The 72,089-nt window shown below is 32.7% G+C and overlaps 6 protein-coding genes across 8 annotated transcripts in view; 3 read left to right on the top strand and 3 right to left on the bottom strand.

Moving 5' to 3' along the window:
* LOC107481037 (NADH dehydrogenase [ubiquinone] iron-sulfur protein 1, mitochondrial) overlaps positions 1–2,490 on the top strand; it is a 4,948-nt gene extending 2,458 nt beyond the window's left edge. The window contains 3 exon segments of the mRNA XM_016101242.3: positions 1–150; positions 660–1,034; positions 1,377–2,490. The exon segment at positions 1–150 is cut by the window's left edge and continues 145 nt beyond it. Of these exon segments, the coding sequence (XP_015956728.1) occupies positions 1–150; positions 660–1,034; positions 1,377–2,273 (1,422 nt within the window). The 3' untranslated portion in view covers positions 2,274–2,490.
* A 254-nt stretch (positions 2,491–2,744) lies between these two features.
* LOC107481038 (uncharacterized) lies at positions 2,745–4,241 on the bottom strand. 2 transcript variants are annotated; one of them, XM_016101244.3, is made up of 2 exons: positions 4,108–4,229; positions 2,745–3,425 (listed from the first exon to the last, which is right to left on the bottom strand). In XM_016101244.3, the coding sequence occupies exon 2, from the start codon at positions 3,421–3,423 to the stop codon at positions 3,010–3,012; it is 414 nt and encodes a 137-aa protein (XP_015956730.1). In that variant the 5' UTR covers positions 3,424–3,425; positions 4,108–4,229; the 3' UTR covers positions 2,745–3,009. The 2 variants fall into 2 exon arrangements, with proteins under 2 accessions (XP_015956730.1, XP_015956729.1); XM_016101243.3 differs by having other exon boundaries at positions 2,754–3,432; positions 4,108–4,241.
* A 15,381-nt stretch (positions 4,242–19,622) lies between these two features.
* Positions 19,623–21,392, top strand: LOC107481040 (aspartic proteinase PCS1). The gene has a single exon (XM_016101247.3). It carries the CDS (start codon positions 19,729–19,731, stop codon positions 21,085–21,087), a length of 1,359 nt encoding a protein of 452 aa, XP_015956733.1. The 5' UTR covers positions 19,623–19,728; the 3' UTR covers positions 21,088–21,392.
* A 5,231-nt stretch (positions 21,393–26,623) lies between these two features.
* LOC107481039 (uncharacterized) lies at positions 26,624–35,434 on the bottom strand. The gene is made up of 18 exons (XM_052259661.1): positions 35,227–35,434; positions 34,605–34,703; positions 34,118–34,293; positions 33,917–34,021; positions 33,248–33,348; positions 32,590–32,668; positions 32,331–32,342; positions 32,081–32,146; positions 31,092–31,160; positions 30,942–30,998; positions 30,149–30,226; positions 29,464–29,561; positions 29,336–29,381; positions 29,017–29,144; positions 28,672–28,780; positions 28,528–28,590; positions 28,380–28,442; positions 26,624–28,284 (listed from the first exon to the last, which is right to left on the bottom strand). Exons 1-18 carry the CDS (start codon positions 35,336–35,338, stop codon positions 28,159–28,161), a joined length of 1,587 nt encoding a protein of 528 aa, XP_052115621.1. The 5' UTR covers positions 35,339–35,434; the 3' UTR covers positions 26,624–28,158.
* A 9,294-nt stretch (positions 35,435–44,728) lies between these two features.
* LOC107481042 (glutamine synthetase nodule isozyme) lies at positions 44,729–48,983 on the bottom strand. The gene is made up of 10 exons (XM_016101251.3): positions 48,851–48,983; positions 46,831–46,870; positions 46,630–46,733; positions 46,346–46,394; positions 46,133–46,239; positions 45,972–46,059; positions 45,669–45,872; positions 45,490–45,581; positions 45,247–45,406; positions 44,729–45,070 (listed from the first exon to the last, which is right to left on the bottom strand). Exons 1-10 carry the CDS (start codon positions 48,922–48,924, stop codon positions 44,918–44,920), a joined length of 1,071 nt encoding a protein of 356 aa, XP_015956737.1. The 5' UTR covers positions 48,925–48,983; the 3' UTR covers positions 44,729–44,917.
* An 896-nt stretch (positions 48,984–49,879) lies between these two features.
* On the top strand, positions 49,880–57,096 carry LOC107481041 (uncharacterized). Of its 2 annotated transcripts, XM_016101249.3 has the most exons (13): positions 49,880–50,295; positions 50,591–50,794; positions 51,571–51,716; positions 52,288–52,553; positions 52,977–53,074; positions 53,228–53,375; positions 53,451–53,890; positions 54,404–54,918; positions 55,013–55,073; positions 55,189–55,467; positions 56,023–56,284; positions 56,477–56,793; positions 56,898–57,096. In XM_016101249.3, the coding sequence occupies exons 1-12, from the start codon at positions 49,942–49,944 to the stop codon at positions 56,788–56,790; spliced, it is 3,087 nt and encodes a 1,028-aa protein (XP_015956735.1). In that variant the 5' UTR covers positions 49,880–49,941; the 3' UTR covers positions 56,791–56,793; positions 56,898–57,096. The 2 variants fall into 2 exon arrangements, with proteins under 2 accessions (XP_015956735.1, XP_015956734.1); XM_016101248.3 differs by having other exon boundaries at positions 56,477–57,096.
* Positions 57,097–72,089: the final 14,993 nt, after the last annotated feature.

Below are 72,089 nucleotides of genomic sequence, written 5' to 3'. Positions count from 1 at the left end.
GCACTCACGTCAAAACCTTTTGCTTTTAAAGCCCGAAATTGGGAATTGAAGGGAACAGAAAGCATTGATGTTACTGATGCCGTTGGATCCAATATTCGAATTGACAGCAGAGGACCTGAAGTCATGCGTATTCTCCCTCGTCTAAATGAGGTTTGATCTGATGAAAATATTTTACTTAACTATTTGTGGTTCTTTCTTGTGGTTGCTAAGGCTCCAATTATTTTTGTGGCACTTAAATTTATTTGTTTCTGTAAACAAAAATCATCATCTTGTTGTACACTAAGCTGTTGTTAGTCCGCAGATGTTTAAGGAGCACTTGATCCTCTTGTGGGTGAGATATTGGAGGGACAGTAAGGTTTTAACATGTTAATGTATTTTTGGTGGGGTTGCATTCCCTCATTAGTTTTTCACTCAACAGGATCCTGTGGGGGGAGGAAGGGGAGGGGATGGGAGAATAAGGTGCTTTACCTAGACTCCCTGCATGCCTTATATTGGACCCCACAAAATTTGGCCTGCAAAATTTTTGTTGTTCAACATATTTTTTCATAGTTCCATGCTTCTTTGTCATTGTTACTGTAGCACCTTTTTTCTTCTGTCTAGAAGGTTCATTTTTATATTTATAGTTTGCCGATATAGTCTATTCTGCATTCCCTTTGCAGGACATAAATGAAGAATGGATTTCAGACAAGACCCGCTTTTGTTATGATGGTTTGAAGAGGCAGAGGTTAAATGACCCTATGATTCGTGGTCCTGATGGACGTTTTAAGTCTGTCAGCTGGCGCGATGCCCTTGCGGTGGTAGCTGAGGTTGCGCACAAAGTTAAACCAGAAGAAATTGTTGGAATAGCTGGCAAACTTTCCGATGCTGAGTCCATGATTGCACTAAAAGATTTTGTAAATAAGATGGGATCAAATAATGTGTGGTGTGAAGGCATTGGCGAAAATACTAGTGCAGATTTGAGATCGGGATATATTATGAATACTAGCATTGCTGGCCTTGAGAATGCAGATGTCTTTCTGTTGGTTGGTACCCAGGTATATCACTAGTCTCTGATTTTAGTGAGTCATTTCTAAATATTCCTTATATACGTCTTTCTAACTTTGCTGATGATCAAATGGTTCTTGTTTTATTCGAATTCCATTTCTTTTTAGTAGTTACCGTGTCCATGGACTTGATTCTATAACTGTTATTTTGGAGTTTATAGGCATGGGTAGGTTTAGAGAATACAAGACTATCAACAACAAAGAATTTTTGTGAAGTATTCTATATTTTTGCTGAGTTCATCTACTATTTACACATTGTGCTTTCTTGGGTGCATTATTTTTTTGTATTTGGTTATCTAATACTATCTTGTGTGTTTAATATCAAATTTGCAGCCAAGGGTGGAAGCTGCTATGGTTAATGCCAGAATACGCAAGACTGTCAGAGCAACTCAAGCCAAGGTTGGGTACATCGGTCCTGCTACTGATTTCAACTATGACCACCAACATCTTGGTACTGGCCCCCAAACACTACTTGAAATTGCTGAGGGCCACCACCCATTCTCCAAGACTATATCAAATGCCAAAAACCCTGTTATCATTGTCGGTGCTGGAATATTTGAGAGAAAGGACCAGGATGCAATTTTTGCAGCTATTGAAACCATTGCAAAACAAGGTAAGGTTGTCAGACCTGATTGGAACGGCCTTAATGTATTACTTCTTCATGCTGCCCAGGCTGCTGCACTTGACCTTGGACTTGTGCCTCAATCTGAAAAAAGTCTCGAGTCTGCAAAATTTGTATATTTGATGGGTGCCGATGATATAAACTTGGACAAGATCCCAGCTGATTCTTTTGTTGTTTATCAAGGTCACCATGGTGACAAGAGTGTTTATCGTGCCAACATCATTTTGCCAGCTGCAGCATTCAGTGAGAAGGAAGGAACCTATGAAAATACTGAAGGATGCACTCAACAAACTCTGCCTGCAGTTCCAACAGTTGGTGACTCCAGGGATGACTGGAAGATAATTCGGGCTCTGTCTGAGGTGGCTGGAATCGATTTGCCCTATGATTCAGTTGGTGCTGTTCGTGCTCGAATCAAGATTGTAGCCCCAAACCTAGTGCGCCAAGATGAGAGAGAACCAGCTACATTGCCATCTTCTCTAAGGCCAACCTTCAATACTAAGATAGATACCACTGCATTCGGGACTGCCGTAGAGAATTTCTATATGACCGATGCGATTACCAGGGCTTCCAAGATAATGGCACAGTGCAGTGCACTGTTGAAGAAATGAAGCATGGATTTTAATTTTTTGGTTTAAATAAAAAACAGATTCATGTTTTTTGTTTTCCTTGACAATGCAAGAACTTGCACCCACAAAGTTTCTCGGTTAAGAGTACCTAATAAAATTAAACTAGGCTTTATCTATTCCATTGTAATATGCAGTGTAAAAGAACCATTTTGTAGAATTGTTGCCATGTACAATTTCGGGTTACCCGATTGATTGTGAAGTTCCCTCTTACCATGAAATTTTTCCATGCGAGAAAACCAAATGGTCAAATTCGTATGGCTAACTGTCGGCTCTTGCTATTGTATATAATTAAGTGTTTATGCTATGCGGAGCACTGGCCAACATACCATAACAGTCATTAAAACAAATATGAAAACCCGTCTCTCTTCCCATCTCATATAAAGGAAGCATAAACATTCTAAAGCAAGTATATCGGTCAAAGAGACGTAACTTGTTCGCGACTCTTTCTTTTTCTTGTTTTTAGGTCAATTGTGAGCATGTTGGTTTGGGATGCCAAATCCACACCCAGATATTCATAATGTTCAAGTATCTGCGGGCACTTACATACAGTAATGCAAAAGCATAAAAGAAGTGGAAGGAAAAATATCTTCCAGTTTTTTTAACACTTGACAGAATCCAGTGTGATTAGATTAAACATTGCATACCATTTAATATTTTTTTCACTGGAGAGGATCCACTCCCCTATTGATCTCATCTATGTCCCAGTTCTTGTAGGGAGTTACTTCTGAACCTTTGAAAATGAAGAGATGTCTGACTGATTAAACCAGCTCTCCCAGTTCTTGCCATCAGCCTTCCTTATTTCAATGTGTGTCAATGTTCCAGGGTCCACACACCTGAAAGTAACCGCAACACCATCCGGGTTCGACCGCGGATGATAGAACGAGCTTATACCGCAGATCTTGCAGAATGTGTGCTTTGCAGTGTGAGTGCCGAAGGTATAAGTTGTAATAAACTTGGAAGATTCCCCTAAAAGCTGAAAATTGACAGCAGGCACAACAAAATGAGTATTGCCTCTCATGGAGCAGTCAGAGCAGTTGCAGTCCAATGCAACAACACTTGAAGGAGCAACCACTTTCCACCTCACACTCTTGCAATGGCAACCTCCAGTATGCACCACTGTCTCAGCATCCATTTCTAGTATCTAGAAAGAAAGAATGAATGAATGAAAACAAATGGTTCACAATGAAACATTGTTATTAATTCCTCTCCAAAGTTCACAGAGACAAATACACAAACATCTTATGAGCAAGTAGATTATCACAATTAATACGCACAGATATGGGATTGTTGACCTCGAAGAAAGTAGAAAACTTTGTAGAAATGCATGATGACAAATAAGCAGCAAAATTTAGAATGTTATTGCTCAAGAAAACGAAAGCAGGAGTGTTATTTTTTCCCTAAAATTTGTTAAAATTTTTAAAATTATCCCTACATTTTATCTTGTTTTAGTTTTGTCATAGAAGTTTTTAATTTGCAATCAAATTTACCCTAATGACTACTTTTTCAAAAAATTTATGACGAATTCAACAAAATTTTATAAGAATAACATTCAACACAAACAAATTATAATTATCATGGATTGGTCCTAAACGAGTTGTGAGAATATATTGATACAAATAAAATAAAACTTAAGAATATTTTTAAAATTTTTAACAAAATTCAAATGTAAAAAAATATATTACCCAGTAAAAATACAACAGTTTTCATGAATGAAACAGAACTACCAAGCACAGCAGAAACTCAGAATCTATGCATGAAAATGATCAAATATTCTTAAGAATAAAGAGTAGGTATCAGCATATAAATGAATTTTGACCTGAGGGGAAGATAGTTATTTGGGACTCAGCCTATTTCACTTGAAAACAGGAAAACTTCTCCCAACTTTGCTTCCGCTGATCTGATCTTTCATAACTTATATTTTTATATATATAACCTGTGACTGACTTTTGTTTAAGAAACATTTAAAATACAAATAATATACAGAAAGCATGCTAGTACTTAGTTGTGTCATTTTTCGTTTAAATTTAACCATAAAAAAAAGGAGCCTAAGCAACTATTATACAATAAACGATCAAATTCACTATTAAATTCGCTTCCTAAAATATCACTCCATTTTTAAATTAGTCTAAAAAAATTTTTTAATCAAATTCGTCATTCAAATTTTGTTAATGTATGCCTTAAGTGACACTACAATACACTTCTAAAAATTTTAATTGATTATAAAATTAGATCAAATCAAAATCTAATTGAAAAAAAATTTTGAGGCATTAGAATTTTTCAATTAAAAATTTATCTGATTTAATTTAACAAACTTATCATATTAGTCGCCAATTAAGATTAATAGATATGTGTTGTGATGTCACTTAACGTATCATATCAACAAATTCTGACATCATTGACAATGAAAGTGACGGAAGAAGTAACATGACAACTTAAAATCTTTGAAGAAAAAATTTAATTAAAAAGACTTTTAGAAACCACTTTAAAAAATCAGTCACTTTTTGAAACTAATTCGATCATTTACTAGTACTTTTTTTTGGACACGTTTCTCCCTTGTCTTGTATATAAATTTTGGGTGGATGTCTTATCTGCTTCTATTTGTGTTTTTGGTCATGGTCTTATCTGCTTCTGACGTAGCCCAAAAAGTAGAGGCTTTGCTTGGTTGAATGGGCAGCCCAAATTATGGGAAAGGCTGTCCTATATGGGCTAAACTTTCATAATAGTGGCCATGACTTTTTCTTAGGCCACAAGCAAGTATTGGCAGGGTTTGAGAAGTTATCAAATACCGAAAAAATAGTGTGTTATGTGTATACTGTATGAGAAGTGAATGCAATTTTTTTTTATCATTGCTAATTTTCCCTTTCCTTACATGTAATCTTTATATGTGACACAAATTTTCAAGTTAACCTTAACAACCTTAGTTTACTTGATTCGTAGGAAGTTTGTTCTCTTTTTATTGGTCTAGTATTTAGCTTCTTTCAAACAATATGTAAAAAAAAATAGCAAAAGTTAGAAGTCCTGGGTGGGAACCAAGTCCATACTCCATACCCTTTTGCAATGGCGGTTTTTCTTTTTGAGAAGGTTATGTAACAAAGCACATGGAAGCCCTAAGAAGTAACATAAGAAGTTGTGTTGTGTGTGCCCCTCCTGAGGACCACATAGTGATGAGTGATGACTTAGGGTCCTTTAGCTTCCTAATTGTGGGCAGTGGGCACCCATTACCTGAAAGATATTTATGGTACAATCTTCCCATTATTATTGAGCTGGATTCACATGCCCAACTTTGTACTACTCCACCACTTTCCTTTTCAATAACTACACCTCTTAACCTGTGTAGACACTAATTTACATCATATGTGCATTGCACTTAGCAAAGGTAAAGTATAAGTCATAACCAAAAACAAAATCATTATTATGGAGCTTAGGATAAGGAACATAGAAAACTGCTGACCTTGTCCACAATTACATTGATTGATATTCTTCTTCTTTTTTTCATCCATCCATCCATGTCTCTCTTTCTCAGAAATCGAGTACTTAGCCCCACCTTACCTAAGCTGCGACTTATGTACGTCACAACTCACAAGGTTTCATTGCCCTTGGGACCTATAAGCATCACTAGCATACAATAGTGGTTATTTTTGTAATGCAGATATTATATTAATAATACTTTGTTATATTTTTATTTCTTCCAAGCATTATGCCCCATGAGATATAACAAATTTTTTTCTAAATCTTTTTTTACCCCAAACATATGTTACTTTTATATATTTCAAAAGAAAGTAAGGTCATTATAATAAAAAAAATTGGAATTTTTCAAAAACATCGTCTAAGAAAATTACAATAATATTTAATCTAGAAATAGTGTAGAAATTAAATAAAGAAAGACGAAGAAAAGAAAAAACATATGAATCATACTATATTGTACACAAATAATAGAGATTTTTTCTTAGATAAAAAAATGTATAAGTTATTTGCATGATTCCAGATGACATTCTAGGTCGCTTCTATAGTGGGGACTACGTGGATGTCTCTTGAAAGTGATGCAATGATGTTATGTAAGAAGAACCTTTCTCTGATTTAGGATTAAGATCATTGATACAAAAAATCCAACTCAATAAGTGGATGGATCGGATTTCATGCATGGAGGTACATATGTGATTAAAATATCATCTGGTTGCTCCTGTTCCTTGTAAATGTTCATCGCATATAGACGACTCGACTGACTTACAAAGAACATTATTAAATCAAATATAAAAAGTATTTTAATTTTAATTATGGGTACCTTGGAACATGACTTTTAAATTAAAGTATTTTGGAGTTATTCTTATGAATTAAACTTTATATATATTCAGGAATAGGATGAGTAGAAAAGAGTATATTGAGAGTATAAAATAGAGTCTAATTCTATATATAATAATATATTATTAAAATAATAAAAAATAGAAAGAATGAATGTAAAACGTAAAACTAAAAAAATGGATTGATTTCGCCTTCTATTTCCGCAAGAAACATAGATATGATAATACACTTTTAAATTTTTTTTATTTGGAAAGTATAGCAATTATATTTATATAAAAAATTAATTGATATTTTTTATTCAATCTTATAAAATTTGAAAAATTATCATTTTTTTGTTTTACCGAAACAAGGAACCTTAAAGAAAAAGATGGCAAAATCCTCTGATATTATTTGAGAATACAAATTCTTGTTAGACCCCAAAATTGATTTTTACTTGAATCGTTATCAAAAAGAATCAAATGATTCTGTTGATATATTCGAGTAATTAACCGTTTTACAATTAGTAAGCTAGATTTCTTATCATAATCCACATTTTCCGACAAAATATATCGACAAAAGCGAGAAAAATTCCATCCCTCTCTTTCTTTTTTTTTTCACCCCCGTATGGCGACATGGGGCAAAAAAAAAGAAAGAGGTCGCATTCTTCTACCCTTTACCGGTAGTCGATGACTATTCATAGCTATTACCTTGACACCAAAGAAGAGTTCGACCCAATGCTTTATTTCTGTCCTAGTTGATCCCGATTCGACATTAGAAGTATATTGATTTACCGAACTGAGCTAAGAGCGCTTATTATTTATTTTTTTTAATAACATAATAATATTATATTATTAAAATATTATTAAATTTTAAGTGACCCCAATAAAAAAGATAGTTGTTGATACTGGACGACGAAATGGGTTTTGAAATTTATTAACATTCTCTAAAAAGGGTACTGTTAATAATCTCGCGGGTACCGAAACCATTAAAAGAACGCCCAATAAAAAGAAAGAAAAAAAAGATGAAAAAAACCTAATGGATTTTCAATTTATGCAAAAGCCTCTATAGTAGTTCGTCTTGGACCAGATCTAAAACTACTCTCAACGGTTTGTGTAGCCATAAATCCTATTTTTTATTCATTGAGATCTGTTGACTTTGTATACCATTTCACTGTAAATATAGAATTTTATCCTATAGATTCATTTGGCATTCCGGAAAAACAAATCTTGATCGAATCCATATTTGTCCAATGGATACAATCTGCGCATGGTAAAATTTCATACGGCTTCGATGTACTGTTATCTTCAACGAATAGTCCGGCGTTCAATGCGGAGCGAAGCATATGGTTGCCCGGTTGATTAAATGCTATAAATGAGAGTAGTAGTAAAGCTTATGCCTGCATTGAATTACATATAAATCAAACTTTTGAATTTACTTAAATTAATACTTATTGGGATCTCATCCCTATAAATTATCACCCAATTGATGAGGTTTAGAAACCCTATATCCTATTGGTTATTAGTATTTACTTTCGGAGTTAAAACTGAAAAGCTAGGGATAACCTAAACACTATGGTAGTGATTATTTTGAAATATTAACACAAAGACAGGAGATAGAGAGATTAAAATTCAGTATTATGTTTATTGGTCTAAAAATTAATATTAAAATTTTAGTTTTTATTTTTAAAATTTCAGTATTTTAGTACATATAAAAAGTTATAAAAAGTAGAAACACATAAAACTTAAATTTTTTAGGACGGAAACTGAAATTTTAATAATATTTTATATCTAAAATACTCTTATTTAAATTAATTAATCTTAATTTTATTCTTTATATAAATTAAATTAAAATTTCATTCTTATTTTAATATTTGTCTCTCATTTTATACCAAACATAATACTAAAATTTATTTTAATTTTAATTTTTTTTTTATTTTTAGTCTTTCAATGTCTGTCTTTTTTTTAAATACTATCTATAAATCCTAAGCTGTCTATAATACAAAAGCACTTGCCAAATTACGTTTTGTTTAGAAACTGATTCTAAGGATTCATTATGCACTCATTTCAAGGTAAAACAAAACTGTTTTAATTTATAATCTAATAATATAAACATGCACATCATAGTTTGTCTTTAGCATCATCATCGAATTCACTTTTTTATTTCGTCCCTAAGTGCCGCGCATCGTCGTTTATTGCCTTGTTCAAACTGTTGTTCACTTGCAGCCGAGATTTGGGTTAGATGACAATTTTATTTGTTTTTTATAGAGCTGCACCGAATTCGAATTCTTATGGAGGAGGAATATAGAACCATGTACCTCATGTAATATCTATTGAAAATTGTGTAAGTGTATAATACATGGATGTAATGTTTAAAATTGAGGACTGTCTAATTTATTTAACCAAAAAAAACTGTTGTTCACTTTTATTTTTATTTTATCAATTTCTTTTATTTTAGAGGAGTTTAATCCAACTCTAATAATCGAACTTAAAATATGAGGTTTAAACAACTAATTGGGTTAGACCTTATATAGTATAACAGAAATGTTTGATAACAAAAAAATATAAACAAAAAACAGTCAAACTTTACCTTATTTAATATTTATTATATATTATAATAATTAATAAATATTAAATAAAATAAATTCTAGCCGTTTTTTTCGCTAATATTACCGATAACATAATCATAGTTACATTGTCCCATCTATTTTTCATAAAATGTTTGAAATATTATGGACAAATGAGATTTACATATAAATAATCTTTGTAGATATATTACATGATAGAGTCTAATAATGTCATTAGACTATCCCACCTAGTAGGACAAGTCTTTGTTGTTGTTGTTGTTTGAAATATTATGGACATGATAACGTGATCAATTCTAACTCCGATGCTTAGTTTATATATTGTAACCAACTAATTTTGGTTTGGTCGAGCGGTCAGCTCACTCGTTCCTTTAAATCAGTGTCAAAAATTTAAATTATGTCTTGTGCATGTAATAACTCATTGGCCAGCGTAACAAAATTTTTAAATGGAGCTAAAATTTACACAAATTAATTTTTAGTATGTCAAATTAAAAAATATTATAAAAAATATAATTTATATATTGTAACCCATGATGACGATGTTGATAGTATAAATTACAAGTATCTATAATTCTACTGAACCTAATTAATTAACCAATCTCTAATGATTTTCTTTTCTTCTTTTGGGTACTAATTGTTGGAACTCAGGGAGTTGTGACTCGAAACTGGAAAAAAAAAGAGTGAAAGATAGATAGAGAGAACAGGGAGATTAGAACTATGTTAATGTTGTAAATATGAGAAGTATATAAAATTAGTCTCACATTAAAAAAAATTGTTACCTAGATTATTTTTTTTATTTGTATTTTTTTATATAGTAGGAGTACATAAGGAGTACATAGTATATAAGGGGTTATAACTCAAATATTTTTTAAGGGATTTTTCATTCTTTTCAAAATGAGAACAACTTATTCTTTTCCCTCTCTTAGTCCCTTCTGGCCATCAACATCACAGCTTGAATAGTTTAGGGCATGAAATTTTCTTCATGGTGCGGTGAGCGTGGAAAGCAATCAAGCTGTGAATCTAGTTGCCAATTTTGCCATTTTCTTTCTTTTCCTAATTTTTCTTTCGAGATTTTCTTTTCCCTTTTCTTACCTCTTCCTTTAGACTCACCCAATAGAGTTTGATGAGAGGCTATTTCACAAGATTCTTTCTTGTTTGAACATAGCTGTTCCGATCAACGAGTTAGAAGGAAGAAGATCTGGATCCCCATTATTCTGTGATTCATTGATTTCTCAACAATGGCTGACAATCAGAGCAACGCAGTACAGATGGATGTAAACGCACTAGCCAATCTCCTCCATCAACTCACTACTCTTCAGTCTCAGATTTCGAAGAACAACACAAGTCCAATTCAAGATCAATCAAGCCCTTATTTTATCCATCCGGGAGAAAATCCAGGTACACCGATTATTTCAATCGTGTTAACACCTAACAATTATGGTAGTTGGAGTCATGCTATGATTAGAGCACTGAGTTCGAAGAACAAATTGAAATTTATTGATGGTACCATAAGAAAACCTGAGAATAATAATGTTGAATCTGAGGCATGGGAAAGATGCAACAATTTGATTGTTTCTTGGATCAATCTTTCATTAAGTCCTGGAATTCGTGATAGTGTTATGTGGAACAATGTTGCTGTTGATTTGTGGGAGGAACTTAAGCACAGGTACTACCAAGGGGACAGGTTCAGAATTGCAGACAGGAGGAACTTTTTGTCATCAAGCAAGGTGATCTGACCATCACTGATTATTACACAAGGCTCAAACAGATCTGGGAGGAGTTCAACAATTTCAGATCCATTCCAAACTGTGTCGGATGTGCAGAGTCATGCTCTTGCGGACTATCAAAAATAAGAGAATACAGAGATGAAGATCAAGTAGTCAGACTTTTGAGAGGATTGAACGAACAATACTCTACCGTCAGATCACAAATCATGCTCATGTCACCCCTACCAGACCTAAACACAGTATTTTCTATGCTAACACAGCAAGAGAGACAGTTGACCAACATGGACAACAATAAAATTTTGTTCAATTCCACTCAAAATACAACTACATCACAAGTGCTCAATTCCTCATCTAATAGAGGCAGAGGAAGAGGGCGAGGGAGATCAAGTCAAGGTGGTAGAGGGCGTGGAGCTAAGATAGTATGCTCTTATTGCAACAAACTTGGCCACACAGAAGCTGTGTGCTATAAGAAACATGGGTACCCCTCCCATTTCCAGCAGCGGCAGCAACATCCCACCCCAATTGCTAATGTACTCAATGATAAACACCCCCAGCTCAATTGCCTCCAAGAGAACATTGGAATGTCAAGCTCTGAATTCACTCCAGAACAAAAATTTGCCTTGTTGGAGCTGATCAAAGGTAAAAGTGTGCAGCAACAACCTCATAATGCAAATCAGGTTAATTCTATTCAGACCTCCACTCCAGGTAAAATCATTGTATTACAATTTAATACAAGAATTATGAGTATTATAACTCCAAAATCTGCACTATGGGTCATTGACTCTGGTGCGACAGATCATGTGACTTTTGACTTAAAAGATTTTGCAAGTTTTCAAAATATTGCTCCAATAAATGTGATATTGCCAAATGGAACCAAAACTGTGAGCACCATTGTTGGCACAATCATATTTTCTAAAAATTTTTTTCTCAAAAATGTTTTGTTCATTCCCTCCTTTGATTTCAAATTGATTTCTGTGTCAAAATTAACCTCAAATTTACGTTGTCAAATGTTAATCAATGATAAGTGTTGTGAGATACAGGATCAATCCACATCGAAGATGATTGGCATTGCTAAGTGCGGAGATGGGCTATATACAATGAGTAGAGAAATAGAATGATTTCACCTTCAATCCCCTTCAATAAAGTAAGCTTCATTGGCAGCAGCTTCTACCACTACTCATAACATAGCATCTTCACAAACTGAGCATAACAAGATTTGGCATCTTAGATTAGGACATATACCTATGCATAGACTAATTTTAATGAAAAAAGATTATCCTTTTATAGATTGCACTGCTTTAACATTTCCTTGTGACTCATGTCATTTTGCAAAACAAAAGAAGCTATCTTTTGATCTTAGCACAACTGAAATAAAGAATTGTTTTGATTTAGTTCATATGGATATCTGGGGTCCCATTTCTGTCCCTTCCAATGAAGGACATAGATATTTTTTGACTGTGGTGGATGGCAAGAGTAGATTTACTTGGACTTTTTTTATGAAAACAAAATCTGAGGCATCACAATTGGTTATTAACTTTGTAAATTTTGTCAAAGTACAATTTGAAAAACAAGTTAAGTGTATAAGAACTGACAATGGACCAGAATTCACTCTAAAGTCCTATTTTGCATCAACTGGCATTCTACACCAAACTTCTTGTGTAGAAACACCAGAGCAAAATGGAATTGTAGAGAAAAAACACCAGCACATTTTAGGTGTTGCTCGAGCACTGTTATTTCAATCAGGAATTCCACTTTGTTTTTGGCAATACGCAGTTGCTCACGCTATTCACCTAATTAATAGGCTGCCCAGTATTAAATTGGATAATGTCAGTCCTTATAAGGTTTTGTATGGTACATTACCCAATCTTTCAGATTTAAGAGTATTTGGTTCTCTTGCATATGCCTCCACGTTAACAAATTCAAGAACAAAATTGGACCCAAGAGCTAGAAAAGCAGCATTTCTCGGTTTCAAATTTGGAACAAAGGGTTTTCGACTTATTGATTTGAAGTCAAAAGAAATTTTCATATCTAGAAATGTAACTTTCTATGAAACTCATTTTCCATTTTCACATTCCACAAGCACTGAAACTATGACACCCACTCTTCTTCCACAATGCATTGACATTTTTCAATATGATACACCATCCACACATCATTTGCCATCACCTACACATACCACACTCACAGATTCAACTGTAGATCTCTCAAGCTCAATGCATTCACCTATTTCCTCACATACCATTGCACCCACTAGCACCCCACACACCAACACTGCACCTGCATCACAAAACTACATCATCCCGCATGACTGCATCACTAGAAAATCTGAAAGGGTCAAGAGATCGCCTGCTTATTTGAAGGACTACCATTGTATGATAACCCACACAACGCATCCTAGCAACTTTGCCAACTCTAACACTTTATATCCTATCTCACAATATTTATCATATGATAAACTAAACCCAGAATATAAGTCTCTTTCTCTAGCTATCACCTCAAATTCAGAACCTAGCACCTATGAGGAAGCGGCTGCACATGAATGCTGGAGAAAGGCAATACAAGCTGAATTAGCAGCTCTGGATCAGAATAGAACTTGGTGTCTCACTGAACTCCCAAAAGGCAAGAAGGCTGTGGGTTGCAAATGGATTTTTCGGGTAAAATTCAATCCCGATGGCACCATAGAAAGGCACAAAGCCAGGCTAGTTGCAAAAGGATTCACTCAAGTGCAAGGAGTGGATTATGGTGATACATTTAGTCCAGTTGTCAAAATGACTACTCTACGAGTAATATTGGCATTTGAAACAGCTGGACGTCAACACTGCCTTCCTTCATGGAGATTTGGACAAGGAAGTTTACATGCGGATACCACCCGGTTTGGATGTGTCACAACCAGGTTTGGTCTGCAAATTACAAAAGTCTCTATATGGACGTAAGCAAGCTAGCAGGCAATGGAATATTAAGCTCACTCAGACTCTTGTTGATGCTGGTTATAAGCAGTTTTTTGATGATCATTCTCTCTTCATCAAGAAATCTTCTGAAGGCTTCACTGCCATCCTAGTATATGTGGATGATTTGGTTTTAACCGGTGATAACATTGGTGAAATCAATTCCATCAAGCAGATTTTAGATGACAAGTTTAAAATAAAAGACCTTGGTGATCTCAAGTACTTCTTGGGAATGGAAGTCGCACGCTCCAACTCGGGAATTCACATTTATCAACGGAAGTATGCCATGGACCTTCTCAAGGATTTTGGTTATCTAGATTGCAAGCCTCTCTCCACTCCATTTGATTATAGTCAGAAACTCTCAAAGGAGTCGGGTACCATTTTACCAGACAACACTACTTACAGACAACTCATTGGCCGACTCCTTTACCTCACAAACACTAGACCTGATATCTCCTATGCTGTGGGGCGTTTGAGTCAGTTTTTGGACTGTGCAACCACCTCTCACCTGCAGGCTGCTTTCCGTGTGCTCCGATACTTAAAAGGTAGACCTGCAACTGGTTTATTCTTCTCCTCTACTTCTGATATGCATCTCACCGGATTTGCCGATGCTGACTGGGCTACCTGTGCCGATACTCGTCGCTCTGTTTCTGGTTATTGCTTCATGCTTGGAAGCTCTCTTGTCAGTTGGAAGAGTAAGAAACAAACCACTGTTGCCAAGTCCTCTGCAGAAGCTGAATATAGATCTCTTGCAGCTGCCACTTGTGAAGCTAGCTGGTTGTCTTTCTTAATGGATTTTCTTGGTTTGCCGCTTCAAAAATCTATCACCCTATTCTGTGACAACCAGTCAGCTATTCATATTGCCAACAATCCCATCTTCCATGAAAGAACCAAACACATTGAAGTAGACTGCCACATTGTTCGTGAAAAACATCTGTTCTGTGACCAACTTGCTGATTTTCTTACCAAAGCTCTACCACCGGGTTCCTTCTCTACTAATGTTTCCAAGCTAGGATTGTTAGATTTATACAATTCTAGCTTGCGGGAGGGTGTTACCTAGATTATTTTTTTTATTTGTATTTTTTTATATAGTAGAAGTACATAAGGAGTACATAGTATATAAGGGGTTATAACTCAAATATTTTTTAAGGGATTTTTCATTCTTTTCAAAATAAGAACAACTTATTCTTTTTCCTCTCTCAGTCCCTTCTGGCCATCAATTTTCCCTCTCTTAGTCCCTTCTGGCCATCAACATCACAGCTTGAATAGTTTAGGGCATGAAATTTTCTTCAAAAATAAAGAAAGAATGAGAAATTTATAAAATAAGAGACTCGTTAATTCACATTATTCAAAAATATTGTTGGTTACCTATATTTTTCCTTTTAAATTAGATGTGATATCTTCTCATTTTATATTTTTTCATTTAGATTTTTTTTAAAGTCTCTTGCTAATCAAAGAGAAGTGTATGTGATTGTACATTTAGTGTTAGATTAGTGAACTTCAAGTTATAAAGGAGGAAAATGTTGCTTAATTACAAAGCACCTTCACCTAACTACACTCACAATCTATCTTCCTTCAACTAACTCAGGGTTAACTGTCTTAACTGATTTTGCTAATACTAATTTACTTGTACAGCAAGATAAGTCTACCTACAGTAATAATCTAATTTAAACTCAATACGTTATTGTACAAATAAAGTTCTGTTAGTATTAACTTTTTTAATTATATAATTTATTTAAGAAATGATTTAAAACTAATATGTGTTAAATTAAAATGCATGCAATCATGTAACAGTAGCCTGTGAATTATTTTCTCTATGTTTGGATCTGACCTGTTGAGAAATTGATATCCAGTAACGTCACATTACTAGTTTGATTTTCTATTATTTATTCTTTTCTTAATCAGCATCCATGCTCAAACAAGTTTATTCACTAATAAAGCTAACAACAGAAAAAAAGACAAGGAATGCGAATATATAATGGACGATGAATTAGCGATGAGAAATCGGCACTAAAGTAAATTAATAGTAATGACTCTAAATCTTATTCTTAAATGAGGCGACAAATATTCCCCTTAAATACGGCCAACCATATTGTGTTTATTCGGTGGTGCGTTTCATAAGACTGAATAAACAAACTTTTCTATAGTATATTGTTTTTATTCATTAAAAAGTTAGATAATGTTCTGTTTCTATGTCTACATGCATTGCTCTTATAATTATCCCAATGCATATTAAGATATATAGCGCCAAAAATTATAGCGGTGGCAGATGGAATATATCATATATGGATTATAGTCCAAAAATTTCACCACCTCATATCGTGCATTCGTGCTACTCATTTTGATCATAATATCCATTTAGGTAAATTTAGCTATTACTGCTTCAATCGTAACTAGCAGGTCTTTTCCTTCTTAAATAATGCTCTAATCCTAGTTTATGAAGTACGGATACTTCGTTGAGTTATTATATTTACATGTTGGATATATTTTAAATACGATACTCATTAACATTCGTCTGACACATGTATCTGTCATGTTCAACCGTGTCTTAATAAAAAATTAAAAAAAAATTTTAAACATCTTATTCTTAACATGTATTATTGAAATAAATTTAAAAATAATATATATTATTATTTATTAAAACAAAAAATATTTTAAATATTTTTATATAATTAAAAGAAGACATTAAAAACAGTTAAAAATTTATTTTATATTTTAATAATAATAAAATATCAAAATCTCATTATAATTTATCTAACAAACACTTATATTCTATATATATCACGTGCCCCATGTCTTATACAATTTTAAAATTCGTGTGTCTGCGTGTCTCATATCATGTTATGTCCATTGTCTGTGTCAGTGTCTCTGCATCATAAATCCTAGCATAAGAGACCAATAATACTGTTTATTTTTAAGTTTATTAAAGGGGAAAAGAAATTTTAGTTATTCTGCAAGTATTATTAAGGAATTCAAAATCAAAATTTACTTTCATAAATATTTAATAAAACGTCATTTTCATATTAATTTATTATTCTAGTGTCTTATTTGTTGTCCTATTATATAAATAATATAATTGAAATTTTCTTGATATATTTTCATAACTATATGCATAAAATTTAAGTGATATACTACATATTGGTATATGCTTATATATATATATATATATATATATAATAATAATAAGTTAATAACTGGATAGATCTACCCAAAGTTCAATGCATGTGAGCACTACTACAAAGTATGTTAAAGCAACAAAATGGAATTTGCTTTTTTTTTAAATCACATTCTCTGAAACCAAATTATTGAATCATATGTCATTTTTGTTATCAAAAGTGCTGTGTTTTACATACCCGTGATCCGTTTTATCGATCTTTTCTTTTCCTCAATCCTCATTATGATCATAATCCGTGAACCACCACTCCATACAATGTTTATCTTCCTTTTTTTTTTCAGTAATTTTTGTTTAATAATACCACTTCATTCCAGTCCATTTAATTCCAGTTCCATATATATAATTTACCACAAAACATATGATATGATATGCCTAAAGGAACTAATAAATATGGTAACGGAAAATAAAAAGGCCCTAGTCTCAATATATACAAGTGTACACATCCGATATACTACACGATATACATGCATATATGGTGAGCTAATGAGTAATAACTAGCTCTATTATATGTACAAGAATCTAATCGATTGTCTTCTTACGATGAGGTGCCATGCATTCATGTATAACATGTCGAAATAATATATATAAGAGAGTATTAATAGTGACAAAATATTAGATATAACTTTGCTATCTGTGTGAGAAGTCTTCAAACGCATACATTGGTGTGTGTTAGGAGTATCATCTATGTATGAGATAGCAGCGTAAAATACAAGTAAACATTGCACACAAGTGTCCAATTATACATGTAAACCTACTAATTATATCCACTACACTGAGAAAAAGATTTAAAAATAAAGTTTCTCTCTAAGATATATATAAGTTTTCTCTGAACTGGTTTTGGTCTTCTAAAATTTACTTGGATTGAATTGCAGTTTGTCACTAGTGTTAAAACCTAATTAAATTCAATATCAGCCGAATTATAATATCATGAAATGTAATTTATTTTACTTTTGCGTAAAATATTTTTAATTTAATAGTTTTTTAAGATAATTACTTGCATGAAAATATTTTTTTATAAGATAATAGTTAATAATAATTAAATTATTTGACATAATACGTATCTAATTTTAATAATAACTATTATTTTTATGTGAATAACTATTTGTTTAATTAGTGGATTTTTTACTTAGAAAAGATAAATCCCTGTACATTTATTTGTAGAGCAATGTTAGGAGCCAGTAATTTTTGTGATTGTTAGCTATCAACTAGCCATCAATAATGATTTGATGGTGTGAGATTGGTGTGAGATTTCATCCAATGACTCACCTTTCTCTGCTGGTTACATGCTAGCCAAAATTCAACAAAACTGCTCGTCTCCTAGACTTTTCCTTATTTGTATTAAGAAGGAAATAAAAAAGATATATTGCGGTATAGTGTTTAGTAGGTGATATTTGGAGAATGTGGGAGAAAGTGCATAGAAATATAAACTAAAAATATGTGTAGCAGCAATAGTGCGGTGGGGTTAAGAGTCTTAATGTTAATGGCGCTATTATTTCCTTTTCACCTTGTGTTGACCACCTAATGTCCTAAACCCTACATATGGTAATAATGGGTGGGTGGCGCCTTCTTCTTCCCCTTCTTCTAACTTCCCAGCTGGGTACCACTACCAGCTGTAGTTAGTTGACTAATCAACATACATATAACGTTACTTCTCCAATCTCCAATGCATAATGCCCCATATCATATGCCATTCTTTTTTTATTAACAAAATCTTACATATGGACCAATTCAGTACTACATATAACATTGTATCATGATTTATGATACAAAATTAGTATATTTACAAAAGAAATTGGTGATGTACCGCTCTTGAACACATTCGAATTAATCAATTGCATGTGAGAATGGGAAGGGTGGGGTTGGTGAAAGTGTTAACCCCTTTTTCAATTCGGAAATTTACATTTTAATAAAGAACCTCGGGTCTTAGCTAGGCACCAGTTCAATAAAGAGTAATGGCACATACCTTACTTTCTGAACTACAATAAATAGTACTAAAATCGTTCTCAATGACTCCATGTATTACTGGTGAAGGGAAGGGTGACCAATTACATTATGGTTAATTGTAAAAAGTAAACCCGCTTTTTGAACTTGATAATCATCATCAAGTAATGCTGTCATCTTTTTGAATTCTTAATTAAGAAAATAAAAAGAATATGAATATATGATCACCACCGATTGGTGGATGTCACAACTGACACGTATAAAAGATTATGTTTTACGCATGTACATATGTCCACATCTAATCCAATTTGAGAAATATAAAAGCCTAATAAATGGAATAACACAGAGTCAGAGACAGAGGTGGGATCATAGGACAAATGCACATTCACATAAATGAGAGAGGGAAAATCATTAACTAACACACACCTTCCAGATTTAAATGAGATGGTTCCACAGTAGGAAAATATCTCAGGGACAAAAAATTCACTTATTTGTTTGTGAAAAAATAACACATTAGAGATTGTTTTTATCAGTTCTTAATGTTTCAACTGTATTTTTGGTAATTTAAAGACAACATATATATATTTAACAGTGATCCTTTCGACACATGGACATGGCTTTTGCAAAGACAGGACAGGATCCATTTCACCCACCCAAAACTCAACCGAAGAAAACGCGTCTTCTTCTTTTCTTTCTTTCTTTCTTCATTATTCCAACTGTTTAATGCTACTTTTTCTCCCTATATAACCACATCACTACTCACACCTCACTTTGCTACTCTCTCACTCCAATGCCTATGGCCATGCCTCTGTTACCACTCTTCAACATGCTTCTCTTCTTCCACTTCTTCATCACCATCATATCTGCTGCAAAACTCACCACCACAAACTCATCCTTCTCAATGTCATTCCCACTAACCACACATTCTCTCTCCACAAACGCAACCGCAAAGATGCTATCTTCCTCTCTCATGTTCTCATCGAGGAACACCAAGGCTCCTCCTTCTTCTTCTTCCTATAACTTGAGGTCCACATTCAAATACTCCATGGTACTCATAGTGACTCTACCCATTGGTACACCCCCACAGGCACAACAAATGATTCTCGACACTGGAAGCCAACTCTCTTGGATTCAGTGTCACAATAAGAAAGCCGTTAAGCCACCACCGCCTCCTCCAACCCCCTCCTTTGACCCTTCTCTCTCTTCAACCTTCTCCGTACTACCCTGCACCCACCCTCTCTGCAAGCCTCAAATTCCCGATTTTACCCTCCCAACCTCCTGCGACCAGAACCGCCTCTGCCACTATTCTTATTTCTACGCCGATGGAAGCTATGCCGAGGGCAATCTCGTCCGCGAGAAACTAACCTTTGCGCCTACCCATTCTACCCCTCCCCTCATCCTTGGCTGCGCAACTTACTCTAGCGACGCCAGGGGCATTTTAGGAATTAATCGCGGAAGATTGTCCTTCTCATCCCAGGCCAAAATAAACAAATTCTCTTATTGCGTTCCGCCAAGGCAGGATCAACCCGGACCCGCTCCAACCGGGTCTTTCTACCTTGGTAACAACCCGCACTCCACCGGGTTCAAGTATATCCCTATGTTGACTTTTTCACAGAGTCAACGCATGCCGAATCTTGACCCCTTGGCCTACACTGTCGCCATGAACGGTATTCGGATAGGCGGGAAAAGACTGAACATTTCGCCGGCAGTTTTCCGACCCGACGCTGGAGGGTCCGGTCAGACTATGGTGGACTCTGGATCCGAGTTCACGTACCTGGTTAGTGAAGCCTATGACAAGGTACGGAAGGAAGTGGTTAGAATCGTGGGGCCCAGAATGAAGAAGGAGTACGTGTACGGTGGAGTGGCCGACATGTGTTTTGACGGTCGAGATGCTGGAGTTGAGATCGGACGGCTGATAGGGGAGATGGTTTTTGAATTTGAGAAGGGTGTGGAGATTGTAGTTCCGAAAGAGAGGGTGCTTGCTGACGTGGGCGGTGGGGTCCACTGCATAGGGATTGGGAGTTCCGATAAATTGGGTGCGGCAAGTAACATAATAGGGAACTTCCATCAACAGAATCTGTGGGTGGAGTTTGATCTCACCAATCGCAGAGTGGGCTTCGGTGGTGCTGATTGTAACAGATTGGGTTAAGTAGCAGTAAGTGTGTGCGTGTTCGTGTGTCTGACCGTTGATCATCAGAGCGATGATGATGATGAATCGGACGGCGGAGGAGTGAAGTTGAAAAGGAGATATGTTGTGTTCCAGCATGACGTGACAAGGTCAATTTGATTTGGGACCACGCGCTCTTGCATGGACCTTGCATGCGTCAAAAGCCATAACTAAATTAGTAGTAATCACGTACACTATAATATCAAGTTATCAACGAGAGATGTAAATATGAGGATTAGGTTTATGTAGATTATTACTGTTATATATTATTTATTATTATTAATATATGACCCGATGCCTTTGTTTATTTGAAAAAACAAAAAATATTTAGTGTTTACGAATGTCATCCTTAGCTTTACCTTTTATATGTATACTTTATGCAAATATTATGTATTAATTATTAGTGTTTATTAATTACTACATATGTGTGAGGGATTATTAATATAGCCGTTTTTCTTTTGAATCCCATTGGCACTAATTAATAATTAATTAATTCAAACTGATTAAATAATAAACTCACTCCTTCATTTAAGTAAATATCGAAAATTTAAATTCAATTTTATATATGCATTAATTTATTGGCCAACAATAAATATTTAATTAAAACTTTAATTCGCAAATTAGTTTTCAAGGATATTTTAAAAATGGGAAAGTATAGGGAGTCAATAGAGTATTTGTACAATGTATACAATAAAAGTTTAAAGATATTTGATTCAATAGGACATCAGATGTTTATTATTTCTGATACCCATATAGTTATTCTGGATAGTATTGGTGTATTGTGTTTGAGAAATTAATAATATTTTATTATTTTCATTTTTTAACTCATATTGAACCAAATAAATAGTCCATTACATATTGTATAAATATTCTATTGGCTTCCTAATATAGGATTCTTTAAAAAATAAAAAAATAATTTTCCTAATTAAAGACCATAAATCTGCTTTAAATATTGTGTATAACCTTTTTCTTCATACAGCCTATGAGCCTACAGCATTGTTGGACTATTCTTAATTCTTAAATGAGCCGTATCTCATTCCGCTATCAAGTATCAACCCCACCATGCATCCATGGCTGGTCATCAGTCATAAGCAATTCTAGAAGGTACATTATTATTGTTATAGGAGTTTAAATCTTAAATAAGAAAAATACTAGCTACTAAACATATATTGTTCATTTTATGAAAATATACAATTAACCATAAAGATGTTATAATCGAACACACAACAAAAGAACAAAAATGAACAGTTGTCAACAGCCTTAAGCGCCTGGACTATGAAGTATTAGTGTGTAGTCCAATGTAGCCTTCAAGAACAGTAGGATATTATTTGAAATTCATTGCATTTTTATGACTTTATAGCCAACCTGGCACTATAAATTTTGGGAGCAAGAAACAGTGCACACGCACTGGAACATTGAAGTGCAATCTTTATCAAGACAGCTACAACAACTATATATACAAACCAAAGTTGTAGAGAATCGGAGGAGGATAATTGAATAGGACTTGTGCGTCTTAGTTATACTCTAGATGTAATGAGAAGGATGATATTTTTGTTAACTTGTTAACTTTGACAGGAGAAGATGCTCTTAATTAAAGAGTCTCCCCACAAATTAAACACTACCAAAGCTAGCGCTCGCTCATCATGCGTGACAAGACACGGATACAATGCTTAATTCGTGTCTTTTAAAGTTGGATCACTCACTTTATTTCATTTATATGATTAGGGGGACAGAACGAACTATTAGAATATAAATATATAAACAAGTAAGATAAGTTTCACTCTATTTTTCATGTGTTCAGCAAATACTCCAAGTTTATCTAACTCATAAAAATATATAATTCATAACCTCAATACTCTCTCAGACAGTGGCGGAACTTGAAACAAATTTTTTGGGGTCAGATAGAGGATAATTGTCAAAATACTTTTGATATAAACATATTTAAAATAAGTTTGTCTAACCTCATCTCTCTAGTTTGGGTGATATTGCCAAATATAAAGCCGTTTTCCAGGATCTCTAGAAGCTTGGGTCAACAATCTTGACAAAGTTAGCAATTCCACTATAATAAAAATAGCCGTAAACCCACATTAGTTGGCTAAGCCAAGAATGCACTTCTTACTCTCAAAGAGCCTAGAGAAAAATAAGCGCACATCTTATTTCATATTCAAATCAACTTCAATTCTATTTCATAAATAAAAGATACATTGAGTTATTTATACTAGTGGAAGAAGGAAAAAGCCTTCATAACTTGGATAATGTGAGACTAATACATAATATAAAGTTCACTATCCTAAACAATATGAGACTTGTATTCCCTTATTATAATTAACTAATATAATTAACCTACTAACACTATTTGCTCCCATGTCAGTCTCGTTACAAAGAATTAAAGTCAAACTCATCAGATGTAATTCTTTGAACTTTTGAAGGTTGTATCTCACTTTTTTCGTCATTAAAGTAGAAGAACTATCTATAGGTATTGATATTGTAAAAGTTATTTGTTCTCCTTCTTGAATATTAGCCTTTCTCTTAAAAAAAACATTAACTCTTTGATTTTTCATGATTATTTTATATAAAAAATTTGAATATATATCCTCTAAAATATGTAAAAAAGAAGTTAGAAGGACAAATATTAAAATTTATAATATTTATTAAATTTTTTATCAACTTATACAAATACAATAATATCAATACTTATTGAATATTTTAATATTTTTTATCATATAAAAAATTAAATTAAATAAACAGTAAAATATAAAATAATATTAAATCACAAATAAATAAAAAACCTAATTTTTTATATTTGAACTCAAAGATAGAGGGAGTGTTACTTATTGAATAGAGAGAAAAATGTAATACAATTAATTCAGTCCAAATCCAACATATTTTAAATATTTTAAATTAAAAACTATTGTATAATAAAAGTGAGAGATGAAAATTAAACTTAAATACTTTAAACCATAATAAATATTTGAACTAACTTAACTATTTTTTGTTTTTTAAAAAAAAAAACTACTAATTTTTTTATAAAAAATCCCCACCTTATCTCAACTAAACAACTCCGCCCCTGCTCTCTGATTTAAAATTTTGGTTATAAATGTCATATGATGAACTCCATGCGAGAACTACCGGAAAATGTGCGCTAAGAATTTATCCCACGAGACAAAGAGAGTGGTTTTTATCTTTTTTTATTTTTTTCCGACAAATTTTTAGAGGGGCAATATTTTTTATTTTTCCATAAAAACTTTTTCAAGGAGCGAAAAACATGTTTGCTCATTTCAGGTAGATTAGATCTCTCTATTCCCAATCCCCATAAACATAAAATAATTCACGGATTGCCTTTCATTCTAAAATAAAAATCTCTAAAAAATTGTTCAAAAAATAGTGTTAAAAAAATCAATTATAAAAACAGTTTAGTTATTATGTACACGTATTAAAATTATTATTGATAGAAATTTTTTAATTTTATATCTTAATAAATATAAAAAATCATTAAAACTAAATTTTGCATTATTTTTTAACTAATAATTTTAATTTATATTTTTAAGAGACATGTTAACTTTTTGATTGAATACGATATATTTTTTTAAAAAGTTGAATAAGATATATATTAACTAAATATTTATAAAAATATATATTATTTTTATATTTTAAAGATATATTTTATATCTTATCGTACTATTTTAGTGATTTATTTTTATTGCTGAATAAAAAATCTAAAATGTTTTACCACGTGTGGACATGAAACAACTCGAATCCCATAACCAAAAGGGAAAGGCTTGTTCCAAGGAAGAAAGGATAAAAAGGATGTTAAATTAACGTCACAATCACAAATTCATAATTAAGTGTAATTAAGTGGAGTACTATATTAACAGGATCCAGCTGGCCACAAAAGCGTGGAGCAGCACTTCTTTTTCTGGTTAAAAGTTAAAACTAAAATTGCAAACCCAATGTTATTTAGGCTACCCTCGGGATATGGAGAAATTGAAACTAAAATATAGAAATTAAATTAAATTTTATATTGTGTTTAGGGTAAAATATATATATAATTAAACTATATTTGAGTATATTTTAGTTTATAATAGAGATTGAAAAACTGATTTAAAATTTTATTTTTTATCTCTACAAATTTTAAATTTTTTATGTTTTTATTTTTTAAAAGTACTAAATATAATAAAATTTTATGTCTCAAAACTAAAATTTTATTTTTTATCACTGATTATCAATATAATACTCAATTATAATTTTTCAGTTTCAAAAAACAAATACGACCTTAAAGTTTGAAATGCTTATATGCACGAGGGATTTAATTTTACAGCTATACATCAGTTGTAAATGGCCATATACACCTCTTTCGAATCTCATTTTCACTTTAAATTAAAAAATGAAAAAGAAAAAGAAACCAACAAGATAAAATTTAAAAAAAAGAAAAGGAAAAGATTACCAAAGAAATCATAACTCATATCAAATCATATAATACTACAAAATACAAGTAGATACAAAAACAAGGTTGCCGTCTTCCTTGAAAATTGAAAAGGAAGGGGGCGGTTGATCTTGAATTCAAACTTCAAATGGTAATAAGATAATTAAAAAGTCATATTCAATCCTATTATTTATTTATTTATTTAAAAAAATCAAGCATTTCATGATTTTATTACTTTTTTATGGTTGAAAAAATGTTAACTAAGTTTTAATGTTTGTACTTTGTAGTGGCATAATCGTTTGTTTATTGAGTTTAATTAGTGCAATGACTATGTAAAACTCAACCAATTTAGATTAAGATTTAAGATTTTGTGTAACTGTAAAAATAGTGAATGAGGGACATAGTGATACGTGTAGTGACACTAAGGTATAACTTAATGTATTTAGGTTCGAATTATTTAATATTTATCACTTCAATTTTCCGAATTATTGTAGATTCTATCTTTAACATTTTTTTTTTATCTCTTATAAAGTTCTAATGTGATTATGAAGAATGTAATGGGACATGGGAGCAGTTGGGGTTAATAGACTTAAGAGAATGGTCCCCAATCTACGATTTGTCCTCCCTGATATGGTTACTTACTACTTGTGGCAGTTTATGCATTAGCATTACTGCAAGCCAGCTTTGCTTACAGATTTTTCCTATTCTTTCACATCATTTCATGCTCCTTACGTTTTGTTTTGTTTTGTATGATGCATTCCTCCATTGCTTTTTCCCTTTAGTTTTTACTTGGTTTCTTCATAGCAAGACAAGTGAAAAAGATAGCAAACAAAAAGCCTTGGCTTTACTTAGTAACACTACAACTACAAGCCATGGGTTACACCAACATCCATAGTAATTTATGTTCTCTTTGTTACAATAATTTTTATTTATATGAAATAAATCATGTTTTGTTTTTTGGTTTTTAGTCATCCCATAAAGTAAATGTGTTGCCTGAATGCAGCCAAAAACATTGTACTATACTTTTTAAATTGCACCAGTGATTTATTTCCTTTTCTGTCAGTTTTGTACCACAATTGCACCAACTACAAGCCATCAAGATTCCAGAAACACCATACATAGTAGGCCTGAGGGTGAAAACAACACGCCACAGAGAAGCATTTTCATGAGAGCAAGTGTGTGGTAGTGAGTAAAATGAGGTGCTGCTAAAAATTGATCACGCAATGAATTGATTTTATTTGTCATATGTGGCAGAGAACTAGAGAAGTACGGAATAATTTTAAATCTCAATTGACAAGGGGATGCCACTTACTTATTTGACTCTCCGATTACCAGCATACTTCGACATATCTATATTATTAATTAATTAATAATTATTTCAAATTTTGAAATTTTAAAAAATAAGGATTTCAATTAAATCCAGCCGGTGCTTCACTTTCCCCCTCTCCGGTCAGACGCCGCCGCCTAGCCCTCAACCGATGCCGCCCAGCCTCTCCGCAAACATCCGATCGCGCCGCACAATACCCAGACAGCCTCCTTCGCGCTGCCCCACTGCCACCGGCCGTGCAGCCTCCTCCGCAGCCCACTGCCGCCCAGACCCCAGCCAAACAAGCACATGATCACCAACTCAACTGAAACGATCATTAAATTATTGAATGCAAAACAACCATCCGTATACGTGGTAAAATAATCTTCCGTCTTATAAGAAGTGAAAATCGAACATCTAAAGTCATTAGGTAAAATAATCATCCGTCTGAAGTGAAAATCAAACATCCAAAGCCAGTGGAACATCTGTGACGACTAACGTAATGCCTGGACAGACCAAACCAAATTAAAAAAATATATAATCCAACATGGTAACAAAATAATAAATCAACAACAAACAGGGATTCTTATCTTCCACAGCAGTCCAAGAAATCAAACCTGAAGCTTGCTGAAGATTGGAGGCGCGTCAACAGAGACCGGGAGCTCCTCCGCGACGGCCGGCGCCCAATGGTGGCAAGTGAGGGACGCGGGGTGAGGGCAGCAGCGCACGAGCACTATGAGCGAGCGAACCTGAAGCTTGCAGGCTGTTCAGCGTTGCTGTTGGTGCATTCAACTGCGACGCCGCGTGCGGAAATTTGCTGGCGCAGCGACGAGCGAGAGCCCTACCGCTCAACTGTGACGCCGCGTGCGAAAATTTGCTGGCGCAGCGACAGCGAGCAAGAGCCCTTCCGCGACGAGCGGTGTTCGACGGTGGCATTAGGGAGGGATGCAGAATGAGGGCAGCAACGCGCAAGCTTCGATAGGGGACTCGTGAAGCCTGTGGTTGGAGCGTGTGGGTAGTGCCGGATGTTCAGCTTGCAGCGAACTTGCCGGAGGTTGAGTTGCAACGCCGACGGTATGATTCCTGGAGTGTGGCTGCGTCTCAGGGGTCAAAAGGGGTAGGAATAGGATGGTTAAAATTAGGATTGTAAAAATTAAGGTTTAGGGAATAATTTAGGGTGGACTGTGTTCTATTTTATTGGTCCAATTTTGGAATCCATTGTTCACATTGTTCACAAAAGTTATTGTCTACCTAGCAAAAAAATTGCAGCTTATAAAGTTATGGACCAACTTTGTTTCTCACACCAAAATCTAAACTGAGCTCTTCAAGATTCTATCAATTCAGCCTCTGGTAGTCCTTTATTACCGAGCAAGTTTTGAGCAACCTTCAAACACGAAAGGTATTCCTTCTTTATCTCAGCGTTCTCAGGGATCGACTTATCGGCTACAAACTGCAAAAACAAGTTTTGAGTTGGTGATAAATATTCAAAATCCTTGCTTTGCAAGAGACGTGTATGTCCATTGAAGAATAGATAGTTAATTTTACCTCCCTGTAAGCATGAATGCATTGAAGAAGTGGCTCCTTAGCCTTGAGGTTACTTTTTCCTTCCTGCTTTGCAAAATAACACCAGAAATTATTAATGTGCCTCATAAAAGTTAAATCCTTGCTTATGTACTAACGCTTAGAATCTGACCTGAATTTCCAGCAGTTCTTGCTTTGCTACCTCCACCGACGATAAAGTACTGAATGATTGCAGCTGTGAAAAATCACAATTCTATTTTAATAGACATGCATAAGAGAAGAGGAATAGTGGATGCACAACCAATAAAATACAGACCAATATGAGCAGCGCTGCTTGGGCTTCCTTTCTGGAATCTCCCGGTGCACTGTGTTTCTTCAACCTGTCTTTTTGTTTCGATACTCTATCTAAATATTGACGTGCAATCCTGAGACGGAACAAGGAATCGGAGAGAATATAAAGGAACAGCCACTAAGTTCCTCAAAGCATGAACATAAATTAATGTCACGGGGATTATCGTTAAGGGCATTATCATTAAAACCGCATAGTAACAAAGAAAGGATAATTGGAATTAGAAAAAGAAACAAGCCTAAGATAATTTGATTTAGTTTTGATATTCAAAAGTAAATACTACAGGTTTAGGTGTGACAAACTGATAGAAACCTTATTGAATTATGTACATGATCCTTTGCGATATCAAGCTCAGCTTTAGCTCTCTTGACATCAAATTTTTTATGTTGGCTGCTATCAAGCATAGCAACCTGTGCTAGACGAAGTAGGTTTGCACCAATCTGAAAATGAGTACACAAAAAATCATGGTATTATTTTTACTCTTAGCCAGCATATTCATTGCAAGCATAGATGCAATAAAACAGTATCTTTGTGTATGCATCAGTTTATTGCCAGAAAATTTGGAGGAATTTGAAAGTTAAATAGAATGGAAAGTGGAAGCTACTAAAATACTTGTCAAGGAACAACAAACCTGAATATGGTCATCAGGAAGCAAGACTTTCCGCGCATTGAGACATCTGCAGGTTGAAATATAACAGGATTCCAGATATAGCGAAAGTTAAATCCAAGGATATAACAAATTGATAATATTGGAATAACCTTTCAAGAAGTTCTTTTGAATCTTTTAAATTGCAAGACGCTTGCAGGGTCAGAGCTAAAGATTCAGCTGCAACAACTGTGTCCAACGAATTCCAACCCTGTATACACAATTTATATTATGTTTCTGGCAGGGACCATCATACTTTTTTCAAATATAAAATTTTATTATAACATTGAGCAAGAGAACCAAAACTAGTTCTAAATGACAAAATAGAAAGCAAATAGGGATTAAAAATTGCCAGCCAAGGGACAACATATAGTATCCATCTACTTGGCCAGTATTAATATCTAGTGTAAAGTAATCTACAACATTTCTATGAAAAAACCCAACATTGGTGGTTCTTCAGCACAAAAATAGAAATACCATATAATAAACTTGAGATGAGGAAATAATCCTGTTCAACCACCATATCTACTACAGTCGTACCCACTATAACATTGCATAGATGATAAGAAAACGTGATAGAAAATTCAGGCTTGCATAGGTTGTTTCTACTGGAAGTCACAAATAAGATGCAGGTATTAATTTGCCTGAATTCAACAAGAAAGGAATTACAACAGCTCAAGTTTAATTGCATAGGTTGTTCCTTTACAGAAATTTTAATCACCATTAGTCCATTACAGAAAAAGGCAATTAGAAAGGGAATAATACAATGAGAAAGAATTTCAAAAATAAATAAATAACCTTCGACAATTCCAAAATATGCAGGATCTTCCTCTGGACCATCTCAGCTTCAGCAAGTCGATGTGATTTCAAATATATCTTAAACAATATAGCAAAAATATATCAATCAGACAATTAAAACCCTAAATTTAACAGCCAGAAAGTTGGAAAAAGAACACTTTCAAGATAGAAAATGCACAGAATCAATATCAATTTACTTTATATTCTCAATTTAATTATAAAGAATGCAAGGTCTTGGGACTAAGGATCTAACTCTAGAACTGCTTTGCTTGCCAAAAAAGCATCGAATGCAATGGCAACTACAAGTACCACCAGTTTCGTATCTGACAACTTTATGTGGACTTTTGATTTATTTTTTTTTAAATCTAATGTCTAAATACTTGGATTGTCTGACCTGGGTCTTAAGTGCCCCCTTTTTCCCAAGACTGCATAAGATTCTATTTACTTCATGTGCACTATGCGGAACCTCCCACAAAGTTGCTAAAAATTCAAGAATAGTAGTGCAATTTTTCATCCTATTGCAAAGGGCAGCCCGGTGCAAAGCATCCTGCATTTCACGGAGTAAGGGAAGGACTACATCTAAAGGGTGTAATGCAGGCAGCCCAACTATGGCTGATTCCACGGTTTAAATCCATGACTTTGAGGCCACAGAGATAACTCAACCGTTGCTCCAAGACTCCTCTTCTTTCATCCTATTTCAAAGTTCTCCTTAACCTTTCCCCCTCTAAAAACATACACTTTTTACTCTAGTATTGTCAAGGAAGTTTTGGGAAAGAATAAGGTAAAGGAAAACCTGCGACAGATATCGAAGTCTTCTAATGCATACAAATGACTCCCCTTCGCCACCTTCCTACACAGGAAAAAGAACGTTGGCTAAAAATGAGAATATTCAAAATAACCGAATCTCACTGCTGAGGTACTTTACATTAGGAGAAAGACACACCTCTAATAACCTTATTGAGTCCTGAATGGCGGCCTCAGCATCCCTTTCTTTTCCTTGGAGATACAACACCTGAAGAAAAAATAGCAGCTTAAGATTCAGTTAAGCAGACATTTCAAGCCGCATCAAAGAGGGAAATTATACACCAAAAAATTACATTCAGACAAATGCCACCAGAAAACCAATAAGCACGGGAGAAACAAGAAAAACTTGTCTACCAGAAATATCAAACATTTATTTTTAATAGAAGATCTCAACGTTTTGTTATTGCTATTAAGTCATTCTGGAACACGGCAACGCAGCCAGACAGAACATTTAAGTTTTGAAAACACTTAGTTCAGCGCTTCTTTAGGTGTTACCTCAAGAAAGAAGAAGAAATTAGATGACAGAAATATCCTCTGTTATGTTTACAGAAAATAGATTGAACATATATAAAGAATTTAACCTCAGAAATGGTGAACTAAATGTATCAAGCTTAATGCACAAGAGCTCTCCCTTTAGCTTCATGAATAAGAGAAAATAAGAAATTCTACGCTCAAGATGCCCTCACATCTCCAGTCCTCCCACAAGTTCCAGATCAAATATAAACTTCTCCACCCACCTTTTCATTTGCAAGTCTAAATTATGGCAAAAATAGTAGTGAAAGAATTCATGTTCTATTATTAAAAACTCTTAACTCCAACTCATTTAAAGGATGGAAACTTTAACATTCAGTGGTTCCATGGTTGCAGTAGTTTTATACTCATATTTTTAATATAAGTATGCAATTTGTCATATCAAGTCATCATCTAATGCATTAAGCAGCAAATGAGTGAAATATTCTGAATATGAATGCCGTTCAGTGAGTTTTACAAAATTGCCTTAATCAAATGACCTTCACAGTGAGATTTTAGATTTCCAAACCCCGGAGCCCTCCCTTAAAATCTAGATTTCCCATCTAAAGACAGTAGCAAAGGAAACAGAAGAAGTACAGTGAAATGAAAAATAATTACCACTCCTAAATGATACATTGTATCTGCACATTCTGAATGGCCATATCCCAGAACACGTCTTTTTATCTGAATAAAGAGTCATATTACATGATAAACTCAAGATAACATAGAGCCTCTATTTTCAAGCACAGAAATGATGTTCAGATATAAAATTAGATGCAAAGTGATAGCAATGTACTAGGAGGAGAATATAACTGTTTCAAGATCAGAGGAAAATAACAGTCGCTGCCTGAGCACAGTAGGTCCATACCTTCAGAGCGCGCTGTTAAAAATACAATACAAAAATGAAAGAGAAAGGACGGTCAGTAGAAGTGAAAGAACACAAAGCATAGACTAACAAGTAACAACAAGATGAACATGTCACTGCCACAAAAGGACAAAGTGGAAAATGGGAGGGGAAACAACCACATATATAACTTAGAAAATGTTGAAATCTGGTTCCACTTATGAGTAAAATTGTCATCTACCCAACATATGAATCACCAAGACTGTTAAACTCAGCAGATTACCTCATAGCTAACACGAGCTTTTTCCAACTTCCGCTGTCCAAGGTAAAACTGTCCAAGGTTGTGAGCAGCAGCCCCAACCCTGCATGAGTATGGTTTCGTATTAAAGCCATCAAAGGTTAATGGAACTCACCATATCAAGGCACTAGAATCATTGGTACTATGTAACATAGCACGTGCGCAAATATATTTCATCATGAATATATAACAGCTTATACTCAATTTGGTCTACCATCAATGTAAGAAAAAATTTCCATGGAAAACAAAATTTTATCACATGTGAAAAAGGGGGATAAAAAAAATCAATTTCATTGATGAAAAATTTAATTTGAACTATTGTTATGCAAGATTTTTATACTACCAATCATCAAGAAAATTGGCAACATCAAACACGATGCTAGCTCACAGGAAGGGAAATAAAAAATAAAGTTTAATGTCCTGTCAATTGTTTACTTCTAGTTCATAAAATGACATTGAGATGAAAAGGTTCAGTACTTCCTTGAACATAATTCTATTTTCCTAAAATCTCCAGCTCCATGCAAACTAAGTCATAACTTACGTTCTTTAGTTTCAGATGCATTATTGACCCCCTAGTAATGATGTCTACAAATACAGTTGAAAGAAGCATAATCTATGATGTTGCACAGCAGTAGCACTATACCGTATATCATCTGGGCCAAAATCTTCCTCTAATATGTCGATAGCTTCCAAGTACAATGGTTCTGCTTTGGCAAAATCCTTTTTGATCCTGTATAACTCTGCCTGAAATGAAAAATAATAGAAATAACTGAGGGGTGTGTTATCAATGTCATTTACTTTTTCAATTAACATAGAGAACCGGTACATATTAGTAGCATATTATATACAATCAATCTTTCAAGAAATTTAAGCAGTTAGAAGAGAGGGAAAATTAGATGGAGTTAAAGAAAATGTTGGTACATGTGTCATAGGAAGCTGAATATTTCAATACAACTTCAACACCACTATGCCAAATTATTCGAGATTTGACCATTTTAAGTTGTGCTTCAAATGTAATCTCGTAATATAGCATTAAACCATTCTTCATATAAGAACTATGACAGATGTACCAATATTTTCTTAGTGCATATGAAAATACTTCAGTAATAAAAGGGGAATACCAAGTTAGAGGTAGTACACATCTCCTTCCCTAGTTTTATTTTGCCCTTCTACCCTATAAAACTTCTAAATCAACAGACAACAATGATCATTTTTGAAAAAAGGTTGCATCTGACAAAAAGTATACAGGATTTATTATACAGTTCTCATAGTAATTAAGAATAGGACAAGTATCAAGTATAGGTAAACTAACCAGGTTATTGCATGAAGATGCAACATGCGGATCTCTTGGGCCAAAACCCTCTTTAGCTTCTTGTAGAGCAGCAAGAAAAAGTTTTTCAGCTGCATCTAGTTGTCCCTGGCAGAAAATGAGCATACAATAGAGGTTAGTAAAGCAGGAAAAATTATAAATGAAGAGAATGAAAAAGAAAAACAATAGGCAGAAACTGCTTGCCTTTATGAAAAATTCCCTCGCTTCATCAGTAAATACTCTCCATTTTGCTGTATGTGTATTTGATACTACAGAACCATCCTCAACTTTTCTTAATCCAATTAATTCATCATCTGGAGATGCTTCATTAGTTGGATCTTCTGCAAACACAGTGTTGGCACCAGTCCCTAGTACAATAGCTGCACAGAAATAGCCAATTCAGTCGTGCACAATAATTCTTTTTAGTCACCTTCCAGTAGTGATAATGAGTATCATACAATTTATTAGTAATCAATGGGATCAAGTTTTCAACAAATCCTCACTGTATTAGATACCATAAGATGTTTGATGTCCACAAAAATTCATAATAATCATTAATCAAATTAAACTCCAATATAGCACCATAAGGCTACTCTTTTTCAAATGGGTAATAAAGTTACATATAACATATTAACATTGCAGCTTGCAAATAATAATATTGCACCATTAAGCATTAGTTACAGAGGCATACCAATATGTCCAGATATAACAATCCACAGACAAGGATCCCTAAGATTCATCCTCGAGCCATTTGCTCCGGTTTGATACCAGTGGGAAAGTTTAAGTTTGCCTGGAAGAGCAACACAAAAACAAAAAGACAGTATAAATAGGCATATATCATCTCTGACTTCATTTTACTAGACAATAAAAGTAGTCATTTGCTCTCCATATGCAGCAGAATCAAGTAATCAACAAATGAAGATATAAAAACTAAAACTACGTAGTAGGTAATGTCTTTTTAAAAAAAAAAATAAAAAACCTACAATTAAAAGATGAATCTTTTTTGGGCTAATTAGAAGCAACAAATTCCTGTTCTGTTTCCAATTCCATTAAATACCAAACTCAAATTGGACAACAAAGAAGTAGAGCCTAGAACTGGCGCAATGAAACAGAGCAGAAAAGTTCCAAATTTGATTTGCATAATTACAAATTAGCAATGGGGAATCAACAGGAACCCATAAGAGTCCAACCTTCACAATGATTGCTAGTAAGGAAGATACCACTTCTATGAAAATTGAACAATACAGGTTATGACATCAATCATAGTAAAAGGTAGATTTTTTTAAAGGAAAAAAAAAAGAAAAGAAAAGTACCAGAAAATGAGAGTGGAAATGCGTTTGGGGATACACGAGATGCACAGAAGCCATGGAAAGCAGGAAAACGACGTCTTTTGAGAAAAATGGCGGCTGCAGCACGCAGAGACATCAGCTTCACCGACGAACAACAAAAGGCAGCTGCTTCAAAATTCACTCACTTGTGTTGTGTCACACACCCTGGGTTTTACGTTTAGCTCTTTCTCTTTTAGAAAGAGAAAAAAAAAAAAAAAAGTTATTTGTTAGCATAATTTTATTCTTAATTAATTTCTTGGTAATTGCATATTTACATTGTCCTGAAAGATCATACTTATAAGAAAATGACTAATTAATGGACTGTACAATATTTTTACACGTTTCACGGGTAATTGTAAATATTATATTAAGGGTTATTTAAAATAAACTCAAGTAATTTTGTACATTATGAATTTATTATTTTTATAAATTATTTAATGAAAAATTTTAGAGGTTATCATAATTTTTCTTTTCAATTTTTTATGGTATCTCTCCTGGGCTAATCCGATAAATTAAAAATTAATTTATCGTGGATCGAAATTTTATTTAAGATATTATTATTGGTTAATAAATTGTTTTTAGCCATCACTTACTTAAGCATACTCATTATTTTTAGCCATCATTTTTAATCATCAATCTAATTTTTTTAGTTTAGTAATTTAACAACATATTTTACCTAACACTTTTAAACATTAATAACTAACTGATAGACAAAAATAATAAATTTTAATAATTATCTAATATTTCTCCTATTTAATTCATTAAATAAAAATTAAAGAATGTTATAAAATAAAAAATATTGATAAATTTTAATAAATATAAAATATATCAATTTACAAATAAATAAATGTTTTTTATATATAATATATTAAAATGACAAATGTAATATTTTTGTTTTTAAATAAATACATATAAAGTATATACATAAACAAAAGAATATACATGTTTTTTATTCGTTAAAATTAATTATTATGCAATAAAATATGTTATAATATTAACAAATTCATATTAAATGTTATTATTAATTACAATCTATAAAATATCAAATAATTAAAATTTATTTTATTACTTTACAGATAATTAAATTGTTTCTTTAAGAATTATTTAAAATAGTTTTAGTTTTAATATGAAAGAATATAATCATCTGTGAATTAATATAAATAAAATTTAATTATTTTATATTTTATATGTTTCGATGAAAAATAACATTGTAACACGAATTTAATTATAATATAATAAGAATGTTGTTCTATATTTATTAATTTTAGTGAATAAAAAGTTTTATAATTTTTTATATATTGATATACTCTGTATTTATTAATCCATTTAAAATATATTAAATAAAAATAAAATATATTTATATTTTTATCTACTAATATTTTATATTTACTAAAAGCTATATGTGATCTTCTATTCTATCATTTTTTTGGTTTGCACCAGGGTATCCATGCAGAGACACACAAAGTGGGCGACCCTCCCAAGCAAGCAAGCTCCATTCCCATCCTCCAGTGAGTATCGAACCCGGGAGAGATGGTTAAGGGACACAGACCCTCATCCATCTGTGCCAACTTGCGTTGGTCTTCTATTCTATCATTTGATTTGTATTTAATACAATCTTTTAATTCATAAAATTGACGCATTTAATACTCATCAAATTATTTAAATTTATTTTTTATACTGTATAATAACAATATTTTCTATAATTATTAAAAATGTTTAAATTGCATCAACAAAACATTTAAATTACTTTACATTTTTTTCGGTAAACTATTTTACATTTAAAAATTTAGTGACAACCTTCGGATAGATATAAGATAATTGGGCAATAAACCGCAAAAGAATTTCTATAAATTTAGTCTCACAAAAATATTTTAAGAATATTTAAACAATTTTTTCAATTAAAAAAAAATACTATTTGTACACCAAAATCAACCACTAAAATTAGACACCAATAAATTTGTATATAAATATATGTGTGATTTAATTTATTTTCAACGTATATCTATATTATTCCAGCATATATTTTATACTAGTGACAATTTTTGTGGCTGATTTCGTCGTACACCTAGTATGTCAACAAAAATTAGGCACCACTTAAATAAAGATTTCAAAAATAACTTTTTTCTAAAGACGCCTACGTGGCAAAATCTAAACCATATATTTTAAAAGCCACACTTCTAACTACATAACACTTAAAATCATAGTATTTTATGAGAAAAGCGTCACCTAATGAAAAAAAGTAAATTAGAAGATTTAAGAGAAGAAATAATTAAATTATCAAAATTAATAGATCAAAAACTAATGATTTTAACTAATGTTAATTGTAATGACACCAAATTCTTAAAATCAATACAAAATAATTTTTCTCAAAATCTTTATTTTACTATATAAGTTTTATTGAAGGACTTCAAAAACCTGAAAAAACGTATATTTCACATGAAATTTCTAAAAAATGCTACTATGGAAATGATTCCCCACATCTTTATTATACTTTTAACCCATAATTAAATTCTATAATAGATATGCTTGAAGAAATATTAGTATCCATAAAATTTCAAAGAAATAAGGAAAAAGAGGAATCTAATATAAATGAAATTAAACAGATATTAAATAAATATTTTCAGAAAGAGAATCCCAAAGAAAAAAAATTCAAAATATAGCCAACATAGCAAAACTAAAAGTAAAACCACCATTGAAATTATGAATATTGAAGAAAAATTAGAAGAAGTTACAATGCTTTTTAAACAATTAAAAATGGCTCAAGAAAATAATATTATGGAACAAGAATTTCAAATAGAAGAAGAATTAGTAAATTCTGAAAATATAGAAAATGAAGAACACATTCTAGATTATTCAAGTGATGAAGAACCAGCAATTCCAATACAAATAAAAAATGAAGTTGGAACATCTAAGGATAATCAATCTCAATTTAAATAGGAAACAGGTTTTGAAAATTATGCTTTTAAAAAGTATTTATAAATAAAAATTCAAAGTATACAAAAATACCATCAAAGTACGTTCCTAAAATCTAGGAAACGGAAGGAGAAAGAATGCTCGATTTAGACTGTAAAAATAATGAAAAAGAAATCTTCGAGAACTGGATTCCTTCTTGTTAGAAGCCTTTACTAATCCAAAACTTAGTGAATTGTTTGGAGGAGATATCTGGAATTATATAGGGTTTCATACTAAAGGAACTGTAAGAGATTATATGACATCAATAAAAAACTAAATGATAGAAGAATTAGCAACAAAAACAACAGTTTACGATAAGATATTACATATAATGATGATTCTGTATAAAGAATTTTTTGAAAAAAATATTATAGATCATAGACAAGAAGTCTATAATAAAGAATATTAAGAAGCAAAAAACCATTTAGCTAATATTCAAATATATGATTTATGTAATGTGGAATCTTATATATGTGAATCTATAATACATTATTATAAACTAAAAGAGGAAGATAAAAACCATTATCTTAATATGTATATAACAAAACTTCCATACCCTGCTAATGAATTTATAATGGGAAGATTTATAAGAGAAATAAATAGAGGAACAATTGAAAATAATTTTGGCGGAGTAATCTCTGTAATAAGAGAGGAAATAAAAGAACGTTGTATGTAAGAAGCAACTCAAAAAAGATTTGAAAATATAATTAGAATTTGCTGTCAGGATAATGAAGAAATACCTCAAAAAGAAAATATCAATTTAGAAAAAGAAAATACTATCCAAACTGGAGAAAAAAGAGGTATTTTAGAAAAAGAAATAACAATAAAAACAAAAAATAAAAAAATGACTATTGGCCAAATAAAAAATAAAATTGTAAGTGTTGGTATTGCCAAGAAGAAGGACACTATGCAAATGAACGTCCAAAAAAAAGGATAAAAAAGACCTTACCAAACAATTAGAAATTGCTAAGTCTTGTTTCATAGAACCATTAGAAGAATCAGATGATAACTTAGACTATATTTTTGAATATGTCTCAGAAACAGACTCAGAGATTGAGCAATAATGCCACATTTATTACTATAAAAATAACAGAAAAGTTTATAAATGCTTTCATAGATACTGGAGCAACACAATGCTTTGCTAGTACAAATATAAAACTTGATTGGAAAAATTAAAGAAACCATTAAGAGTTAGAATAGCTGACAAATCAATACATAAAATTGACCAAAAAGCAATGGTTGAAATATTTATTCAAAATTACAGGTTTATTGTTCCATCCATATATATGATAGATTCTGGGATGGATTTTATCACAGGAAATAACTTCTTAAAGTTATATCATCCATTCATTCAAGAATTAACATATATAGTTTTAAAAATTCCACACGATTCTTCAATAAATCAAAAATCAAAATGTATAAAGATACCAACTACTACCATAGATAAGATTTTAAAATTTAAAATATTTTCTATATTAGAAACATGTTATTTAAATTTATATTTTCAGATAAATATCCCAAAAAATAATCTTAAAATAGAAATAGAAGAACTTTTGGATGAAATTTGTGCTGAAAATCCTTTAGATATTAAAAATACAAATAAAGAATTAGTAAGCATTAAATTAAAAGATCCTACAAAAGAAATAAATATTCCAAATAAAATTCCTTATTCCGCAAGAGATAGAGAAAAGTTCTCATTAGAATGTAAAGATCTTTTGGAAAAAGGAATTATAAGATTAAGTAAAAGTTCTCATGCGGCTCCAGCCTTTTATGTCGAAAACAATAATGAAATTAAAAGGGGAAAACGAAGAATGGTAATTAATTATAAGAAAATGAATGAAGCAACTGTTGGTGATGCTCATAAACTTCCAAGAAAAGATTCTATTTTAGAAAAAACCAAAGGAGCAACTTGGTTTTCATCTCTTGATGCAAAATCAGGATATTGACAACTTCGTTTAGACGAAGAAACAAAGAAATTAACTGCTTTTACTTGCCCAACAAAAGAATCAACAAGTGTGTTACTCTATGAATGAAATGTTTTACCATTCGAATTAAAGCAAGCCCCATGTATCTATCAAAGATTTATGGAAGAAAATCTAAAAGAGTTAAATGAATTTATTTTAGTTTACATTGATGATATATTAATTTTCACAAAGCAGGATAAAGAAGATCATCTTCAAAAATTATTAATAGTTTTAGAAAAATGTAAAGAAAAATGATTAGTTCTTAGCAAAAAGAAAGTAAAAATTGCAAGACAAGAAATAGAGTTTCTTGAGTTAATTTTATCCACTCAAGGAAAGCTAAAACTTCAACCAAATATTTTAGAAAAGGTAAATTTATTTCCTAATAAAATAGAAGATGGAAAACAATTACAAAGATTTTTAGGGTGTATAAATTATATTTCTGATCAAGGATTTTTAAAGAATATAACAGAATATACTAAAAACTTATTTTCAAAAATAAGTACTAAAAAAGAATGAAAATGAGAAGAAAAAGATAGTATGCAAATTCAAAAAATCAAAGTATTATGTGAAAAGCTTCCGGAACTTTATATTCCAGTAGAAAACGACTACTTAATAGTAGAAACAGATGCTTCAGACATAACCTAGTCAGGATGTCTAAAAGATAAGAAAGCTATAAAAAGTTTGGAACAAGAAAAAGAATCACTAGATTCTAAATATTCCCCAAAGGAATTACTTTGCAGGTATATTTCAGGGACTTTTACTCTAACAGAACAAAGATATACTACTCATAAAAAAAAAACTCTAACAGCAATTAAATCTCTTAAAAAATGAAAAATTGATTTACTATCCAAAGAATTTACATTAAGGACAGATTCAAGTTACCTAACAGGTTTCATTCGATATAATTTAAAAGTTGATTATAATCATGGACGATTGGTAAGATGGCAATTATTTTTGTTATAATATCCAATAAAAATTGAATATATTAAGGGTGACAAAAATATTATTGCAGATACATTAACAAGAGAATGAAGTTCGTGTACAACACATTAAATCAAGAAATACAAAAATATCAAGAACTCAAAGAATGCAAGCATTGTCAGCAAATAAGGACACAGATCCAATCCCTCAAGAAGGCCATTGAAACAATGAAATCAACACAACAAGCAAAACCATCAGAGTTCAGCCAGCTAAGTATGGTGGACAAACCAGGTGAAGAAAAAATTTCAGAAAATAAAACAATTGCTGAAATTATTAAAAAATCCACACAAAACAAAAAATATTATGTAATTTATAATGGCCCCATGAAAGGAGTATATGATGCTTGGGAAAAAGCAGCACCATTCACACATCAATCAAAGATAGTTCATAAAGGAGGATTTTCAACACTAGAAGAGGCAAATAAATCCTTTAGGGAATATGAAGCTCTTCATCCAGAGCAAACCCTAAAAAGAGCAGATAAAGCTCCAATTCAAGCCCAGGGAACAGGAATAATGAGAAACATTCTTACAAGGACTGAAATCAAGGAAAAAAAAAGGGTCTGTAGATCAAATTTCAGAGAAACCCTTAATATAGTCCTGAATTGGACTGAAGAAAAAAGGGCAAGTTTGGGATACTATCCTATTGCCAAAGAACAGCTAACAAAGCTGGTTATTTTTCCAGAGGCTTCTCCATCTGACACTTATCAATTTTTTCAGTATGGATTAATTGATACAATTTTAATTTTTAATGATCTAAAAATTATTAATAAGTTTCCTGCAGGATTCGTTAATGCAGTAAAGAAATTTAAAAATATGATTGACAATGTAAATTCAAGGAATATATCCCTAAAATTTACAAATAGTCAACCTATTTTTAATGAAGAAGAAGAATGCTTAGTTCCAGTACACCAAGTAATATTCATGTCCGTCTTCCCAAGAAACTTTTAACCAATTGATCAAATTCAAGATTTAACAATCTACAGTCATGAAGGAAGACTAGCCAGCACATTAGCAAGGGTCTTTGAAAAAACTCAAAAAATAACAAGGGAGTCTCACACAAGAATTAATTATAAAAGCAGAAATACTCTACTTGTGTCCAGTAAAAGAAATGAAATTGAAGAAAGAGAGATGAGACTCTTGGTGGAATTTGAATTTGCATTCTACAATCTATCCGGACTCTTAGAAAAGCTCCCTGAAGGAATAAAAAGGAATCTTTGCTATTTGATAAAAGACAGAGAAGACCACAAGTGCCAGCTATGTGCCTCGGAAATATCTGAAGGAAGCAATAATGAAATAGAATCCACCCACATGATAAAAGAAGAGGACAGTGCATCTGAAGCATCCCTCAACATTATTGCATAATGACGTAAGCGCTTAGGTCATAGAGCACCAACAATGTAACTGGTGCAAGATAATAAACAATGACGTAAGCAATGACGTCATAAGAAGGGTAATGATGGGAATTGTCCATCAGACCCAACCATTATAAATAGATTGCTTAGGCAATTGTAGAAGGCATCAGAAAACAGAAAGCAAAAGGCTAAGAGTACTCATATGCTAGGAGAGTAAGGAGGAAGCTGCCGAGGCGATTCTGTAGTCTGACAAAAGAATTTCCTTAGGAAAAAATAGTTTTAAACTCCCCTCTGGAGATAAAAACATCTTATGTAAAATATACTAAATAAAGAAAGTTTTTCTCCAGAAAGGTATGTCTTTGTCCTAATCTCTTAGTTATGAATTACTTAGAAAGCTTAGAATTAACGGAAGAATTTGATTATTATAGATTAACTGCTTTATTAGATAATGAAAAACAGGTTGTTCTAAAAACAGAACTAAATCTCAAATCAAATGAAAAATTTAATAAACAAAGTCTTTTAAAAGAAGTTTTTAATAGAAAAATATAATATATTATGGAAAAATTCAACTTGAAGCCCTGTAAAAATAAAATCTACTAATGGAGAACTTGAAATAGCTTTGATAAATGATGAAGAATTAAGTAAACAGACTAAGAAAATTAAGGATCAACAGAAAAGATATAAAATTGGATGGATTCATATTAGTACCATACAAGTTTTAATCAAATCTACATATATGAAAGGAATTAATTCACCAATAAGTTTAGTAATCTGTGACAAAAGAATTACTGATGACCCAATAGATCAAGTAATTGGAATTGTTCATGGAAACTTGGCAAATGTAAATGTTAAATTTAATGTCCATCTTGGATATGCCATACCTTTATCAATTAAAAATCTTGGTAGATCTATAAGTTTAGCTTATAAATTTCATAGAAAAAGTTTAATGGAACAAGATGATGACCATTTTCAATTACATATGCAATAAATTATGCTTTAACAAATAGCCATCATAGTATAATATTTAAAAATAGAGAAAGAATTTATGTTGATGAATTATTTTAGAAAATTGTAAAAATTGAAATACCAAAATATAAAGCTATTGAAAATCCAGTTCTATTATTAAAAAAACCATAAAAAAGATCGGTTTCATCAAATTTTCAAATAAGATAATCTAAAATCAATAGTCCTTTAAGTTTATCTAAATTAAAAATTAAAGAAGAAAACTCTGAAATAAAAGAATTAACAAAAAAGGTCGAAAAATTAAATGAAACTCTAAATACTAAATTATGACAATAAATAAGGAAGAAATATATGTAACTTATCAAGATAAGAAACAAGAGCTCTTTGAAAGAGAAAATCGTTTGAATTATTTGCAATTTTCTGAAATAAATCAAAGAGCATTTAAAGCTTTAAAAATAATCTATAACAAGTTAAAAAGAGAAGTTGAAGAGCTAGAAAAATTAATAGAATCTCTAGAAAATAGTAATGAATCAATGATAGAGTTTGCAAAAATTCTAAAATAAATAATGATAAACAAAACTATTTTAGAAACTATAATAAGATTACCTAATTTATGAGGCATAAAAAGATTGAAAAACCAGAAAATAAAATAAAAAGGAAAAGAGCGAAAAAATTAAAAAATAAAATAGAGAAGTATAAAAGAAAATTAAACAATCTTCACATCGAAATTGATAATCTTATAATAAAAAGGATAGAAATAAGAATAAATATAAACAAATTAGAATTAAATCAGGAAATTTATAAATGCTTGAAAAACCATATTACAACTTAAAAGAATTAAAACTGTTGATAAAAATTAGAAAGATAGTTAGAAATAAGAGAAAGTGTAAAAGAAGTTTATGAGAATTTAAGAAATTATTTGAAGCAAAATACGAAGAAATTTCGAAAGAAGAATTACAAGAAAAGTCGAAATTAAAGAAATTGGTATCAGAGCCAAGTTAACGATTAAGGGTAACACTTTCTCTTTAAACAACACTTTTAATAATACGCTTTTAAATCAATAACAACCTCAAAATAAAAAACGTCTTTACAAAAAGATGAAATTGGCAACTTTATGGTAGCATCCCCCAAATAAATTACATATGACGTTGTGTAGCTGTGCTACTTAGTACTTACTAACCGTGATTTTGTTGATATTGGTCAACACAACACTGCTGGATAAAAAAATTTGACTACCATTTAACTTGGCGATCACAGCCAGAGGTAATGATGGAAACTCTAGTTTGCATAATCAGAATCATAACTGAAGCAGAATCTTTAGAGGAAAAAAAACCTATTATTATCATGAAAAGTTCATACCCTTTCAAACACTAAATGAAAAAGAGGAAACAACCATAAGCTTCTGTAGTCCAAAACATGCATGGATCGGATGCTAGCTAGTCCTAACACTTAGAATATAAAGAAATCACGGCTTCCAGAGAATGGTTGTCTCAGCAATCATGGAAGTGACAACATAAGGATCCATGTTAGAAGCTGGTCTCCTGTCCTCAAAATATCCCTTCCCTTCTTTCTCTGTGTCCCTTCCAACTCTAACGGAAGCACCTCGGTTTGCCACACCCTACATGCAATACATGGATTAATTAATAAAAAAAATAATTTTGTTGTCTATACTTTTAGATTTAGCTATCAATTCAATTTCTTTAGTCTAGTAATCTAACTATCTTTTTAATAAAACGTTAATAATAGGATCATCAAAATCCATGCATGTTTTCTTGTTATGTGATTATTAGTTACCCATAAGAAGGTTTTGATGTTTGCGGTCTCGTGCTTTCCGGTCAAGCGTCGCTCATTGCCTTCTCCATAAGCAGCAATGTGCTCACTGTGCCTCTTTCCAAGCTTCTCAATTGCCGTCTTTATCACTTCATACCCACCATCATTTCTCATCGACTTGGTGCTGAATCATAACAACAATGCAATTGTCACGCATAAAACCCCTTCAACACATTTACTTAATCCAATCTTAAGAGTTTAAGCAACCTGTAATTAGTGTGAGCACCAGCACCATTCCAATCACCCGTCACTGGCTTCGGGTCAAGGGAAAGCCGAACACCAGCGGCCTCAGTGATCCTCTGTCATACAACACAACTAGTTTTCAAAAAAGGTCTTAAATTTTGACTATAATTGCTATTGCTACTAGCTAGCATTATGCTACCTACCTCCAAAATGTAACGAGCAATCCACAATTGATCACCTGCGGTGATACCAACAGCAGGACCAACTTGGAATTCCCACTGGGCAGGCATGACTTCTCCGTTGACTCCACTGATGTTGATGCCAGCATAAAGGCAGGCTTTGTAATGGGAGTCAACCACGTCACGAGCAAAAGCCTTGTCAGCACCCACACCACAATAGTATGGTCCCTGTTAGAGCAACAAATTAAACACATTAAGCACTAGCAAGCTAAGGGAAAATCAAAGTAAGAAAAAGAAACACATATAATAAATGAAAGCTTATTATACCTGGGGTCCAGGGTAACCACCAACAGGCCACCCAACAGGCCAGTTAACCTCTTTCTGCATCAAGGTGTATTCTTGCTCAATTCCATACCTAACTCCAAACCATGTTGCAGTTAGTTATCAGTTCAAAGAAAAGTGATTTAATTCTGATATATATTTGCTACCAGGGCTCTTCAGCAGCAACTTCAGGATTGTTGAATATCTGTGCAGCACCGTGTCTCTTGTTTGTGGGAATTGGTTCTCCCGCAGGAGTGTAAGCATCACACATAACCTATATTCATTTACAATTTCTGCTTATAAATATTATATGGAAAATGGAAATATTGATGATGCGGTATAAAAAAATTAAAAAAATAATTCAAATGAAATAAACCCACCAGGATGTTCTCACCCCTTCTGAATGGATCTCTGAAAATGGCTTGTGGACTGTGGAAAAAAAGAACAAATTAACATTAACATTACAAGGCTGTGAAGATTTAAAAAAACGATCAATATTCAATTAAGGGTAATGTTGGGTATCTACCAAAATTAACTATTACTGTAAAATATATGTTAAAATATAAAATATATATTGAAAACGAGTTAAACATACGATGACTGATTTTGATGTACAATTAGTATTTTTGTTGAGGTAAATATACGATTAAAAATTAGGTCATACCATAAAATGACTTCACTATCTTGGCCAGGGGCTTGACCTGTGCTAGAACCATCATAGTTCCACTTGGGAAGTTTTGAAGGATCGTTAACTGGTTCTGGGAGCGTCTACATACCAAAATGGCAATTGACAATGATATTAATTAAAGGGAAACAAAATTATACATTCTTTAGTTCTTTTTTCCTAGAAGGAAAAGTAAATTACCCTTGCTTTGCTCCTGAGGTCCAATCCTGACCCACCAATCCTGGCGTAATGAAAACCAAGGCAGGTTTTAGAGTCTATCAAATTGGGAAAAGTTTTGCGATAACAAATCAGGGAGAACAAGCTAATGTATATGAAAGTGGGGTGATTATACCATTTATTTACTAGTTGTAGTAATAAGTTTGTAACAACGAATACAAAGCAAACACCGCAATATACAACCAAACAAGGGTGAGCAGAACATTTATTTTTCCGGATATGGAAACAAACAATCAAATACAATCAAGGTTCCTATACTTCCTAGTTTCTCATGAGTGAATGTTCGAAATGAATAATCAACGGAATGGAGCCTCTCTCTAAGTAACAATTCTGTTGATAGACCAAGATACTATGGGTGTAACGAAATAGCGATATTGTGCTGTAATGTGCAGTTATTTTAATTGAATTTTAAGTGCTTTTTATGCTTGGATTATATTGTAAGACACACTAGATTTTATTCCTCTTATTTTGAACTTGATAGTTCTATCTATTTTATTATAAGATATTTTTTATATTTTAAAGGCTTTCAATTTTTTTCCGAGACTAAGTTAAAATTCTCGATCACAAATGGGAGAAAGTTTCAAGATCCGAGTCTCGACTATACAAAAATAGTTGAGCCTTGTAAATCTAATAACACGCCACAAAACAAACAAAATAATTAAAAAAATGTTATTAAGATTTCAGTGAAATTTTAATCTCTTGTATACTCAACTTTTAGAGATACTAAAATGATTAAAATTTTGTGTACTCAGTACTGAAATTAGCCAAGAGAACCCGTCAAAACAGAAGAAAATATACAGCATAGTTTTCTCGTCAAACAAAAGTACAAAATACATGAAAATCTCAAATTCAACATATAACAACTTCCTAATTGTGACACATTACCATAGATCACATAGAAAAAATAAATACAAAAATAAAATGAAATTAAAAATAAAATAAACAAGGTTTTATGATTTTGGTACTCTTTACAATTTCATGAAAAAATTTAAAGTTTAATTACAATGTTATTTTCTATTCTTTTATCAAATTTTTAATTAAATCCTTATTCTTTTATTCTTTCAATTGAATTTCTATATTATGTTAGAATTTATTATTAAGTCTCTATAACGACGAAAATATTAAAATTAACAACATATTAAATAAAACGAATATGACTAACACTTGGAATGAATATTCTATTTTATTTAATAGAATATTCATTTGATTCCCATATTTTGCTAACCATAAAAATATGATATAGGAATTCAATTAAAAACAAAATGTAACTGAAAATTCGATAAAATTATAAAACTAACAGAATAATTAAATTAATTTTTAATTAGATTGTTTAACTTAAAAGTTTATAATTAAATCTCTATATTAAATAAAAATATTTAATCAACCACTAATAATCTTATTTGTTTTTAAAATAATTTACAATCTATCAAACATAAAAATAAGCATTTTACGAATATTTTTTATTTGTTAATAAAAAAACAATTAGCAAAAGCCAAAATGATTTTTTTATATAATATAAAATTTTAATTACAAACTTTTTTTAATTAGAAAGACTTAATTCAAAATTCAGAAAAATGATAGAATTCGAAAGAATAATTAAATCAATAAAATAACAAATGGCTCAGGAAAAACAGGGGTTGATCATGATGTTTTCCTAATGCTACAATAAAGTTAAAGATATCTGTGTGAGAAAAAGAAGCTTGGATCAAAATGTTCGTGGAGGGTGGAGAGAGTGGAAATGTTAGAAAAGATCCATTGCATGCATGGAGTATAATGTAGTGCAAATGAAAGATCAAGTGAGAGATCACCAAAAAGAAAAGGAAAAAGATGGCGATTATGAGAGTGATCAGAGTCCATGATATGATGAACATCAGTGCACAGAGAAAACATATCATTATTATCATGATTAAGAAAACAACAAAAAGATCCATAAACATAATTCAATTAAAAAGAAAAGAAAAGAAGAAGAGATACAAACACTTACCATACGTACTCAGCAATCACCTTATCGGTGACGTCAGAGAGGTTAAGGTTTATGAGATCTGATATGATTGTCATCTTCAAAATCAGATGTTGCTTCACAGGAACCCTTTTTTAATTCTCTGATTCAATGCTGGAACGTTCTGAGAACACTAGGCTTTATAATATCTCTGCCTAGTGCTTACATGGAATTTTAATAAAATATTTTTTTAACAACACTTTGAAATTTATAATTATTACAGTTACAATTTTTAATAAAAAAAAATAAACCACATTTTAACGAGAGCTTAGGATCTGAAAATCTTACCTGTCGTACGTATATCCAATGCTCGTGTTTTTTCTATGGTTAATATTAGGTGGGAAAATATCAAATAACACAATCAATGGTTAGAAAAAAAAAAATCAATGGTAATAATAAGTAATAGTTATTATTATTATTATTATTATTATTATTATTATTATTATTATTATTATTATTATTATTATTGGTGGGCCATTTCAGAGAATCAAAGGTCTACTTGGGAATTTTTTGGAAAAGAACCTGAATAGGTGGTTTTCACCTAACGAATATGTCAGTTTTGGTATGAATGGGATATTATTTGACCTTTATTTGGAATTTGGAATCTAGGGAATTCATTGCTTTTAAAATTGTTTCCATTAAGTTAAATGTTTTTTTATTGTCAACAGTATTTTCTAATAAATTACTGCATACATACAAGGTGAGCTTGGAATCCTTAATACAATGCTTAAAATGAGGAGTGAGGTGAGTAGTCTACTAACTCAAGTTGGTTTGTACTGTGTCCCTTTACTCGGTGTTCTCGTTTTTGTAATAGATAAGTGGGTCTGCAATCTGCTATGGCCCCTATAGAACAGGCCCATTAACATATTTTGTAGACTCTTCTGATTGCACAAAAAGAAAAACTGAAAAAGTAATAGATCACCAAAAAAAAAAAAAATAATGACCAAAAAGAAGTAAACTAATAAGTTTGAAAAACTCTTTGACTCCCGCTCAAATTCAAAACCAAAACTCACCGATCGCGACTGGGTATCCTGTCAAGAATTCACAACTCAGATCCTCAACCACCACCACCACCAATGGAGGAGAACAACCGTTTGGAGCAGAAAATAGCCGGAATTCTCAACGACGCTCGAGCCTCGTACGCCACTCACAACCGCAAGCTCAAGGAGCTCTCACTACTCCGATCCAAGTCCTCCTCACTCTCCCTCTTCTTCTCCGCATTCTCCAAAACCCTAACCCCGCTTTTCGACTTCCAGAGGCGCCTCGCCCCTGCCGAGCGCACTGTTGCCTTCGTCTCTGCTTTCGCCGCTGCTCGTGACCCAGCTGCAGACTCTGACGAGTTCCTCGACCTCTTCCTCAGGTTCCTACTCCTCGCTGCACCTTCCGCTAACAAGACCGCCAGGTTTCGTGCTTGCCAGATTGTCTCTGAGGTAACGGACTCTCCAAATTCTGAGTTCCAATTCTGAAAAAAAAAACCGTCAAAAGTGATTGAGCTAGATGCAAAATTTTGAGCGGACTCTCCAAATTCTCTGAGTTCTAATTCTGCTAAATATAGTCACTTCACACGAAGAAATCATTTTTAATTAAATTATATTATTGCAAAAAGCAAAATATATGAGACTCAAGTTTAGGTATGTGGAATTGAACAAACACCAACTGTGGTCAATAACTATTTTCTTGATACTTCCATTGTTGTTAAGATTTGAATGAAATTTGATTTTGTAGATAATATTGCTGCTACCGGATGATGCAGAAGTGAGTAATGATGTGTGGGATGAAGTGATTGAGTGCATGAAGCTGAGGGTACGGGACAAAATTCCTGGGGTGCGCGCATTTGCCATCAGGGCGCTTTCTCGCTTTGTGAATGACACTGCAAACAGCGATATCCTCGATTTGTTCCTCGAGCAGCTTGCCTTGGAGCAGAATGCGGTGAGTGCCCCAACTGGATTCGGTGAATATATTTACATATTCCTTGTCCAATATCAAGTTTTCTGTTTTATCTTCTAGCATTTAGATACAGTAGATAGACATCCAAATATGCAAGCTCCATATTCTGTAGATGATTAGCTCCTCATATTAGCACGGATTTGCAGTCTTATCGTGAACCTCTTTCAATTTGGAAGATATCACATGTTGGTGATTTATAAATCATAGGCTAATATGATAATCTCATCTTGTTAGAGTCTAGCTGACCTGTCAGTGTCTTAAATGTTACCAATTATGGGTAAAGTATTAAATTGGTCCCTTACGTTTGGGTGTAATCCTGTTTTAGTCCTTAAGGTTTAAAGTGCCTTATTTGAATCCAAAAAAGTTTCATTTAGCTTCAATGTAGTCTCACCGTGAGGTCAAAGTTAAATAATTAATGGAATGTCCTACATGACAACAGTATAAGAACAAGATCGATAATTTGGAGAACAAGTACAACCTCCAGAGGCACAGAATCAACTGTAGATGCATCAATACTCATGGTGGGACTAAATTGAAGCTAAATGAAACTTTTTTGGATTCAAATAAGACATTTTAAACCTTAAGGACCAAAACAGAATTATGTCCAAACGTAGGGTACCAATTTAGTACTTTACCTTACCAATTATTTTTTGAATATCCATTGAAAATGTCTGCATGAAACATTTTGTGATCTTAGCCACATCTTAATCTTATTTTTATATAGGTCTTCCTGCTATTAATTGTGGAAAACCATGCAGGATGTTCGCAAGATGATTGTGTTGTCTTTGCCCCCTTCTACTGCAACCTCGCAAGTTATCATTGATTGCACCTTGGATGTGAGCGAATCTGTACGCAAAGCTGCATACTGTGTTTTAGCTAATAAATTTCCTCTTCAAAGCTTAAGGTAAAATTCGGTTCAGTAATAGAATTCTATTTCTATCCTGATCCTTCTACCTTGTACTATAAATTTGTTTTTCCTCCCTCAGAGATCCACTAACTTGTGGCTGTTTTCACTTTTAGCTGTAAGTTCCACCGTTGGAATTTCTTCAGCTGCTGAAAATTCAATTGCTAAAAACTGCTGTACTTCCAATGTTCTATGTATTAGGGTCTTTTGAAAATTTTCATATGTTGGCACCTACGGAAACTAATGGATTGATACACACTATTTGAATACAAACTTTTCTAATATTATGTGTAAGAAAAAGAAACGAGTGGATAATAATTCATATGTAATTAAAATGTTAGACACTATGGTTAGTTAGCAACGGGACTCAGCTATATAACAATTAGTATAAACTTTGTCTTATGCCTTTGACCTAGTCAATTTGATAATTTATAATGTTATTCATAATTACAGCTGTTAAAGGTGGACATCCTACTTCAAAAGTTGCAGTCCTGTCAAATATTTTTATCATTTTGAATTTACGAAACAACTGCTTGCTAACCTTTTCCATTCGTTTATCTGCTTTCTGTAGCATTAAGCTCAGGACAGTAATTCTTCAGAGAGGACTTGCTGACCGATCTGTTGCTATCTCGAAAGAATGTTTCAAACTCTTGAGAGATGAATGGCTCACTAATTGCTGTAACGGTGATCCTTTAGAACTTCTCAAGTTTCTTGATGTTGAAACCTATGAATCAGTTGGTGAGACTGTTATGCAAACGCTTCTAAAAGCTGATTTAGTAAAGCTACAGAATGGTGCAAGCATTCAGCAGTATATATCATCTGGTGATGCAGAGGATGGTGAGCTTAGCTTCTTGAAGTTTGAGTTGTTTTCTATGTTTCATGTAAAGTGTTGAGTCACTATTTGATGAACTTATGAATATTTAAAATATAGATTGATATATTTGTCATATGACGATAATTGCTTAGCTTAAGTTTTCATGAATGTCTGATATGTTGTTCAATTGTTCATGAGGTCAAATGTTTTGAGAAAAGATTTATGTAATAGTTTTGTCAAATCCATGGTGACTAAGATGTTGCCATTTCTCTATCTTATACTTGTACGTTACTGTCTAATATCACAACACCTGGAATTTGTTTTCTTGATCTTGAATGCCATATCAGAACTTTCCTATTCATAGTTAGCCGCTAATAAAACAATAGTTAGGTTCAAACCTTGCTGGCTGTTGTATAGCTTGCTTTATTGTTTATCATATTATGTAGGGAATTCTATGCACTGCGCACCTAGCATTCAGCTGATAGAAGCAGAGGCTTCTCTTTACTGGAGAACTGTATGCCAGCATTTGCAGTCAGAAGCACATGTGAGTTAAAAGGCATAGTTTATTTTTCTTCTTATCTTATAAGTGCAACCCAACAAAGCAGTGGAGTCATGTTTTATCACACTTTTGTTTAATGCATATTTGTGGTTATATCCAAAAATATGTTCGAACAACTAATGATTCGTGCCCCATTAGGCCAAAGGCTCTGATGCCGCAGCCACAATGGGCACCGAGGCAGAAGTTTATGCAGCTGAAGCATCAGACAAAAATGACCTTCTGGAAAAAATTCTTCCTGCAACAGTTGATGATTATATAGACCTGGTCAGAGCTCATATTAATGCTGGTGAGTATGAATTTGTGGTTGATTCTAGTAGTAATAGTACACCAAATTAATTCTTGATCTAACATACATCATCAGGATCAATTCATCGTTTTACATGCCGGCAGCTACTTCTGCTTGGTGCCATGTTCAATTATTCTGATGCTACAAATAGGAAGTCTGCTAGTGCATTTCTGCAGGAGCTGCTGCACAAGCCTCCTGAGCATGAGATTGATAATGAAGGGAACGTGGTTGTCATTGGAGATGGATTAAGTTTTGGTGGAGACAATGATTGGGCTCAAGCAGTGGCCAGATTGGCAAGGAAAGTCCATGCTGCACTTGGTGAATTTGAAGAAGTTGTTCTTGCTATCATAGAAGAGCTAGCTCAACCTTGTAGGGAGAGGACAGCAGATTATGTGCAGTGGATGCACTGTCTTTCTCTTATTGGCCTTTTGCTGAGACATGCAAAGTCAATGCGCTTGCTTCAGGGCAAGGCTATTGAACCAGATGAACTACTCCAGTCTTTACTGCTCGCCGGGGTAAAAATTTGTTTCATAATCATATCTCCCCGTTAACATGCATGTTTGAGCCACTTTATAACAGCTAGAAATGATACTTGCGTGTGGTTCTTCACTTGCATGACTCTATAACACTCTATTATGTTCAGGAATTGGACTGATCCCTTTCAAGAATAATAAAGGTGTTAAAATGGTGAGAAGTATGACGTGCAAAAATACTATTAAAATGAAGCTAGGAATCTATTCTCTATTGTGAATATATAGTTGAATAGCTCATTCATTCATGCAATTTCTTTACTTCCATTCCTCATGCCTGAACGAACTATGATAGCTATAGTACTAAATATTGATTTGACGTTTATTAAATCAAATTATATATGAACTTGGTAATGTATAAATAGGAATTAACTGTGCTATGAACAATTTCTTGCTATTTAGAAAATGGCCTTGTGTTCCAAATAATCAAATACTGGTAGATCTTGCTTTATTGCATTGGTTTATAAGTACCTACTACTGTTTACATGAAACGCACAGGCCAAACATGCTCACTTGGATGTGCAAAGGATTGCTGTCAGATGCCTTGGCCTTTTTGGGCTTTTGGAGAGGAAACCACGTGCAGAACTTCTGAAACAGTTGAGAATTTCATACATCAAAGGTCCACATCCAATTAGTGTAGAGGCCTGTAAAGCGTTAATTGATCTTGGGATGTGGCATGGCCCTCAAGAAGTCGACAGGGTGTTAAATCCCCATATATCATCCAAGATTACCTCTGAAAAGAGGAGTTTTAGTCCTGTGAACTTTTCTGATTTGGAACGGGATTTGGATGTCGATACGCTTGATCTCTTATTTGGTGGATTTGAAAATGATGACTGGGCTGATTCTTTAACTGGCAATGAAGATGAATGTGTTCATGCCGTTCTTGGAGAGGGGTTTGCAAAAATTCTTCTCCTGAGTAACAACTATCCAAGCATATCGCCTTCTTTGCATCCTGTGATTTTATCTAAGCTCATTTACTTATATTTCAGGGATGTGTCGGATCATCTGCAGAGGTTGTAACTGTTCTTCTAGTCTCCCTTTCCCATTTTGTACTATTCCTGTCCTGTGCTGGTAGCTAATCGAGATTCTTTTTCACTCTTTGGACAGGTTGAAGCAATGCTTGTCTGTGTTTTTTGAGCACTACCCATGTCTCTGTGCTAATCATAAGGCAAGCATAGTGACAAATCATATCTTTGGTGCTGTAAATTAAATATCATTCTTTATTTTTTGCGTAACTTTTGAATGTCGTGACTAATGCCCTGGTTATTGTTTCAATAATGCAGAGTTGCATATCCAAGGCTTTCATTCCAGTAATGCGTTCAATGTGGCCTGGAATTTATGGCAATTCAGGAGGATCTTCTTTTATGGTGTCCCAGATGCGTAAGCGCGCAGTTCAAGCTTCACGTTTCATGCTGCAGATGATGCAGGTTCCCTTATATGTTAAAGAGACTCAACCAGAGAGTGAAAATGGAAGTACAGAAATGCCACAAATCATTGATCGTTGTTCAGAGGTTCCGTTTGATTGTGGTGAGGAGGGTCTTGCACTACGCATTGCCATAGAGGTACGAGTCCTTAAATTTGATGTTAGTTTAATATATGCTAAGACTTGTCTTTGTTCACGTAGCATGCCATATTAAGGCTGCAGCTTTGTATTAATTGTGTTGGTAGTGCTAGAATTCTTCACCTACCATGACATGAGGGCTGCACCTTTGCATGAAACGCTACTAGTGAGATACATTGTCTTAAATATTAATAAGCAAAAGTATATTTTTTTCTTTCCTTGGAAATTAATCTACCCTAGTGAAAAACTAGGTCTAAGGATGTGAAAATTCTAATGAAGGCTCTCCCGTAAACTACAAGAAATTAGCAAGTTTATAGGATATATCAAAACTACTCCAACTGACTGATGCTTTTGATGATGTTTAATGCTCAAAATCCAATAGCCATCAATATTTTCTAAAGCTAGTCGAGTTCAGTGGTATTCAATAGACTGAAGGGAAAACTATAACTTGATGAATGAAAATGGCATAAAAGGATTTCATATTTGATGGCTTAGTGAGAGTATTGCATAAATTCTTCTTTGTCCTCCTGTTCTCTCACTGTCTAACCTTGTTTAGGTCACAAGCTTTCACTCGAAGAAGACAGCTGCTGAGAAGTCATATGTATCGGCACTTTGTAGAATACTTGCATTGCTTCAATTTCGGTTATCGGAACAAGGGCCAATAAAGTTGATGAGGAGACTTCTAAGTCGTACGGTTGAATGTGTATCCACAGAGAAGGATCTTGTAAAAGAATTGAACCGCCTGGCTGAGCATCTCATGACAGCAGATAGGCAGCCAGATCAGGAGTTCTTGCAAGATGAAGTGAATCTCATTTTGGGTAATACATTTTTTCTTTCCTCATGTTAGATGTCTACATTGTGTGTATGGTTTTTAATATGCTCATTTGTATTCCTTATTTGCCTATTCACTATCTTACTATCTTATCTGACCAAGGGCATTGTATTAGGCAGTTTTAAAACTTAAAAGAAGTGTTAACTCATGCTCCTTCTGCCACTTTTCTTTTTTGAAGGTAAATTGGAAATTGACTTCAACCTAGATCTAGATGGTTCTGTTGCTATGCCACAAACACCAGCTGCAGCCTCGACTAGAACCCGTGTTTCTAGGAGAAGGGTAAGGATTGAGGACGATGATTCTGATGAATATTCACCTGCTTTTGCTGTTCCTGCTACCCAACAAACTGTCCGAAGTCGTTCGCAGAGAGCAAGTAAAACTGTAGCAATGAGCAAGATGTCTGCAACCAGATCAGTCAGAATTGATGAAATTGAAGAACAAGAGGAAGAAGACGACTCTGATGTAACATCTGAGGACTCTGATGAATACTGATCAGTTAAGTGAAACTTTTTGTTGATACGTCTTGTGGCCCTTCCTTTGTTATTATTAACACATTTATGTTGTTGTTGTACTGTAATGTCTAATTATCTAGATTTCAGGTTTTGTACAGAAGAGCGCATCAGTAGTCTGGCTTGCATTTGCTCACAAGCCAATAGGGTATTAGTATTATATTCAGTTGGGGTGAATGAAATTCTCCTGTTTGGCAATTATGGGTAACTCCATTATCCATCTGTTGCCCATTATTTGAACGAGCTTTCTTGTGAATTTGTTATTGTATGATATCAGTGTGTGTTAGTAGTTGGAAAGAAGCAAATGACTTATCTCAAGTATGTATCTCCATTGCAAACCATGACATGTTCAACCTATGTGGACTAGTATGTATATCTTGAAGAAAAATGGTGTGCCAAACTATCGAATTATGAAAGATTCGTTTACATGGACATCTTAACATAGAAACTTCTCCGACATCTATATGGTGCTTCATTTGGGTGTAAGTTCTTAAATATCAGCTGGTAAACATGTCCCTTTTATCATGGCAAATGCTATTCCAAGAGCCCGGCAAAACAACTCTTGCGACAAGCTTGTGATTTTTGCACGGTTGTGTTAAGCAGAAATTGAATTGAATCTATATTCTACACAGCTTGCATGAGGTGTGTATGACACCTCGTGCTTTTACCCGGATCGTGTGACTGTTTAAGTTGTGTAGAATGTAAATTTAATTCCCATTTCATTGTAGAGCTTGTGCAAAAGTACATGTGAATCAATTGTCGCTCACATACCGTAGACACTCATTATGATGTTTAGTCCCAATTAAGAAGCGCTGATTTATCACTTAAGCTAAAGTAGCTAGCTTTTTTTTTTAATTATATTGGATGAGAACTAAAGCTACCAGCTTGATTGTCGTTGTTAACCAATATGAACCCCTTTTTTTTTGGAATTCAGTAATATTATGGTTGGTTTGAGCTCATCAAGAGACTAAGTTACGAATCATTCTGAGACATTAGAATTTGGTTAAGTTCAGAGCAAAAAACGAAAAAGATGTCAGAGTTTGACCGAGAAAAGAGGTTGTTGAGTTGGCAACTCAGCAACTGGCAAGTAATAAATAATAAGGAAAAAGATAGATAGATCTCTGATTTTTTAAATTTTTGACAAATACATCCCTAACAAAATTTAAATATAAAAAGTGTCACTGACTTTAATAAACGAAGGACAATTTAGTCATTCTGTCTATTTGCCTCTCATACACCAAACGGAATTAGCTGATGTGGCTGAAACGGTGTCCAGATGTCCGTTACGGTGCCACGCTAGAAGGGGAATAAAGTTCGAAGGACAAATAAGTCATTGACTTCATTTTGCAAATAAAGTTCGAAGGACAAATAGGTCATTGAGAATTTTTTTTCATTATCCTTCTATTATGTTTCTATTATGAGAATTTAGTTTATAAAATTATGCTTGTATTTTGAAATCTAATTAACTTGTTGTATTCTACAATTTAAATTATTTGTATTAAAATTGCAGAAATTGGGCTTGTTCTGTTTCTATTTTTTTCTTAAATTGCATTAGTTCAGTTTTAGTACATTTGTGTATTATATTAGAATTTGTTAAATTGCATTAGTTCAGTTTTCATTATACCAATGACATTAGTTAGCATCAGTTCATTTATGCATCAAGTTTCTTAAATTGCATTAGTTCAGTTTTAGTGCATTTGTGTATTATATTAGAATTTGTTAAATTGCATTAGTTCAGTTTTCATCATACCAGTGGCATTAGTTAGCATCAGTTCATTTATGCATCAAGTTAGCATTAGTTCATTTATGCATTACTCATGTATTAAATTAGCATTAGTGCATTTGCGTATTATATTAGAACTAGTATTTTTATCCATAATAACATTACGAGAATAATTTTTTTTAAATTATAGTTCACTTTGTTCTAACAGTATAAATTATGCATGACACAAAAGATTTATAAAATCAAACTACTTTTACAAAAAAGTCGTAAGTTGACAAAAGTTTCCGACTAAGAAGACCAAGATATCCGCAGATAAAAAAAATTAAATAATAAGAATTTTAGTTATTATATTTAAATGAAAAAGTCTAATTTTTTATTAATAATTAATTTTAACATTCGTTATCTAAAATTTAAAATAATTTAATGTGTATACTTTTACATTTAAAATATTTTAATTGTAAAAAAATATCAAATGACATATTTTGATTTGTCAAATTACTAATATAAAATATAATTATATATAGAGTAAAAATAGTAGAGAGAAATATAAAAATAGAAAGAGGTAGATGAAAATTTAGGAAAGGAGTTTATTAATTTTGAAAAAAAATTTCTCAAGGACCTATTTGTCCTTTGAACTTTATTTGTAAAATGACGTTAAGGACTTATTTGTCCTTCGAACTTTATTTTCCTTTCAGCGTGGCACCGTAACGGACACCTGAACACCATTTCAGCCACGTCAGCCAGTTCCATTTGGTGTATGAAAGAAAAATAGACGAAAAGACTAAATTGTTCTCCATTTATTAAAATCAGGGACTTTTTTGTATTTAAATTTTATCAGGAATGTATTTGTCAAAAATTTAAAAAATCAGGGACTTATATGTCTTTTTTCCTAAATAATATAAAGTAAAATTCGTTTTTAGCCTTTCTTCATTTTCAGACAATTCGCACCTGACAATTGAAATTGACAATCCGTTTTTTCCCTTTCATTTCATTAGACGCATGAGTCTTTTTGTGAGATTTTCTAGCAAAATAGAAAATACTTACGTGATTTGTGTGACTTAACTTCTCCTATTCTATGTAGATAATAATCATATTATTGGAACCATTTAATCTCTACATAGTCATAAAAATAACGTCGTACAAAAAAATTAATGAAAAATTTCACCATCAGAATTGATTTGAAAGAGACATAATAATCCACTCATAATAATTCGAACAAACAAAGAGGTTAAGCTAAGAAGCTATCTTTTTCCTTTGATGACCATATTACTTGTATTGTAGCAGTTACCTGCTAGCTTGTAATTTGCAAGAATTGTGTTTTATAATGTGAGTGGATTATTGTATCTCTTTCAAACCAATTCTATGTTTAAACTTTTTATAAGTCTTCTCGTGCAATGTTATTTTGATGATTGTATATAAACTAAATTACCTTAATAAAATGATTATTATTTACGTAGGATGGTAGAAGCCATGTCATATAAGTTAAGTCATGCATAAGTATTTTTTGTTGTTTTTTATCAAAAAATTTAACAAAAAGAATTATTCGTCTAGTGAAATAAAAAGATAAAAGGCGAATTGTCATTTTTTAATAATTAGAGCGCAAGTTATCTAAATTGAAAAAAAAAAAAAAGACAAGAGTCAAAAAATAATTTTACTTTATAATATAAAAATTTTAAAAGGGAACAAATCCTGATGATTGAACTCTTTTCTATTCTTTGAAAAAAGAACAATCTTACGATTATGGTTATTCGGTTAATTTAAAAAAGAAAAACTTATGAGATATGAACAGATTAAATAACACATTTGTCATTGTCATCATGTAAAAGAAGGAAGACATAAACATTTCTTCATATTATTAGGGAATTTTCTTTTAAGGTTTATTATACTTATTTTCTTTTGAGGTTTAGTGAGCCTTTGTGCCCTTGTCTATTACTACGCTGAAGTCCTTATTCGTGAAAACAAATAATAACTAATTATTTGAGAAAATTTATGATGCTCCACTAGCTCCCAAATCCTAATTTAATGCAAATCTGAATGATGAATGGACCGAATTTAAACACCCATACCCAATGATGTATCTACCCCCGGCCGTGGTCCCAAATCATAAATGTCATCATGCCCTCTTTCAAGTATTAACTAAGACCAACTAACCAGACAAGAAAATTATGCAACCCCTCCCACAAATTCAAAGTTCTCGGATAAATGAAGTGGATAATATATATCAGTGTTTATTATATTTTGCTGAGCTTGGCAAAAAACAATTCTATAAACTTGTTGTGTCTTCAACCTAAGGCTTATTATTATTATTATTTTATTAGTTAATAGTTATTACTTATTACTAGTGGTGGATGTCATGGAGAGCACACCATCCTAACTCGATAAAGAGGAAAATCTTAAACCCTCCCAAGTCCCAACCATTTCTTTGTGGGAAATATACCCATTTTTGTGCTTAATAAAGTGTAAGGTTTTCAAGGATAAGGTTAAATCTTTTTTTTTTCCTTAAAGATAAATATTATTTTATTATTATAAAATAAGGTTGTTTCAATAAGGAAATAAAAAAGAAGTTGAATATTTTCAATTATCATCAAATACGATTGGAAGACAAATAGCTTAAGAAAGAATAAAGTAAGAATAAAGAAAAATTAGCAGCATCCATCAGGTATGATTATTGAGTTCACGCATTAAACTGTTGGCTTCTTGCACTATTTTTAATGCTGGGCTTATTAGCTTCTCAAAAACACATCTATTTCTAACTTTTCAAGTATTCTAATACAGTATCGCGATGAAAAGGATCTTTTGTTTACCTTCGATTTGAATTGCTGTCCAAAATAAAATTCGTTGTCACTAATTGAGAAAGGTCAATAAATGAAAGAAAATGATGTCACTAAGATTGATTTGGTAGAAGAAAAGAAAAGGAGAGGGGGTAATTAACACATTTTGGTATTTGAAGTTAAAAATGAACAAATTAGGAAATATATCAGGATAAGTTGGTCAATAAAAACATGCCAAGTCCTTAATAAATGAAGTCCCACTCTTTTGTTTAAAGTAGTCTTTGGAAATAGGAAATTAATCATTCTTACAATTATTTAGGATGTGAGGGAGGGCATTGACCTGATCTATCTATTTTTCCGAAGTCTTATTTAAATGGACAATATAGGCCTTCTACATGCAACGTGTGGTCCCCCATGTTTAGCCATTTCGTTTTCTTCTTTCTACTACGACTTTAATAAAGGTTATGGTACCAAAAGTGAGTAACTGAAAACCCAATCTCAAAACGAAAACAACCACAAAAACGAACAAGGAGGCAATAACGCTTTAAGTATCCCTTACGTGTAAGTAACCGTTCTTTGGAAATATGTCACCTAGTTTCACTGAATTTTGTGGTTTAATTCAATTTGAATGTTGAATAATGATAGATATTTGTTGGAAAAATTAACTTTGAACGAAAACGTAGACAAAAAGGCCTAAACTTAATTATCGAGCGAGAAGGTAATATACTTAATATAAAATAAAAAAGTGTGAATATAATATTATCATTGAATATAGTAGCTTAATATATAACATGCTGCAACCTTCAATGAAGGCATCAAATCTAGGGTACACATGGGGTGCTATAACAGAAAGAGTTTGGTGTGTTATATTCTATTGACTAAACTATATGAAACTCAACGCTCTCATATCATCATACCTAATTTCTCTTGAGCTTGTCGGGGGCACTCACTGATTAGGCATATATTTATTTATTTATTTATTTATAATAATGGTGCTATCTGACTAGAACATTTTAATGTAGTAATTTACACTTTATAATTGCGTCACGAAATTGTAAGGAAACAGTGAAAGCAATATGCCCCACTAGAAAAGAATCTTACCCCCAATATTTAGAGAATAGTGCTCTTTATTTTTATTTTATTTTTTTCACTTTTTTCTTTTTACGTACAAGAGTTTAGTTTGGGGGGTAAATTAAATGTCTCTTGTTAGGGGGTTGTATTTCCACATCTGATCTATAATTTACGGATATAATTTGAACTGTCCTCTAATAAAATTAGATCATGAATATCATATTTGTATTTACAAATCCAATTTGTATATCCGTAGATCCTTACAAAATAATAAATAAATAAATAATTGTATATATTTTTTATTTTAATTAATAATTATTATTTATATATATTATATTTTTTATTGTTTAAGAAAAAATAGCTTAACAATATTTTAGAAGTAAATACATTTAAAAGAGTGAAAAATTTATTATAATAAAAAAATAGGTTTTGTTTTTTAATAAAAATAATTTTTTTAATATATTTTTTGTTTTGCATATTACCTGATCCATAAATATAAGGATTGAATATGATCATATTTTAGAATAAAAGTGCCAATATAAAATTTGATTCAATTCAATGAGTTTAGTGCATAATAGATCGAGATTTTAGTTATATTTGATCCAATTTGTAAATATTCATTTCGCTAGTTAATCAGAATAAAAGAGACATCTCAATTCCCTTTAGAACCTTTGGTTAAATTACTTGTTTAAATTGCATAGACTTGGTGTTAGTTGGAATTGGCTTATTTAAATAGAAAAAGTAAATTTTACAAAAAATAAAATATTTTTATTAAGTTTTAAACATGTTTGGATGGATCTTTTAAAAAAAGTACTTTCATTAAAAAAATATTTATTTTCTTTCAAAAACCAATAATATCTTATTTTTAAAAAATATAGAAGCAAAAGACGTTTTTAATATTTAAAATTTTCTTTTAAAAATTTATCTAAATCTAAAATAGTTTTTGTCTATTAAAAAAATTTCTTAAATAAAAAATATTTTTTAAAAACCATTCAAGCGTATCCTTAATTTTGGTATCATTTGCATATATAAAAAAAGGTTAAGTACGATTTTGGTTTTTAAGGTATAGGTTGAAATTTTTTTTATTTTTAATTTTTTTTGCATACAAAAATCATCTCTAAGATTTAAAATCATCTTTTTATTTAAATATTAAAATTTTAGACCAAATTATCCATAACAAAAAAATTATAAAATAAAAAAATAAGACAAAGAGAGTGTTTCTACTCCTACGAGAGGGGAAGGGAAGGAGGAAAAGGGGGAAGGGAAGAAGAAGAAGAAGCTGCCGATCCATGATCCACTTCTGCCTCCGCTTCTGCTGCCAGTTCCGTACGATTTTGGTCCTTGCGATTTTAAAACCAAGTTAAATTTTTGGGACGATTTTAAATGCAAAAAAAGGTTGGAGACAAAAAAATTTTCGGCTTAATACCCTAAGAACCCAAATCATACTTAACCTTATAAAAAATATTTAAAAAATAATAAAAAAATTTAAAATAATTTATTTTATATTATTTAATTATTGTTAGAATAATTAAATAATATTTGTTGAGTTTGAGAAAAGCAACAATACTAAATTGATGATGACTAACATTATAATTTTAGGTTAAAAGTCTTAAAAATATTTGTGATATGTGTGTTTTGTGCAAAAAATAAAAAACAGACCCAATTACAAAATTCAACATTAACTCTCTTTTCTAATCCGTTATCATTGTGCTTTAAACTCCAACCAAACAATCACTTCTCTATTCTAATTGTTACCCACATAAATAATCTTAAATCAAAGTTAGAAAATTTTACAAGCAAGCAAAGAAAGAAAAACTCAATTTATAGTTCCATCAAAATATAAAAGGTAATCACCAAAATCCAAACAACAAAGAAGAAAGAGAAAGAAAATTCAGATGCTAGTGCCAAAAACAAAATCAAATCAAATATTCAATCAGAAGAAAAATATGCATAGCATTTTATATTTGTGCTGCCATTCTAGCTTATTGAAGCTGCCCTCCTCGTGCATGCACTATTCGAGTTAGAAGAAGAAAATAAAGATTGTGAATTTCTCCTATAAATTAAAGGATCACATTAAAATTTGGAGCCAAAGAATGAATTAATAGTTCATATTGTTGAAACAAAAATAAGATAAAAAGAAAAGAAAGTAATAAAGTAACGATTCAAACTAACCTTAATTACTACTGCTGTCCAATCTCTTCTCTATTTTTCTGTTCTGAATTTTGAGAAAAAAGAACAAAATCAAATATCTTTAACCAAGCTCAAATTTTGAAAATTTTATTCTTATTTAAAAGGGTAAAGGCTACTAATTGAAATAAGAAGAGTGAACATACTGTTTGGGTCTTCATAATCTTCGAGCTTAACCTTCTTCTTCTTCATGGTTTTATATTGAATTTATATTCTTCAGTTTTTATCTTTCTTCTTTTTCATTGCATTCGCAAATCTAATTTGTATATCCGTAAATTCTTACAAAATAATAAATAAATAAATAATATGTTGTATTTGTATTTTATTTATATTTTATTTTAATTAATAATGATTATCCATATATATTGTATTTTTTTGTTAAAAAATATTAGTTTAACAATATTTTAGAAGTAAATATATTTAAGAGTGAAAAAAAGAATTTATTATAATAAAAAATAGGTTTTAATTTTTAATAAAAATAAGTTTTTTTAATATATTTTTTGTTTTGCATATTATCTGAGAATAATAAAAGTGCGAATATGAAATCTGATCCATCTTAATGAGTTTAATGCGGATCGGATTGAGATTTTGGCTATATTTGATTCGATAAGCAAAATTATAAATATTCATTTTTCTGGCTAATTAGAATAAAAAAGACATCCCAATTTCTTTTAGAACATTTGATTAAATTACATGTTTAGGTTGCATAGACTTAGTGTTAGTTTGGATTGATTTATTTGAGTGAACAAAATATTTTTATTAAATTTTAAACATGTTTAGATGCATCTTTTAAGAAAAGTACTTTTATTAAAAAAATATGTATACTTTTTCTAAAGCCAACAATATCTTATTTTTAAGAAATATAGAAGCAGAAGACGTTTTTAATATTTAAAAATATTTTTTAAAAATCTATCTAATATTAGAATAATTAGATAATATTTGGTGAGTTTGAAAAAAGCAACAATAATAATTTGAGGATGACTAATATTATAATTTTAGGTTAAAAACTAAAAAATATTTGTAATGTGTGTGTTTTATACAGAAAATTAAAAACAGACCCTATTACAAAAGTCAATATTCATTCTCTTCTCTAGTCCGTTATCATTATGCTCTAAACTCCAATCAAACACTCACTTTTCTCTTTTGATTGTTACCTACGTGAATAATCTTAAATCAAGGTTAAAAAATTTCAAAAGTAGTAAAGAAAGAAAAGTTCAATTTATAGTTCTATCAAAATAAAAAAGATAATCACCAAATTCAAACAATAAAGAAAAAAGAAGAAAATTCAGATGAAAGTAAAAATCAAATCAAATGTTAAATTAGAAGAAAAATCATCAGCATAATATTTTTATCTTTGTGCTACCATTCTAACTTGTTGAAGCTGTCTTTCTCCTGTATGCAGTAAGAAAAAAAAATGAAGGTTGTGTATATCTACTATAAATTAAAGGTCACAATTAAAATTTGGGACCAAAGAATGGATTAATGCTTCAAATTGTTGAAACCAAAAGAAAAAGGAAGAAAAAGAAGCAGCGAGATTAGGATTCAAGCTAACTCTAATTATTGTTGCTGTCCCATCTCTTATCTGTTTTTCTGCTCTAAATTTTGAGAAGAAAAACAAAGTCAAATGTGTTTAACCAAGTTTAAGTTTTAAAAATTTTACTCTTATTTAAAAGGATAAATGGCCAAAAATTGGAGTAAGGACAGTAAACACACTATTTAAGTCTTCATAGTTTTTGAGCTTAACCTTTTTCTCCTTTATGATTTTATATTAAATTTTTTATTTTTCAGTTTTTATCTTTCTTTGTTTCTTATCAATAAAAAAAAGGCATTAGATATCAGTAAAAATCATTAAGAGAAAAGACAAAGAGAGTATTTATGGAAAAAAAGTCAGAAAATTATTTCAATGTCTTTTGTATATATTTCTGTTTTGCATTCATGATCCTGAGAGGATTCTCTTGCTATGTTGGGTGAGCATTTAGTGGTTAGAAGTTTAGGAAGTGAACTTAGCCAAATTAAGATTGGGTAGAAGTTTGGTTTGTCCTAACAGATAGGATTGGGTATAGTTTTAGGGAATTAGTTATTGTAATATTTGTGAAAGATAGGAAAATTCCACTACAGTTGTGATAGAGACGGGATGTAAGCCACATTGTACAAAGTGGTTGAATCGGGATATATGACTGTGTCATTTTCTCTTCTCTGATCTGTTTCTGTATTCATTCGAGATAAGACAAAATAAAATTATCGCCTGCATAATCAATCTAGCAGACATCATAGCAACTCAGAATGCTTAAAAGTAACTTGTTTGCTCTATTCTTGATCAATCGATAAGAGACAAAATAAAATTATCTCCTACATAATTAACATTGCAGATTCAACAACATTGAGTCAAATCCAGTTTGAAATTAAAGTGAACAAATTTAAAAGAAGTCATAAATTTAACCCCTTATCTAAATCGGTAAAAATATTTAATATTATATGTAATAAATATGTAATTATAAATATAAAATGAAATTAAATAATTTTAAATTATTGTGTCCTTAATATTATTGTTCTGTATAATCAATCTCCTAGTTTAAAGAAAAAAATCCACATTAATTGCCTTTGAATATCATAAATATAATCTATATAGAGTATAAGTTTCCTGCTTTTCTTTTAATGCTTCAACTTGTTTGCCATTCTATAATATTTGATTGTTTTCAAACACACTTGGAGAAGAGCAATATTATTTTTTGGATGTTAAATTGTTAATTCTATAAAATTACATAGAAATCAAATCAGTATTTTCTTTAACGATTGCTGGATTATTATGGATAATATTTTGGAATTTATTTATCTAAAGAATAAATGACCATTTGTACCTGTGACAGATAAAAACACTGACATTTATATCCATGATAGCTGGAAACTAAACTTATACCCATGATAGATGCACTCCGTGTGACAAAAGTGTCCTGGTTTGGGTCTGAGCTTGGTTCGTGGGAATCCGAACCTAGGTGGCACTCCCACCCTCCAAAGACATATCTGACGTGGATTTGAATGTTTTTGTTCACAAAGAGTGTGGAAAAAGGAACGACAGTTCCCGCGAGAATCAGTCGTGCCCTAACAGAGATTCGTCGTCGCCATTGGTCCATTCGAAGTCGGAGAAGACAATCAGATTATGCCAAATCGAGTAGCGAGCAGAGCCTTGTACCAATCCTTTCGTCTTCGACATCGAGGAGGTCACTCCCTTTGAAGAATAGAGGTATGTCGTTTCCCACTAATGAATAATTTCATATGTCGTTGCCACTAGTTAGACAAACGTTGTTACCTGATCAAACCCTATGAGTAACTTTATTTCCTTCAAAATTGATAGAGAGTAGTTTGTTGAGGGTTTGTGTTAGCATCAGTTACAGAGAATGTGTGTTTATTGCTTTATTTAATTTTACTTCCAGGGATGGCCACCATCCACATAACTCTGTCCATTCATCATAGAGGAAGGTTTGAGAGAGGGCCACGTGGTAAGGTTAGCTACATTAGTGGAGAAGTGACAGAGATAGAGAGGGTAAACGTTGATACCCTCAATGGTTTTTTCATGTCTGACTTGCTGAAGGACATTGGATATACGTCAATTTCTGAGTTTTATTGGCTAGAACCTGGGAAGGAGGTTGATGATGGGTTGAGGTTGCTAAGGGTTGATATGGATGTAGTTAGAATGTATGAGGCAGCCATGAAGAATGAAAACAAAATTAATGTGTATACAGAGCATCCCGTGGATCAGCCTGTGGTAGTTGAGGAGAAGGAATTGACTCAATCAAAGATGAGAAGAAAGGTCTGTGCTAAAAGAGTACCAACTCTGAAGAAGACTCCAAAAAGAAGATTAGCAGTAGTGAAAGATGATGACGATGTTGAGATAGCTGGTAATGTCCAATTTGAGAAGCAGGCCCAAGTGCTGAGGCCCAGCCCATGGAAGAGGCCCATCAAGAGAACAACCCAGCTGATGTTGTTGCCCAAAATAAGGTCAGTCTGACAGTGCCAAACCAGATACCGAATCCAGCACCTTCAGCAACACATGAACCAATTAACATTTCCCAACCTCCTCCAACACCTGTCCAGCCGAACCACCATCAACTCAGTCCCAACCTTCCCAGCCGCCTCTTGAGGTAGAGCAGTAACCATCCCAAACTCATGGGACAGACCCAGTCCCTCCCCCTGATGCCAATGTAACTGAAGCTTCCCAGCCTATTGAGCATGACTAGCAACCTTCCCACACTGATGAGACAAACCAAGAAACTCCCTTTCAGGCCAATGTCTCTAAACCTATTGCACCTGAGCAGCTCACCCAATACATCCCACATCCTTACAGAAATTCACTTTTATAATCAATCCCTAAGTCAGCCCCACTTTCTGACTCCAACAGGACTCCCCAGAATAATGAAAACAATCCTTCAGATGAGGCTGAGGGTCGGCCAAAAAGGAACAAGAGAAGATCAACAAAGAGGCCTCCCCCTACAGGACAATCCTTCATCCCTAATCCTGATCCGAACAAGCCTCCAACCTTCTTTGTCTTAGTTGATTAGGAGGATTTTTCTGATGATAATGCTGGGTATCATTGCTATGAATCAGAAGACTTGCATAGCATACCTAGTGATGAAGATTCTAACGAGACTCCAATTTTTTCTCAGAGTAATGTCGATGCCCCTGTTAGCCAGGTGCGGTTGGAAGTGGGCATGGAGTTTGAAACTCTAAATCAGTTTAGAAAAGCAGTCCGGAAGTTTAATATAAACATCGGAAGAAGTATTTTCTTTGCACGCTGTGACTCTACAAGATCAAAGGCTATATGCTATGATGAGGATTATCCTTGGCAGATATACTATGCCAAGAGGACATTTCCAGCAAGTTATCAGGTTAAGACTTTTTTCAACGAACACACCTGTAGTAGGGACAGTCACTACAAGTCAGCAGATGAAAAATGGGTGATTGATGAGTTAGAAGAGAGAATAAGAGTTCAACCAAACTTGACTGTGAGAGAGGCTGACTAGTTCTTCAGAGCTGAGTATGATGTACTAATCAATGAGAGAAAGATTTATAGATCTATGAAGAAGGCAAAGGAGAGGATTGAGGGGTTTGAGATTGCACAGTATGCAATTCTTAGAGACTATGCTAATGAGATTCTGAAGACTAATCCTGGCTCTACAGTTAGGATACACACAAATCCCATGCCTGATTCAAATTCCCTTTTTCTGAGGATCTATGTATGTTTTGATGCATGCAAAAAGGGATTTCTAAGTGGTTATAGACCATTCATAGGGTTGGATGGCACCTTTCTTAGAGGGTATTATGGGGGTCAGCTATTAACAGCTATAGGGCAGGATGCAAATAACCACATTTACCCCATTGCATATGCAATTGTTGAATCAGAAAACAAGGAAAGTTGGAAGTGGTTTTTAGAGATCCTTCAGGAAGATGTGGAAGATTTACAGGCGAACGGGTTTAACTTCATGTCTGACATGCAGAAGGTATTTGTGTTTTAATTCTGTTATGTGATCAGTTGATTACAGTAATTCTGAACTAGGTTTTCATGCTTCATTATTGAAAATTGATAACTGTTGATAATTGTTGAAGAGTGATTATTGAATGTTGTTCATATTAATGTATATCTATAGGGTTAATACCTGTTGTCCAAGAAATGTACCCAAACGCCAACCACAGGTTCTGTGCCATGCATATATGGCAAAACTTTCGCAAGAAATGGAGTGACTTGCAGCTGAAGAAGTGTATATGGTCATGTGCTAAGGCCACTACAACACATGACTTCAATGCTGCAATGGATAGGCTAAAAAAGATCAATGTCGGGGCTTGGAAATACTTGGACAAGATTAGTCCGAAACAGTGGAGCAGAGCACATTTTAGTGAATACCTTAAGATGGACAACTACACCAATAATAACTGCGAGGTGTTTAATGCCAAGGTCAGGAAGATGAGGGGGAAACCGATTATAACCATGCTGGAAGAAGTGAGGTGCTACGTAATGCAGATCATGGCAAGGAATAAAAAGGCTTTGGTTGGGTATAGTGGAAGGTTAGCCCCTACTCAACAAAGCAGATTAGAAAGAGAGAAGAGAGAGAGCAACAAATGGAGACCCCTTCCTATCGGAGATGACGCGGGAAATGTTTATGAAGTCCAATGTCTTCCCATGAAGGTTAGTGTGGACTTGGGCAAAGGTACATGTAGTTGTAGGCTCTGGCAACTGACTGGGCTACCTTGTAGACATGCATGTGCTGCTTTAGCTTACCAAAACAGAAGACCCGAAGTGTATGCACATAACTGGCTCAGATGGGTGCTTATAATGCTACATATCAGACTTTAATGCGCCCAGTTCCAAGCCAAGACTTCTGGGAGCACCTTGACACCCTACCTATTCTGCCACCCCGGTACAAAAAACCAATCGAAAGACCTTCAACCAAGAGAGACAAAAGAAATGATGCCCCTAAGGATAAGAGTGATCCTCATAGAACAAAGAGGAGGATTGGCACCATCGTATGCAAATATTACCTCCAGGTGTGTTCAGTATATTATTACATATGTTTAACTTCATGTGCCACAATTTAACTAGTACCTGTTTTACGTAGGCTGGTCACAACAAGCGAAGCTGTAAGATGAGAAAGGAAGCAATGGGTGAAGGGAGTGCTGCACCCTAAGTCCCTGCAAGTGATGAGGATGAAGATATGCTGGCTGAAATGCACTATAAGGAGACATTAAAGCTACAGAGGCTGAAGCAGCAGCAACTGAAGAAGGAAACGGTTCCACAGCAGCCCAGCCTGCTTAGGTTAGTTCATTGTGTTATTCATTTCCTTAATTACACTTGTTTAATCACTCATACATTTATTTTGGTTGTTCTTTGGAATCCAGCAACTGCCCCGATGCCACCGCCAGCAAGCACACAGCCCTAGACTACAATAACCACTGGAGCAGCGAAGAAACAACCTAAAAGGAGAAGTGCCAAGCGACCCCCCGGTCTGCACATACACCACAAGCATCTGCACCATCTCCCAAGAATCCATCCACAACCCCTTCCACACACAACTCTCAAACAACCCCAAATCCACTGCAAGGTGCTACTGCAGGGACAACCACAAGGTTCGTGCAGTTCATGCCGACAACTGGTGTGGCAGCAAGTTCTAGTGGCCGAGGCATAGCTGTTAGAAGCAAGGGTGAAGGAAGAGGTCAAGGCAGGAGAGGTGCATCAAGTGGAGCCAAAAATGGTGTCTCAAGCGGGAGTAGTAACTCAACACCAATGTCATAGACTGTGTTTTCAATGTATTTTGTTATTTTGATGTAATCAACATTGCTGATACACTACTTATATTTAGGTACTAGTTAGTTTATTTCACTATTTTGGAGTAAGCAACAGTGTTATTTTGGTTGTTTTGACTGTGATTTGCTATTTTTGCTGTAATCAACTATGTTTTTTGGTTAGCATTTTCATAGTCAGTCCACTTGTTGAGTTAGCTATGCTGGTTTTCAAGTTATGCTTTAAGTTGCAAAATCTAT

Source organism: Arachis duranensis, chromosome 3 (assembly GCF_000817695.3).
Source record: "Arachis duranensis cultivar V14167 chromosome 3, aradu.V14167.gnm2.J7QH, whole genome shotgun sequence".
Taxonomy (NCBI): Eukaryota; Viridiplantae; Streptophyta; class Magnoliopsida; order Fabales; family Fabaceae; genus Arachis; species Arachis duranensis.
The sequence above is the reverse complement of the archived record's forward strand: the minus strand, read 5'-3'. Positions and strand labels throughout refer to the sequence as shown.

Bases quoted from the DNA above. Each gene is read 5' to 3' on its own strand.
- LOC107481039 (XM_052259661.1), bottom strand. From the start codon at position 35,338: ATGTCTCTGCGTGCTGCAGCCGCCATTTTTCTCAAAAGACGTCGTTTT. The intron at 28,781-29,016 runs GTTTCTATCAGT...GTTCCGTCTCAG, and splicing joins CATGTACATAATTCAATAAG to GATTGCACGTCAATATTTAG. The intron at 28,591-28,671 runs GTCTGTATTTTA...GATTTTTCACAG, and splicing joins AAGCAGCGCTGCTCATATTG to CTGCAATCATTCAGTACTTT.
- LOC107481040 (XM_016101247.3), top strand. From the start codon at position 19,729: ATGCCTATGGCCATGCCTCTGTTACCACTCTTCAACATGCTTCTCTTC.
- LOC107481041 (XM_016101249.3), top strand. From the start codon at position 49,942: ATGGAGGAGAACAACCGTTTGGAGCAGAAAATAGCCGGAATTCTCAAC. The intron at 51,717-52,287 runs GTAAAATTCGGT...TGCTTTCTGTAG, and splicing joins TTTCCTCTTCAAAGCTTAAG to CATTAAGCTCAGGACAGTAA. The intron at 52,554-52,976 runs GTGAGCTTAGCT...CATATTATGTAG, and splicing joins ATCTGGTGATGCAGAGGATG to GGAATTCTATGCACTGCGCA.
- LOC107481038 (XM_016101243.3), bottom strand. From the start codon at position 3,423: ATGGATGCTGAGACAGTGGTGCATACTGGAGGTTGCCATTGCAAGAGT.
- LOC107481042 (XM_016101251.3), bottom strand. From the start codon at position 48,924: ATGACAATCATATCAGATCTCATAAACCTTAACCTCTCTGACGTCACC. The intron at 46,871-48,850 runs GTAAGTGTTTGT...TCATTACGCCAG, and splicing joins GTGATTGCTGAGTACGTATG to GATTGGTGGGTCAGGATTGG. The intron at 45,407-45,489 runs GTTGCTTAAACT...GTTATGATTCAG, and splicing joins GGTGCTCACACTAATTACAG to CACCAAGTCGATGAGAAATG.